Source organism: Cheilinus undulatus, linkage group 14, assembly GCF_018320785.1.
Source record: "Cheilinus undulatus linkage group 14, ASM1832078v1, whole genome shotgun sequence".
Lineage (NCBI taxonomy): Eukaryota > Metazoa > Chordata > Actinopteri > Labriformes > Labridae > Cheilinus > Cheilinus undulatus.
The window spans coordinates 9994955-10067043 of NC_054878.1; the positions used below are offsets into that span (position 1 = coordinate 9994955).

At 38.7% G+C, this 72089-nt stretch overlaps 2 protein-coding genes across 2 annotated transcripts; both read right to left on the reverse strand.

Annotated features, from left to right (window-relative positions):
• Positions 1-243: 243 nt before the first annotated feature.
• On the reverse strand, positions 244-16756 carry brox (BRO1 domain and CAAX motif containing). Its single transcript, XM_041805434.1, has 13 exons — positions 16668-16756; positions 16069-16188; positions 13645-13751; positions 12645-12741; positions 11575-11670; positions 11390-11462; positions 10670-10775; positions 8086-8175; positions 6521-6606; positions 6296-6377; positions 4241-4391; positions 3421-3580; positions 244-3328 (listed from the first exon to the last, which is right to left on the reverse strand). The coding sequence occupies exons 2-13, from the start codon at positions 16167-16169 to the stop codon at positions 3245-3247; spliced, it is 1233 nt and encodes a 410-aa protein (XP_041661368.1). The 5' UTR covers positions 16170-16188; positions 16668-16756; the 3' UTR covers positions 244-3244.
• A 3802-nt stretch (positions 16757-20558) lies between these two features.
• LOC121520955 (alpha-1,6-mannosyl-glycoprotein 2-beta-N-acetylglucosaminyltransferase) lies at positions 20559-23535 on the reverse strand. Its single transcript, XM_041804589.1, has 2 exons — positions 23399-23535; positions 20559-23283 (listed from the first exon to the last, which is right to left on the reverse strand). Exon 2 carries the CDS (start codon positions 23080-23082, stop codon positions 21787-21789), a length of 1296 nt encoding a protein of 431 aa, XP_041660523.1. The 5' UTR covers positions 23083-23283; positions 23399-23535; the 3' UTR covers positions 20559-21786.
• Between the last annotated feature and the right edge of the window lie 48554 nt (positions 23536-72089).

Genomic DNA, 72089 nt, shown 5'->3' on the forward strand with positions numbered 1-72089 from the left:
ACATAGTGTATGTAAACTTCTGGTTTCAACTGTAAATGGGGGGGGGGGGGGGGGGGCTCTACTTGATATTCACATTTTTTTTTTAGATGCATGTATTCATGATGTATGTTTCACTACTCCTGAACTGCCTCTTTGGGATCCACAGCTTGAACCAACCTTAGAATAAGAACTGAAATGAACACTGCACTGATCTGGTAGCCTTTAAAACTGTTGCCTTGAGAAGGACGGACTAGCACAGGTGTATTTTCTGCAATGATTTATTAGCTTTTTCAGGTATAATGAACAATGGTTAAACAAGCCTGACCATCATAACTGTATTAGTACTATACTGAGATCTTTGTACATCTGAACACAAAGTGTGAGCATATCCGATTCTTCTTCAACAATACTTGGACAAACTTGGCTGCTTTTTCATTACAGTAAGCTCGGGTAGGCTTAATACACACGTGAGGGAATATGTGCATGGAAGCAGTATATAACAGGAAATATAAGCAACTGTTATGCTTTACAAGACACGGCCTTATATTTTATAGTGGGGGGTATTTGACAACATACTGTAGGCAACATTTGTGAAGCGGCTGGAGCAGCTATTCAGCAGCGAAAAATAAAAATTTAGCCTCCAATGTTCACATCGACAAATCCCCAGAACTGACGCTCATTCCTCAAATGGTTCATGGATAGCAGGGGTGTCCAAAGTTTTTCCAAGGAGCAACCTAAGAATGACTGAGCTGCTTTGATATACCTCATCTTTAGTGCGCTAAAGTTAGAGAAGCCAATCCAAAGTGGGTTAAAATATGCTAGTAAAATAATAAAGTCTTACATCCCAAGGCAAGTAAGCGATCAATTTCTAATAAGATACGAAAGGGGCCCCTGTTGGACCTGGCTAATGCTGGATCTGCCCTGGTCAGGATGAGAATCGTGCCACGGCTCAACATTAAGACACAAAAAAGCAAACTGCACAAAAACTGCCAAACTTTACAGGGGTGCTGGTGCTTAAAGATGATTAGCATGACCTTGAAATGTGCAGATAGTGTGAGCCATTCAATTTTTATGATAGCTGCAGGCCAATTTAAAATGAACCACGGGCCATAGCTGACCCCTGGGCCTTAGTTTGGACACCCCTGGTGTAAGGTAAGTGCATTATATATATGGACTACAACATCCTCTCCAGCAAACCTACATATGTATGAGTGGTTGTTCCAGTGTTTCCACTGAAACTTAAACATAAAAATCAACTTACCAAAAATCATGTGATTTACATCGATTGTTAGCCATCATAGTGTTTAGTTATAACAACACCATCATGAAAAATGATAGAAATAAATAAAGAACTACTACTATAGGGAATGTATCACAGAACCCCTTATAATGATAAAAATGATTCACTTAAATGTCTCCTAAATGAAGAGTATAATGAAAAAAACCTTCATCATGCCATGAACAAAAACAGCTACAGTACACTATAAATCAAACTGATTGTAAACTGCTACAGTTAACAAACCAAATGTACCAACAATGGAGGACACAGTCGTCGTGTTTCATTGGCCCACCACTGATTTGAATACAACACTGTCAGTTCCTTTGCACTCGACCAGACGAGTTTTATGAGCGGGTTCTCAACACGTCATCTTAAAGTTTCACTAAAAGGCCGATTGTGGGGAATCAGCTTCCTATGTTGTCACCTCACAGATGCTGGGATCACTTTCTCTAAACAGGTGAAAATTAAACATCTCAATTACAATTTTATCATCTCAGACATGACTGCTGCACCAGCTGTTTTGGTTTGTATTTTAAGGAAGTTGGCATGTTTTTCAGTCATCCAGGATGAGGTCAGAGCACTCAAGTGCAAAAGTGGTGAAAAACAGACCCTTTTGTTGTCGAGCCTCTGTCTCAGGGTTTATAATCCTGACAAACGCACAATTTATAGAACTAGTCTGCATTATCTATGATTTTACATATTTACATGGCCCTGTTTAAATTCATTTCAGCTGAAATGTACTGTGAAATCTTAAGTATAAGTCACCCTAGTGTATAAGCCACAGTCTTTATTTATGTATTTTCTAATCTCTCAAAGGAAAAATGGTTTAACTGTCCTAATGTGTGATGATTTCCGTTCAGTTTAGGCAAGTCCACAACGTGCAGGATGTGCAGCTGTGTCGTTCTTTAGGGCCATTGGTTTTCACCATACAGTGTTTGCACACCTACTAGCTATTTTGACCTGATGAGGGAGAAAAGCGGTTAAAAGGTGGCACTTATATAAGTCAAAATACTGACAAAATGTACCACCAATAAAGATAAAAAAAAAATCAGGCTTTAGAAAAGCTGCAAGTACAAATCAAACAGCCATGAAAACATGATATATTGCAAGCACTTTCCAAACTCCTGAGCAACATTTCTCTGCTTGAGCCTGCGTCTCAGCAATCTAACAGGAGGAAACTGTTTTTTAGGTGCACAGTTGTTTGCCATGCAAATTGTTTTCTTTATGCTCACTGCAGCAGTTCTGTCTGCTTGCTGGAATAAGTAACTTAATTTAATCGAGTTTTTTTTTTTTTTTTACATTTTTAAACAAATATTTTAAAAGTAGCTTAAGAATTAAGAATGTTTTTATTTTCACACTTTGAACAGTCATAAACAGCTCAAAACATGTCCTTAATGGTCACATTTCTCTATGTAGATCATCTGCAAAGAACCTATTACTTACGCATGGCTGTTTGGTGCTCACAGCTCTACTACACCGACTACATGTTTTTTGTCAGTATTCTGATTTCAGCATGTTCTGAGCAGTGAAGCAGTTGCTTGAAATACACGATGACCAGGGTTATCGGTCAGTGTCTGAGAGCGGCAGCTACACACACCTAGAGTAATGACATTGCATGTCTGAGCACCTCATGCTGTTACATTGTGCCATCGGTATATAGAACACAGACAACTTTAAGATAAAAAATAGATCTTCAAAGTGTGGCTTATACACCGGATTTTACAGTAACTACTCCGATCTACCTGGAGGAAACTTCCAGCTCATAAAATGTTTAAGTTTACTTTATGAAAAGTTGTTGAGAGAATGTGGCTGAGTTTGGCTAAGATGAAGGATGATTGAAATACCCTAATACAAAACACACATTTCAGCATGAATGTAAAACAGCATGGATTAATGATGAAAAAAACCTTATAGAGGTTTATATAAAATAAAATACAGATGCCATCATTTCAGCTGATGAGGCTGACGGCAGCATCAGAGGGAGATTTAGGCGATAACACAGCCGGTGTCCTTCTGAGGCTTCAAATCAGGCTCCTTCACTGGTTTCACCTCCTCCTCCTTTGGTTTGGCCTGGAGTCAGAGCAACAGTCAAACAAGAGTTCATTAGATCATTGAGCAAACTCATTCAGACTTCATTTAAATAAAGTGCATCACTGTATTACTTTGTCATTTTTGGCTCCCTTAGTCAGGTCAAAGGTGGCATAGACATCAGCAGTGCACTGCTCGCTGAGGGGCGGGAGCTCAAAAGGGACCGGCTCAACCAGGCCGTAACTTGCCTTCAGTTCCAGCATAGGGGGCTCAGCCGGGACCTTGTGGAAGTATCTGGAGATAAATGTCAAAGTTTTGGTTAAAGACTGGAATATGGGAAAAATTATATATAACAGCAGATCTTTACGTCAGCCTTACCCAACCTTTAGTATGCTACAGCCCATTTTAAAAAGCTCAAGTCTATTCATACAAGCTTGAGTCAATTTACCATTGCATAGTTTACTGTATTCTCTTTGTTCTAAATGAATACTTTGGCCCATGTGCAGTACATCCAGGGCCCATCAGGGGACAGCAGCCACATTTTGGTAAGTTCTGGATAAGGTTTAGAAAAATTAAAGGCCTTCATTCTGACATTTAGAGCAATAACACACATTGCATCTAACCAAATATGATGAAGAAACTTTCAAAATGACCCACTGATGTTTATATAAAATACGTTTCTGTGCTATCAAAAGGGAAAAGCCACTAAGCATTTTATTTCACTTTGAACAACTCCATATACACATTCTTTCTCAAGTCTGAGTAGCTTTCCACTTCACTGTGTGATGCACCACTGCTGCTGAAACTATGTGTTTATGCACATCTAAGATGTGTAAACACAAATACAGATGTCTGCAGATGTTTCCACTTCACAGAGAGAGTGTATACAGAGTTTGAGTTTGCATGCATGCATTTTGTCATGTGTTTGCAAGTGTATGCTCCAAACGGACTCACATGAAGCCATTTTCTCTCTGGCATTTCTCCAGAGTGTTTTTGATGAGAGTGCCCAGTTTGAGGAAGAACAGCTGCTCCGATGGTTTAGCTGTGGTGCCAGGGCCTTTTGTCTGACGATACTCTTTGCAAAGTGACTCAGCACGGGCGTAACCTTAACAAAGAAGATTTCATGTTAATGTTAAAGAAATACAATCTTCAAGGCAGCGCAAGCGTTGACACTAATGGAAAATGTTCTGGCCGACATTGTTTAAGATTAGTTTACCTGAATGACCCTACAAACTGAATTATTCAAAAATAAAGAGAAAATGTTGATGCTTAACTCACTAACTCCTAGGTCATGTTTAGGAAGTCATACTGGCTGCAGTGCTGTGTCTGATGCACATGTAAACACACCGAACAGGTGTTTATTTTTGTTGATTGAAAAATAAGCGTTCTTCCCTCTAGAAATGTTAAACTAATGTTCACAATCAGAGGTACAGAAATCTGTCTTTACCATGCTTTAGCTAAGTGTCACTGCACTTGTTTTGCATCCTTCCAACATGTCAATTACAACTCACTTCTGGTGTGTTTTTCAAAGTAAAAGCCTCATCTGTGTTTGTATGATGGGACTACCAATGTCTTCCTGAGTCTCCACACAGTGCTTTCAGAGTGAATTTACTTTTAGTCCATGAACAAACAAACAGAGTAGAAAATAAAACCAGCCACAGTAAATGCTCAGTGATTTGAGCCACACTAGTTTGGTTTACCAAGTAAGAAAACATACCAAATTTCATTATTTGTAAATGTTGTTTCTGGTTGTCCATCTCCATCTTTCTGGTTAATTAGAGCCTTTAAGTTTTACTTGATTTGTGCTCGCTTACAGTAGAGTTGTTCAGGATCCGTGACTGATTATTTAAAGTTTTCCCTTCACTTTCATGACACAATACATGGTTATCTAGCTCTTATAAAAGAAACTTGACTGTAATTGCCTAAAAGGGACTGAAGGAAACCTAAAGAACATGAACAGTGCTTTCAGAAAGTATTCAGACTCCCTCCACTTTATTTAGTTCTGTTATGTTGCAGCCTGATGCCACAGCCATCTGAATTGATATTTTCTATCATTAATCTACACTCAGTACCCCATAATGCCAATGTGAAAACAGAATTTTAGAAATTTTTGCAAATGTTTTGAAAACTGAAATATCACACTGAAGAAACATTCAGCCTCTTCACTCAGTACTTAGTTGAAGCACCTATGGCCTCAGTTACTCAAGACTTTTTGAATATGACGCAACAAGCACTGCACTGCAAGTCAGGGCTCTGGCTAGCACACTCTAGGACATTCAGAGTTGACCCTAAGCCACCCCTGTGGGTGACTGTCATGTTGGAAGGTGAACCTTCGGCCAGTCAGAGTTCCTGAGCGCTGAACAGGGGGATATCTCTGCTCTTTGCTCCATTCAGCTTTCTGATCAGTCTCCCAGTCCCTGCTGCTGAAAAACACCCCCACTGCATGATGCTGCCACCACCATGCTCTACTGTTGGGATGCTACTGGGCAAGTGATGAGTGGTGCCTGGTTTCCGCCAGTCATAACATTTAGAATTGAGGCCAAACAGTTCAACCATGGCTTAATCAGACCAGAGAATCTTGAGTCCTGTTCTGCACTGAGAAGAAGCTTCTGTCTGGCCTCTGTGACATAGGCCCAGATCAGTGGAGGGCTGCAGTGATGGCTGTCCTGCTGGAACTTTGTCCCATCTCCACACAGGATCTCTGGAGCTCAGTCAGAGTGACCATCGGGTTCTTGGTCACCTTGCTTGCTAAGGCCCGTCTCCCTCGATAGCTCAGTTTGGCCAATAATTTGCAAAACATTCTAAAGTTACGTTTTCACTTATGAAGAACTGCATGTAGATCACTACGAAAAAAACATAACGAAATAATAAAAAAGTGAAGGGGCTTGAAGACTTTCTGAATGCACAGTAGCTTACACACACATGTAATCAAACCTATTTTCTTGTTGAAAACATTTTTGGTACAGCAATAGATGAAAACGATAAATCCCACGCTATGTGTATACATACACTTTTCTGCCTCCTGGAGGGACCGTATTGCTTCACCACACTTGTCACTCGCCAGCAGGGTCTGCCCATGATAGCAGTATGCCTACAAATAATAATGTAATAATAATAAGTACAATCAGGAGCATTAATCTTTTATTATTCATACTTGTAAAGACAAGTGCTTTCTTGCTAAGCACATATCAAAGAAGAGGACAGTGATTTGCCTTATGATGGGTGTAAACTTACATAAGCCATGTAAAAGTGCTGCTTCAGCTGGAGGTACTTCCTCCATTTGCTACTGCACTCCGGCTCCAAGGTGTTCAGTGAGTGGTCTGTGGACAGAAATAAATTTTTGTTAGTCATGCCCTCTTATATAACTGTTGTGCCATTCAAGCTCTCTTAATGATTGCATTGATAAGAAAATATTATTATCACATTAGAGGCATGCAGTATAAAGGTCTTTCCAGACTGGGTCCATTATTTTCGGATGCGTTTTTTTCAGATTCATAATCCGATAAAACGTCAAGCACTCGGACCTTGCACACTGGGCCCGATGCGTTTTTATTTGCCTTCACGGCAAAAATTCATAGAATGAGCCAAATTGTTTCATACTGTGAGCCTGTGGCTGTCACTCTAAAATCCCGCTGGATCCATCCTGACAGAGAGCTTCATACAGAACCTGCTCATGCGTCATAGTGCTGATCCAAGTTGGAGAAATGGAGAGGAACTTTATAATTCAGTCTCTGTTATGACCTGTGAGTAGGCTACAACTTATGCCTTTATCTGTCATATTTCCATGGCTGATATCCATATAATACACCTGCAAACTACGGTGTTTGAAGTGAGGTTTCGGTGCGAGAGAGAGGGTGGGGTTGGGCAGGGGTGAACGAGCGAGAGAGAATAAAGCAACAGGCTGTGAACTGAACCATCAATCTCCCATCCATCCGTTATATTTCCATGGTTGATATCCACATAATAAATTAGCAAACTTTGGTGTTTAGAGGTTTTAAGGTGAGAGAGAGGGAGAGAGAGAGAAAGAGAGGAGGGGTCCGGCAGGTGTGAACAAGCGAGGAGGAAGCAGCGGGCACTGTTTTGAATCATCAGTCACTCATTTAAATGACTTGAACCGATGCGTAATTTCGCATAAAATCGAGCCCTGTTCCAAAAAAAAAAACATAACATGACAGACAAAAATTTCAGCCTGAGTGTGCAAACGTCATTAGAACAATATGAGCTCCATTTTATTTTTTAATGTCCGGAAAATTCGGATAAACTGACCCAGTGTGCAAAGGCTTTAAGAGTCGTGTTGAGGCAAAAGAGCTTCTTAAATCACAAAATGATTTTAAAAAGTTCAATTTTCAAAACTGGAAATGCTTTTGACAGAATTTGACTCCTATAAGTGATGCACATCCTGCTGCATAAACTGGCAGCTACATGGTCAAAGTGAGTAATGGCTGCATTCATACCATTTCTATTCTTTTCTCATTTTAGTCAAGAAAAAAGGCACATAAATGAGTTCTTCCTGTCAAAACATTTGTTTATAGAATCAACACAGAAGCACTACCTTGTGTTGAAACTAAAAAGTGCAATACAGTAGAGCACAAGCTTTATGGTCCTGTGTTGGCCATATGTCTTTAGCCTCAAGCCGATTAAAAAATGGGCCACAGTTGGACCCTGAGCCACAGCTTGGACAGCCTGCTGTATAGTAAAGCATTTTACACGGTTGTTTTCATGAATATTTACTTTTTTTTTTTTAATTTGTGGTGACTGGATTTATGAAGACATTTTCAAACAAGGTGGAAAATACTTACCGGCTTTCTGATAGAAGTTTGCGGTCTCGAATGACAGCGCTGCAATGAGTGAGGCATTGTGCTTCAGTTCAATGGCTCTGGCAATTGTCACTGAAAAAAGAAACATAAAGAAGTTAAATATAAGAACACAATTTTGTTTTGATTGTGATAGTAACTGAACTACTGTCTTTGGAGAGTCCACTGACATGATTGCTGCCACTAGACTCTTAATTTGGCCAGGAAAATCAGCTCTTAAAAGTCTGATCAGTGGCCTGTTATCCTGCTATGTGCGAGTTCTGTCTCAAGTTTGTGTGAAGTCTATTTTCTAAAATCTACAATGAAACTAGTTATGTTGTCACTATGAGGTTTTCATTTCATTTTATCAGTCAGTGAAAACACATTTTAAAGGTTGCTATAGAGCTGCTCCTCGTGTTGGATTGTCTCTGAAAAAACAGCCAAAAATATCTTCAGCTAACTGATAACAAACAGCAGCAAAGTATGTGAAATATGCAAAAGCATTTTGACTATGTGATTACTAAAGTCTACACCCTGAACCTACAGCCAGAGAAAAATAACAAGAGTGGCACTGAGTTGTAATATCATGAGTAGCCTAACATGTGATAATTCAACAGTACTTTATTGTTGGATAGCTAAAATTATCTCTACTCATGGGAAACAAAAGTCCCAATAAAGTCATCATTCTTTTCTGAGGAATGTAATATACAACAGATTACACACTGCTGAAACCAAACAGCTGTTAAAACCCTCTGCTCCTCCTCATCCTCTAAGCTATCCCAGCGTGATAATCATATTTTGCAGAGAACTTTACTTCTACTAGGAAGTAGATGTTCAGTGCCTATAGAGAGAATTCTCCCCCTCTGATGTTTTCCCCTTTTTATTTCCCTTTATATTTGGCTTTTTTTGACAAAAAAAAATACTAAAACCGAGTTCTACAAAGTAATGTCAATTAAATAAAAATATGTATGTATAAATAGGTGACTGCATAAATATTCACCCCCTTTAAACTGACTGACCTAATTCAACAGAGGTACAGCCAACTGGTGCAATTACTGAAAAGGGGAGCACCTGAGTGCATTGAATGTGTCTCAAGTAACTGTAGAATAAAGACACCTGTATTTGGAAAGTCCAGTCACTAGTTCATCAGTATTCCTTGCTACCATTCCACCGTGATAGAAAAGAACACTCCAAGCACCTCAGAGAAAAGCAAGACTAGTGGGAGAGGCCACCAATACACCTATGACTACTCTGAAGGAGTTACAAGCTTCAGGTGTTGAGATGGGAGAGACTCTGCAACATCTGCTGCCTGGGTTCCTCACCAGTCAAAGCTTTATGTGAGTGGCAAAGAGAAAGCCACTGTTGAAGAAAGCGTATTAAATCTGGACTAGAGTTCACCAAAAGACATGTGGGAGACTCCATGGTCAAGCTGATGAAAACTCTTTGGTCTGCTGAGACCAGAACGGTGCTTTCTGGATATTAGACTAGATGCTTTGTTTGGCAGACACCACACACTGCACATCACCAAAACACACCATCCCCACTGTGAAGCACAGTGGTGGCAGCATCATGCTGTGGGGATGCTTCTCAACAGTAAACCCTGGATGGCTTGAAAAGCTAGAGGGTTAAATGAATGCAGCAAAATAAAGGAAAATCCTGGAGTACAATCGTGTTCACTCGGCAAGAGAACTACGGCTTGCGAAAAGATTTGTTTTCCAGAAAGACAAGGAATTAAAGCATACAGCGAAAGCTGCACAGAAGAGTTTAAAGACAACAAGGTGAATGTCCTTGAGTGGCTGAGTCAAAGCCCAGACCTCAGTCCAATAAAGAATCATTTGCTCTTCTTGAAAAAGGCTGTTCATTCCATATCCATGTGCAACCTGACAGAGCCTGAGCAGTTTTGCAAAAAAAAAACAGAGTAAAATTGCAGGGTCCACATATGCAAGCCTGATTGAGACCTATCCACACAGACTCAGTGATGCAAGTGCAGCTAAAGGTGCATCTACTAAAAGCTAACTTGAAGGCGGTCACTATTTATGCAGTCACGTATTTTACATTACATATTTTTATTCATTTGACATTACTTTATAGAAATCTCTTTTCACTTTGACATTAAAGAGTTTTATTTGTAATATTTTTGTGAAAAAAGCCAAATTATATTGTCCCTGCTGTTACAACACCTTAAATGTTGGTAGAGTTTAACTTCCTCAAAAGTTAGAACTTTCATCTAAACTAGGTTACATCTGAACTTGTGTAAATGCGTGTTGTTTAAGCAAACCACAGTAGGACTCTTGTTCTAAACAGTTATCCCATGTCTTGTCATATTTCTAACCCAAAATCCTCCATAAAAATTTCAGTTATTAGAGGCATAATGCTTTGCAAATACATAGGCTTGTACATCAAAATTACATTGTATGACTAATATTTACCTGTCTATTTCAGATCATAACACAAAAGATAATTTATTGACAACTTAGGAAAGCATGCTCCCTAAGGTGTCCCAAGTTGATAAACTAATTCATTATGGTTAAATAAGGGCATTTAAAGGACTTAATAGTGGAAGGTGCTTTCAGGACTGGTGCTACTTTACCTTCTTGTGCCTCTGCTTGGCTCTGGATGATGTATGCATCGATCACTCGTGGTTCCAGGTCTCTACCCTTTTCAGCCGGAGTGATAAGACGAGGAATGTGGACCTCCTGTGACAAACATGTAGAGGTATTCAGAGGCAAAAAACTGTGGATTTCATAGCAAGCAAAGCAATAAAAACAAACAAAAATTATGTCTGTCCTAAATAGACAGTACAAAAAGTCTAACATGATTCTGAACTCCATCAAGAACAAATTCCCCCTGGTGCAAATGAATATTAAAGACGACAAAATTTTTCATTGTACTGCTTAAAATTACCTGCAGCTACCCCAGCCTTAAAGGCTACGGCTGTAAAGTGTGTTTCATTTTCTATCATAAATGAATGCATGTTTATATGTTATGACCCCACTACCCCTTCAAATGAGTGTTATGTGACACATATAGGTGCATTTGGCCTGAGAAAAATGTTTTTAAAGCCAGTTTGAGTAAAAATCACAAGATTCATCACTGAGAGAAAAGTTGTCAGTACCTTGTAGCTTCTGAATGAATGTGTGTTCTAAAGCCTAGTTTTCCCCCCCAAGTTTGCTTTTTTTATTTTTAAACATTTAAATCAATGATTATCTAATTCAACAGCCATTATCAAACAACATCTAGTACTTGTGTCAGAAATAAACATTTAACCGACAAGTTTCTCTTCAAGGAAATGTTGTGACTCTGAGTTTACCTTGAGGTTTTTGAAAATACCAGCTGCAACTTTAAGGCTCCGGTGAACATCTTTCGCTTCAGCCTCAGTTATGCTGTAGAACAGACAAACATGAAAAGATCAAATATTGGCTAAAATAACACAGCAATGAGCTACACATGATATTCTAGCGTTACATAAAACCCAAAGGGCTGTAAGATACTTACTTTTCCTTTCCTGCTAGTCTGGAGGCAAACTTTGTGTACCACACAGCTACATTGAAGGCCATGGAAACCAGCTCAAAGACTACATCTTGCTGGGCACTGTAAAGAAAGCATGGAAATCAGTTGAACAATTATTTTTACTGGGATGAGCATAACAGCTAGTTTTAATGCTTGGGAGACACAGGGCAATGCCACTGATGGTTCTGCAGGGATATAAGTGTGATCAGAACATCTCTGTTTATCTTGTAAGACAATTATGCAGTCAATAGAGAAAGAGCAACAACATGTTTTATGTGCAGATATGTCAAACCAAAAAAATATCAGTAAGTGGGAATGTTACACGTTTATTTGTTTTCACTAGTTTGCCATCACAGGCTGTTCAGGCATATGTTAAAGTTCAAGAAAGTAAAAAGTACAAGTACAAAAATCATAGTACAAGGAAATAATTATGAATGAAATCCTGACTGGAAATGAAGCTCAGCGCTAGTTTATGCAGGGCATGGTAGTCATATTCCCAGCTGATCCCAGTTTAGCTGATCTCCTCACACTACAGTTTGATGATGCATCCATGCTCATGAGGGGGACTGAGGTGGAGGGGTAAGTGTGCCTCAGCACAGTACTGGGCAACTGTCCCTGCGTTTTATTTGATTTAAATCTATTTAACCAGGAGGAAATTGAGATTAAGAATCTCATTCACAAGACTGTCCTGGTCAAGACTGGCAGCAGCACATTTGACAAAGTTAAAATATAAATACTTTAACACTACAAACACAAATCAACCAACTCCTGAGTCACAGAGCACAAGGTTATCAGTCAAAATAGCTACACCCTGATTCATCTTCTTCCAACACCTACTATTAAAGTTTTCAATGTTCACATCAGCCCAGAAACATTCATTCTATGTTCATAAATACTTGTAAAATGCAAAATATGAAGGAAACATCTTTTAAACAGGTACTTAGTGGCCTTCTGGGGAGTGCATTGGCTATCTTTAAACTTAAGCCCATCCATGTGCTGCCATAAAAACTGATCAATACTCATCAGTCTTGAAGTGCCTGTAAGTACATTTTTACCTTGGTGTATTTCCTTGTAGGGTATCAGTCCATTTGAAATTCTGGATGAATCTCATCTTGTTCTCCTGTGTAGTTCCATCCAAGGACAAGATAAATCCTATTGTATCACAAAAAAATATTCAAAACAAGAGGAGCAGCTTGTTAGGTGAAATGAGGATACAAAAAAACTTAAAAGATGTATAAGAGAAAAGAAATGTTCATGACCTAAAATATATTATGTGATGTTTTTTCATACAAAGTTTTTTGGAAATGCTCATAAAAGCTACAGTGAGTATCCCCTTTGTTTTGAATTATACTGGGGATCCAAATAGAAAAAAGCAGGTCTTATTTCTGTGCTAATCATGTACAGTCATAAGAGCTGTATTCTAAGGAAAAAAGTACAGGTTTTTCATTTACCGATTTACTGATAGTTACATTTTCAGCATGGGAAGTGTTCTGGTTTTGTTTGTAGTACATTTGAAGTCAAATGTGTTGACCAATTACAGATCAGCAAGATCTGGTAAATACTGGGAAAATGGCCCATTTGGAAACCAAAAACAAGGCAGAAGATTATCTGTCCTAATCAGAAACTGTTAGTTACCTTTAACAGCACTTAAAAATCATTGCTGATGTTCTAATGATCTCTGGGCTGCATAGTGGTTAGTGCTGTACAGCTACAGCAAGAAGATTAGTGGTTTGAATCCCCATCGAACAGGGGAGTTTTTGCCTATGTGGAATTTGCATGCTGGCTTTCTCCCACAGTCTGAAGACATGCTTTAAACTGTCCATAGGTGAGTGTGATTGCTTGTTTGTCTCTATACATGCCCTGTGATTGACTACCAACCAGTCTACAGTTTGCACCGCCTCTCATTCACCAGAGTCGCAACCCTGAAACAAGCACTGTTGGTAATAGATGGACAAATTATTTGCACAGCCTGACCTGTTACATTTAAAAGGATTTACAAACCAAGTAAAACAGAGATTTTTAGACAAATTTGGAAAAGATTAAATGTAAACGTACCTTGAAGAAGGGAGAAGTATGCATCTGTTGCATTTTTCATTATCTCCGGGTTGCAGGTGACATCAGTAAACATCTCCAACAGCCTTGCTCTAGTTGTCCTCAAGTCACTGATGTGCCAAACAAAGAAAATATGTTAGCCATTGCATAGTTTTGTATGATTATATCTAACAAGGTATCTTCTAAATCTGTGGTTCAAACTCATGGGTTGGGACCAGGGTGGAAAATTAGCACCCACCACTGGCCAAATGTGGGTATTTTGAGCAGTGTCTGGGGAATTTGCTTAACTCACCTGCCACAAGAGCAGGTACATAAAAGTAGTGCAACAGACTTATTTTGTGACAGTAAACAGCATGGGTTGGTTTGAATTTTTTTGGCTTGTTTTTATGACTTTATGATCAGAACTGAGCCGACCTAATCCCTTATTGACGGAAGGACCCTGCCTCCTCCTCCTTGTTTACAGCTGGCTGTGTGTGGTGATGGTTTGACTCAGTACCATACAAGAGTAGTGCTACAAATAGTCTACCTGTTAAAGGTGTCTTTAAACTCAAGTTTCACTCAGCTGAAGTCCAAGTTAACGAAACAAGGCCTAAATTTCAGCATGAGAGTCATGGGTCAATCAGGAATCATGCAAAAATATTTAATTCTCTTAAGTCTGACACACATAATGCAGGAGAAGACAGGAATTTATATGCAAGAAACATTTGCACCGACAAGTTGAGGACAAACTGGTGGAAAGTATGGTTTAAAAAAGCAGCAGTATGAACCATTGGTATATTAACTCCCTCTTAATCTACTGATTCTGACTGAAAGACAAAATCTTGAATACCACTTTTTAATACTAAATATTATAACTCTTGATTTTCATATTGAACCTCATCTCATTATGCTGCTTGTTAAAATAAAGTGGCTGGTAAAAATATGAATGGCTGGTAGATTTTGGAATCCACAAGCCGAAGTGGTACGTAGGCAAAAATTTCTAATATCCAACCCTGGCCAGGACTTAAAAGTGGGTCACAGGGCTCTTTTCGCAGATGTGTGAAAAAGTTTTATAAAAAAAAATACATGCAAAAGCTCAAAGTGGACATATAGTAAATTAATGTATCTATGTTCTTTTGTTTTTCCTGCGTTGATGGGTATATTTCAGTATTTGTCTCAAGATTTCAACTTTTGTTTCTCCTTGTCTTTGGATAACAAAGCTAAAATAAGAGGAATTCCTCAAAAAGTAATCAAATTTCATGTAAATGTCTAGGGAAAATGGAGTAAAATGAAATGTATGCAGAGGTGGAAAAAGTATGAGACTTTTGTACTCTGATCTATAAATCTACTCTAGTAAAAGTAAATAGTATTATATTTAACTTTTACTCAGAGTACTGAACAGCTACTTGGGCTTGCAAGACTTTTAATTTACAAAAGTTTCCAGTCACCTAATTAATTTAATATCATTTACACTTAGTTAGGGAGGAAAGCCTCATTTAGATTAAGAATCTTATTTACAAGAGTGTCCTGGCCAAGACACGCAGCAGCACATTTAACAGATATTCATGAAACATTAAAAATAGAAAAACACTACAAAACAAAGATCAGCCAATCCTGAGTCACAGATCAGAAAGTCATCAGTCTAAACATCTACAACCTGCATCTTCCTCCAGTGCCTTCAGTCTACTTTTAAAACAATTTACACAGACCAGCTTCCCAATACATAAAGTTTCTTGCCAAAGATTCCAGGCGGCAGGAGCAACGTACCTGAAACTCTTTTTCCCCATCACAAGACGGACTTTGGGCACAGATAGCAAAAGTAAATGTTGTGACTAAGTCACAGAGCGAAGACTTATAAATAAGGATATGCCAGTTATTTAGCTTATTAAAAGAATGATCAGCTTTGACTAGTCATGCATGGTGGCATGAGTAAATGCACATAAGAAGGGAAGTGACTGCACCAATCAGCAACATATGTTGGCAAATCCTAGCTACGTGTATGTCTTGGTGTCCATATAGCTGTACATTAAAATGTGATCTTTCCCTCTTGGTAACAGCATGAGAAAACACATCTCCAACCAGGCTGTTCAGGCAAAGTCACATCTCTATGGTAAAAAGAAATGCAACAGTGTGCCGTTTAAGAATGTAATGTTGAATCATTCAATCTACTGACCCACTGTCAGTACTACTGTGTGTGTGGTCAGCCAAACAACTGGCCATTTTTATATGGTTCACAGAATGCTAGAACCTCCTCATGTTGATTAAATCAGTTTGAGAGGTTGGAAATTTTTGGAGGTGGTGATGGGTTCCTGATGCCTGATCTGTTGAGAACAACTGTTCTAAATGGCCATACAGTGGCAAAGGGGCACAACAAACATGTCACCTGTCTGTCAGAGACATCAAAATGAGGGTGTACTCTGAAAACAACTGGAGCTGGAGATGACATACTTGCATATCTTGTTTGCAGATGGACTCCCGGCCACTCCATAGAAGTTGAAGGACACAGGTGCCGTAGCCTTCAGTGGGTTTCTGTGAAACCAATGTGCCATCTCGTGGATGAGGACTCACCTGGTAAAGATGAAAAACACACAATAACATGAAGATTATTGATTTCAAATATTTCCTCCTACATAACTGTTGTGTTAGCAGTGGAATTATTCATCAAAATAGCCCAAAGACTGTTTCCTAATCATATCTTTACAGCTGTAGCTGGCTTATGTGGCATCTGCTAACGTCATTTGATCGATACTGTCGAATAACACAGCTAAGCACTCTTACAACGAAAACTATCGATACTGTTAGTAGCTAACATATATAATCGACTCAGTTTGGACGTCAGTTTGGCCTCCTTTTTTACACTTATAATATTTTTTGTGACTATCTGCTGTTGACAAAAATCCATTACGTAAGCTACGAAAAAGCAATAGCTAACGGCTACAATTACAACCCATGACATGTTCAGCTGAAACAAACCGACAACTGACTCAATATAACCGTAAATAAACTGATTAATAAATGATTAGCTCGTTCTGTGTAAAACTGTTTACCTGTCGTCTTGGCTGTGTAAATTTTAGTTAAAGAATCCTTATGGAAAGTCTGACACAGAGAACGCCTTACTTCCGGAAATAAACAAGGGAGTACCAACTGGCCAATGAAAGCACGGGGTGCAGTCACATGACGTCATTCCGGAAAACGTTCTAAATGTCAGTAAAGCGAATCTTTTGTGTTTGATATCGAAAACGTACAGAAGCGTTTTTTATTCACATGAAAAATGAATTTTGTCCTTTTACCACAAAATCGTATCTCGAGTTTCCGTGTCATTGATGTCATGAAAATATTATGTCAGATGAATGTAACTCCTCTGTGAAAAAGGCATTCACTACAAATATTTTCATCATATTATGACTGGACATACTCTTTTCCTCATTTTCAGTCTAGTTTAAGGGCCCAGGAATTTGTATTCGTCAGTGTTCTTCAACTGTCAGTAAATCACATAGTTGGGCCAGGCTAAATGTATAGATAAAAAGTTTTTTTAATTTATGTACTGCTTATCTTCATGTGCTGTGAAAACCGAACCACTGGCTATTTTCTTCTTGTTAGAAAGCTATTGACCTTCTTGTTTTTTGCTTTACTCAGTAAAATATTGAAGTACAATACATCCCCTGTGAATTTACTTCAGCAAAAGTAAAAATAGTGAATTCTTAAAGTATTCAAAAAGGTCCAAGTACACAAAAAAATCTACTCAATTACAGTAATTTTGAGTAAATGTAACTATACTTTCCACCCGTGATTTTGGATGAACTACTACAAGACTGGAACCACCTCTAAAAAGTCTGAGGACTTCGGCTTGCTTGTAAAGAGCCATTACATTTTTTGTTTTTTATTAAGTTGTTATTAAATGTAAGTGCTATAAACCCTCAAGACAGCCACAGAAATTAATTGGTGACACTCAAATCAAATATCCTGACAATAAAGAGCTCATTTCTCCAACATAATTTCAGCTTTGCAATAGTTCATTTTTATTGAAGTATAAAAAATGAGACATGTAAAACAAATTTATTGATAATTTGCCATATGCAGACAGTAAAAACTTTTCTTTTTACTTGTTTACTTGTTGTCCCATTTTGGTATACACAGTGTGAGTAGTGAATACCTTTTCAAGTTATCATTAGACGGACAAATACAATCTCAATTTGCAACTTACATGAAAATACAACGACAAACACAAATAGAGAAGTTATTTTAACAGGTCCATCTTTATGAATATGGCTATTAAACCTTACGAAGCATTGTGCATTTGACACATAAAATAACGTATAAGATTTCTGTTCACATTCATCTTGGGCCCCATTTAATCTGCTACAGGCACAGTTACAAAGATATGCATTCATTTACCTCAATGAACAAAGATTTGTGAAAGTAACATTCAGATTCAAATTTCCCCTTAGTAATTCATGCACAAAATGCTACCAAAGACATATAGTCAACAATGTTGGTATCAGTGCAGCTTTGTATAATTCAAACTTCAATAAGGCACAGTAGAACAATAAAAAGGCACTTTTGTCATCTTTGGGGCAAATAACTTCACAATTCTCATAATAGTTCCTCATTAGTTTGCATTGTAAAATGGAAAGGTCTGGCTAATTTGACTAAAATTACATCAAGGTTAACCAATTCAAATGTGTTATAAAATACATATCAGTTTTCTTCTTTTTCTAAATCCTAGAGCTGCTCAGTTAGTTCCTACTTAGCTGTAGAAGCAGACTGCTGACAATGAGGAGCCTGATTTAAAATCTTTAAACAAAATTCCAAAGGACCTCTTTTTCCTCATCAGATAGCAAATACACAGTCACAACCAATACAAAAAAAAAATGACAAACCAAATCATCCCATCTCCTGGGTTTGCAACCAGGCGTCTATATATTAGGAGAAGTAGAATTATTACCATGTGTCTGCTGGTCAACCTCAAAAAAGCATTTAATAATCATTAGGGATGCATGATACTGGATTTTTTTTTACTAAATATATATGTTGATATGTACAAATTCATTTTGTCCCATACCAGTATCATCACCAAAATATAAATGTAGTTTAGAACTAAAAATCCACTCATTAAACAAGCACTTTAAAGTTTGAGGAATTAGGGTAAACTTCAAAAGATGCAGGTCTGTTGGTCCTTGATAAAACTCCACAAATGTTAGACCAACACCAGGGCAATATTTACAGCTGATAAAGGCTGATATCTACATCTGATAAAAACTGGTTGTAAATACCAGCAAAAAATAAGCTTTTAAGCAAATATCTGCAGATAATATCATGCATCCCTTGTTGCACACAAATTAAAGGTTTACATTCAGAATAGTGATTTCCATTTTGTGTGTGAGGTCGTACAATTCAACATTGAATTTAAAAAAAAAAAAGCATTTCTCTAAATCAAAAGATTGTCAGACACATTTTGATTGGACCTGTAAACATGCACATTCCATCTTTCTTTCTGTTTTAACACTTACTGTATAACTTATCACTGTACCATAGAAATAACAACAAAGGCAGCTAAAATATAACAGCAATTAACCCATTAATTCCAAATAATAAGCTGAACTTAATAATGCAGTTACTGCATAGTATATATTATCTTAAATTCCCTTCACCATATAGTCAATCAAATTTGATTTTTTTTCCTTGTAAGGCATTGAAAAGCCTGCTGACTTGTAATGAATATGGATGCACATTACTGGATTTTTAATGATAACTGATGATCCAATATTTACCAATGCATTTTACCCAATACTAGTTTCAATACTGTAATTTTATCTGCTGTTCAGACCAAAAACTTCACCCCTTAAAACAGTTTAAATTTTAAGGAATGACAAAGAAGAAAACTTCAGTGCTCAAAACCCACTTTAACATTTAAGGAATGAAGATTCATATAAAAAAGACCTCAGTGGACAGAGATCTGTTGGTCCTGTACATACAGATAATATTATCACTCAAGATATTGGTTATAAATATCTGCAGGATGCCCATAATTAACTTTTAAAGCTATTATGTGCCAATATGGATATGCCAATAATGTTGTGCATCCCAAAATACAACCCATTAATTCCAAATAATGTTAAACCTAATATAATGCATCTTATGCTACATTCTTACTATAGGAAACCTACTTTTTGTGTCAATATGCATGCTCTGATATTATATTTTAAACCCCTTCATCATTTGATGAATCAAATTGAATGTTTTTGGTTTGTAAAGTATTGAAAAGCCTTGTGACTTGAAATTAATATGGATGCAGCAATTTCAGCTGATACCAATGTTGAAAAAAAAAACTTGAACTTAGAAACTTAGAACTTAGAAAAAAAAATAAAGTTTAAGGAATGAGAATGAACAATAAAAAACTTCAGTTAATGTAGGTCTGTTAGTCCTGCATAAAACTCCACACTTATTCTAACATCTGACTATATTTACAGCTGATATAGACCGAAATTTCCAGCCAATATTCCAGCTGAAATATCTGCAGAAATATCTGCATCTGCCGATACCAAAAATCAACTTCTAAAACAAATACCTGCCAATAAGTTTATCATGCCAATACCAAACATCCATAAATAAAACACATTAATTCTGAACAATGTTGAACTTAATAACGGATCTATGCAGCATTGTCACTGAGGGAAACGTTTACACAGATAAATTTGCAAACTTCTTTGTGTCTTTATCTACTCTAATAAGATTAAAGTTAAATCCCTTTACCATTTGACTAATCTAGTATTTTTTATTTTTAAGGCACTGGAAAATGTGATTAATCCAATTTTTTGGTTTTGACTTTTAAGTAGGGCTGAACGATTTTGGAAAATAATCTAAATGCATTTTTTTCCAATAATGATTTGATATGCAAATATTCTTTAACTTTCTTTTATTCCTAAACAAGGGCTGAACAATTCTCTAAAAGTGTCAAATTCTGATGATTTTGACTCGTATTGCAAATTAGATTTGAATTGTTGCATTGAAGGGTTTTTGTCATTCTTATATTTAGTAAAAAAAGTACAAACATTTTTTTGTAGACAATTCTAATGCAATGGCACCTGACTGATTGCGTATGTCAAGCATAACATCTCTGCTGCAAAAAAATAAGTTTAAAACAGGTATTCTGACACAATTTCAGGTCATTGCACCTTTAGCGATTTGAAAATTGCAGCAGGTCATATTGCGATTTAATCTAATTTGCGATTTATCTCCCAGCCCTACTTGTAATAACTTTACTTTACTGTATTTGTAAGCCACTGATAAGTCTTGGAGTAAAAAAAAACAATCCTGTTTTTGGTTTGTAAGTTTCTGAAAAGTATGGTGACTTGAAATGAATAGGGATGCACAGTATCAGATCTTTTGATGTAGTTGTAATTTCAGCCAAAAAAAAAAAGGATATCAATACTGATATATGAATGTTGTTCAGGCTTAAAAATTCAATTCTTAAAGTTGAAGGGATCAGGATGAACAAAGGAAAAAGCTTCAGTTAATACAGGCCTGTAGATCCTGCCTGAACCTCCACAAACTTAACCGTACATACAGAAATTAACTACAGCTGATACAGTCTGTAATTTCCAGAAAATATATTGGTCATAAATATTTGTAGAACTATTCATATCTGCCAATAAAGATACATTTTACCAGTAAAAGCATCATGCCAATAGCATGCATCCCTAAATGAAACACATTAATTACAAATATTGTTGAACTCAATAATAATAATGCATCTATGCAGCATTCTCACTGAGGAAATCTTTTTACACATACATTTGCAAATCTCTTTGTGTCCATTTACCTACTCTGATATGATTAACTTTAATTCCCTTCACCATTTGACACATCTAATTTAATATTTTTAGTTTTTAAGGCACTGATGAGTCTTTTGACTTGTGATGAGCATTGCAAAGCTTAAACACACTGCAACAAAATCTTTGGAAACTGCAGCTTTGCTGAGTAAAAAAGTCTTAAAACAAAGTGAAGTCTAGCCGTGCTTATGCACCATGCTTGCACTGATTTGGTCCTGTTCCTTGGAAGACCGCAATGGCAGAGAAGATTACAATGAAGTAACTAAAGCTTCTGAACCCCTGATAAGTTGTAAAAGAATGGCACATCAAATTTTACCCATATTTCTTAAAGAGTTCAAAGACGTTTGGCATAATTATTGCACAGACTATGGTCCCGAACGTCTCCCCATCCTCCGTTCTTCATATGTGCTTTGTGCTCCACTGCTTCTTCACTATCAAGAACAAGAGATGGAGGAAAGAGGCCATGTTTGGCCATTTGAAGGATCTCCTCCACCTTCTGAGACGCCCATTCTGGCTTGCACTTTTCCTTCTGGTGAAGGCCACAGTCTCCCGTGTGGAGGACCCTGGAGCCCTGTGCCACAAGCACTTTCAGAGGTTTTGCAATACACATTCCCGAGAGGTGCTGCAGAGTCCAATCCCAGTTGTAGTCATCATAAGTGCAGTATTCATTGGTACAGCCCATTAGTTTGTAGTAAACCTCCTTGGATATGCCCATGCCGATGTTGTGCTTTGTGGACATCCACCCAGTTGTCATAACCTTACTGGACAGTCTGGTAAAATCATCGAGGCTGTTGTGGTTCCCCAAAGCTAACATGTCACAGTCAGGACAGCTGTTCTTCCTGAATGCTGCCAGTTTTTTATACAAGCTGAACAGGTCAGGAAGGATGTAGTTGTCCTCCTCTAGAAAAATTACAAAGCCATTGTATCCCTGCATTGCCTGCGCTCGCTCCCACACAAAGTGCAGCTTCCACCACCAGTGGTGTTTGGTTTGAGTGATAAAAGCCTCCCGATAGTGTCCGTAGGAATCAGGATGTTCTGCGTTGAGACATCCCATTTTGAGAGCACCGTCCTTGGATATGTCTCGAGGGCAGTCTCGTGGATCCTGCCCGGGAAATTCATTGGGATACAGCTGAGTGCTGAAAGGGAAATAAATCTGCAGCACTTTGCAGAACGTGATCCCTTGCACAATGGCGTTTATTTCCTCTGTAATATAGTCGTGGCTAAAGATAACGAGGAAGCTGTGGACCTCAGCGGCTCTCTCTAGTGACCTGATGAGCAGGCGGAGGTATTCAGGCCTGTTGTGTACCTGCACCACCAGCACCAGCTCAGGCTCTCCTGGAAACTTATCAGCATTGTAAACAATCTGCTTGTAATTGGCAGTGTACACGGACTGAGTCAACTCTGGCAGAGACCCATAGTTAAACTTCACCTTTTCACCTGGATGCACCTCTGGATTTGTCTGAACATCATGAGTGGGTCCACTGGTCTCACTGGGGGAGAGTAGAAATACACGTACCGAATACAGGAGACCGAAAAGTAAAACGGAAGCACCCAGGAAGACGAGCAGATTCTTTTTGAGCAGCCGAAACCTCATTTTCCCCGACAGACTTTTGACAACAGCAGCTTTCATTCACCTTCGACTCTTCATTGTGCTCCAACTTTGCTCTGTGGTAAAACTCCTCCACTCCTGGTGTTCATAGTAAGACGTCCCGTCACGTGTCGTGGACTAAATGTCAAACGTTTTGTGACAGCTTTTTCTCCCCTCGTCTTCTTTCCTCATCCAAACCGTGACATTAGCAGAACTGTCGCTTCCGCTGCATGTTTTCACCACCTGTAGAAAAAGCAGAACAAAGCGAACGCACGTCGGTACGCGTTAAAGTTACGTTAAGAGTTTATCCACCGTGAATAAAGAAGCTATGAGCAGCTGTTAGCTGTGTTTGGCTCACCTTAAAGTAGGTGTTGTGTCTTTACATGCTCACACCAGGAAGAGGATGATTGGACTATGTCACATTTTGAGTTCAACTTATTGACTGCTGACGTGTACTATCCAGCCAACGGGGGAGAGACCGAGCTGAGGCTCAACGAATCATTGTCCTACCTATAGTTGTGTAATATGAGAAGGACAGAGGAGGAACCATGTTCATGTGGACTGTCAGGAAATGTGTTGTCTTAAATAAAAAAACTCCTCAAACTGTAATGAAACTAACGTTTATGTTTTTAAAACCAGCCACAGGGTGAAATCAGGTTGACTGGGGCATAAAGTTGAATGGGACGGTTATTGTTTTATTATTCCAATGAACAGAAGTGGGAAAAGTACACTGAACAAGTAGAAAAATAAGTAAAGTAAAAATAAAACGTTCTTAATTTAAAGTTTGCTTTAAGTACTGAGTAACTACTGTGGATTTTTACTTTAAAATGTAGTCTTTCCTCATTAACAATAACAATATCTGAATAGATTTCAAAACCATATCGCTCAGACACACCTCCACAATAAAGTAATATAAACAGCAGTGTTACTGTTGACAGCATTTTTAAATTTTAGTCTCAGTCTTAGGCTTTAGATTAAATATCTTTAAGTTTTCGTCCCATCTTAGTCATTTCTACCCTTTATAGCTGTGTTTCCCAACCATTTTTCCTTGGAGCCAGTGTTAATTTTGTCAGCTATTTTTAATTTCAGTCTTAGTTTTAGTGTTTAAATTAAATGCATTTTAGTTTTAGTCACATTTTAGTAATTTCCATCCTTTTTAGTTTTAGTCTAGTTTTAGTCAACGAAAACTCAAAACATTTTAGTCTAGTTTTAGTCCATAAAAAGTCCTCACATTTTATGCTTTACTTTTAGTCCAAGAATTTATTTTCTTGCCTAAATCTGGTACCAAAGCGTGTTAGTGTGTTTTATGCACTCTGAGGTCCCTGTTTCTACAGCTGAGAGGCAAAAGAGATACAACTGCATTGTTTTGACAAATTTACCAACAGTGGAGAAATATCACAGATTTTGAATGTCCAGCAAAAACTACATTATATTTTAGTAAGTCATCTTGATGAAAACTAAACTTAGTTTTTGTCAGTTTTAGTCATCACAGATCTATTTTGTCAGTTTTAGTCTAGTTTTAGTCATCTTGATGAAAACTAAACTTAGTTTTTGTCAGTTTTAGTCGTCACTGTCGACGAACATTTTTAGTCATAGTTTTAGTCGACAAAATTAACACCGCTTGGAGCTCCCAGTATATATACCTAAGAAAAGCAGAGCCCCCCAGGACCCAAGAGAGAAGAAAAAGTGAAAAACCGCCATCTACAAACAACATACAGTGCTTAAAAAATTTATTAGACCATCTCAGAGACCATCCAGCATCATGAAGTGCTTTAATGCGGACTCTTTATTTTCAATGAGCTCTCCACGTTTTACCATTTTGAACAAGAATGAGGGATTTCAAACTGAATTCACCCAAATTTGAGCCGTCTCACAAGGCTTTTCTGAGAAGTCAGAAATTAATCAAGCATAATATCCAACCACTAAAACTCATTTTTCTGTTCTGGAATGCATGTGAATAACTATAATTTGACATATTAATCAAGAAATAATAATGTGCTTTACTATTTTTTCAGTTTTCTTGTAAATCAGTAAATTTGAAAACAATAATAATAATTATTATATTTTAGCATTAAGAATATCATTTGGGTTAAAGAGCTTCTACATACTGGTGTATTAACCATTGCAGAAACATAAAAAATGATTTTGGTAATCACCAATGCTGTTAATTTAGGGCAGCTGTGGCATAAACCTTACTTTGGTTAGGGTTAGGGTGGTCTAATAAATTTGTAAAGCACTGTAGATTTGAACTGTTTCACTGATAAAACCCTAAAAAGGCCTATACATGCTTTTCTTAACAGAAGACCTTTGTATAAACTACCTGATAACTGCTTTATCATGGTTTTGGTCAATATTTACTAGTCTATTTCTTGCAGCCTCAGAGCAGACAAAGTCCCGCGCCCCTCCTAAGATCTGTGCTATAAAACTTTCAGACACTGTTATTTTTTTCACAACAGGAAATCTTCTGAGTAGGCGGCAGTTTGGCATATCAGTACGAAGCCCATGTGCAGAGGCTGCAGTCCTGGACACATTGGTTGAAGAATCGATTCCCAGTACTGTGTGGTCCTTCCCCCACTCACCCTGTGTTTCCGGTCTCTTACAGGTCTGCTTTGGGTTTAAGTGCAGGGGCGAAATCCCCCTCCTGCTCAGGTCTGACAAGTTTAATTTGAATCCTTTTGATGTCTGACTTCTTGCCTTAAAAACAACAAAAGGGACTTTACAGACCAGCCACCTGAAACTAAAGATGGGAAAACTTCAACCCCCATAGGAAACAGAAAAGATGCTGAACTGTGAGATAATGTAGTAGGCTCTGTGGACTCTTCAACATGCTTTAAAATGTATGCAAAATTATACACATGTCAAAAATCACAATTATAAGAATCAACTGTTAGTTTTTAAAAGATCTGTTGGCTTTATTTTCTACTTGATACTAGATATCCCGTGATGTTATATAACCCAGAAAAATAAATTACTAAAATCATAAAAACATAAGGTCCTGAAATCATTTACTGTTTTCACATTTACAGTACATCTTCTGTATTTGTATTTGATGCAGACCTGCTGTTTAATGCTTTAAAATCATGCATAAGGTTTGTGAGAGAATACCAAATGTACATACATGTTTTACTTTTTCTGATTAATTTTTATCACAGTTTTTAAACATCACTCTTATTTACACTATGCCTGAACCGTCTGAGAATTAATATTTAGTCTCTCCCACTTATTTTGGATCAATCAGACCTGATAAGTGTAAAAGCTCAGCCTTGTCTTTGAACAGGTCGTAGTTCTGACCAAAATGACATCCATAAATCTCCTGAAGGTCCAGTTTCTGCAGTAAATCCAGTGGATCGGTTTATGAGCAGATATTTTGGCGGTTTGTTGGCCAGTTGGTCAGTTTGGGGATTTTTAAGGCAGTTAGAAATGGAATCAGTCATTGAGAGAAGTATGGTGGAGTCTTTTTTTTTTTTTTTTTTTTTTTTTGAAGTTTCTGCTAAAAGTTATGAATTTCTTGGAAATTTAAAATTCACACAGATTCCCTTTAAAAGAATCAGATCAAATTATTCCCTAAAATTTGTGAAATTTCTGACTTTCTTTTCCAGTATCCCATAAAAAGTTTTCCAGAATTCTTCAACCCCTTAAAGCCTGAAAACAAAAATAATAACCAGAAAATTCTAATTTTTTGGAAGTGAAATGTTCATTTAACTTTCTACTGAAATTTTTAAAGATCCAAATTCCCATAAAATCCAACAATTATACTTTTAGTTTCTCATTTTATTTATTAGGTGTTTTTGGGAACTGACAATCCACTTGAGGGCATTTTTATAATTTATCAAATTGCATTCAGAAGTTTTTTTTTTCTGAGTAATTTATTGAGCATATTGATTAGATAGAGGCATCATAAAAGTATGTATCATCTATGCAACAGCAGGCGTTAAGGGGTTAAATTTCCCTGAATGTTTCAGAGACACTTTATAATAAAGCTTTCATATTGCAATCAAAAATTTTTTGTAAATTCCAGAAATTTTTCAAGCTAATCCTCTAAAATTTCTTCAAAAAAATAGCCTAGATTTCCATAAAAATATATAAACATGTCAAACAACACCCCCAAGACAACCTATCAAACTCCTGAAAATTAACAAATAAATTTCCATAAAAGTTTCTGAATTTTTCAAAGGACATCCTCCCCCCATTCTCAAAAATGTGCCCCAAATTTTCCCAAGGTTCCATGAAAATACCTTCAAGTTACAAAAAAATACCCCCAAAACGTCAAAACAAATTTACTAAATTAAGAAATAAATTTCATCTTTTTATTCTGAGTTTTTGAATTTTGGTCCTAAAGTGACCCACAGGGAAAGATCAACAAAGACACGCAGCACGGTGAGAATGAACAGGGATTATTTTATAACTGGAAGAGCCGATGATCTCCAACATCAGCAGTAGAGCAAAGGCTCGTCTTTAACAGATAGAGAGGGAACTTCAGAGATAACTTTTTTGTTTGTTATTGTCTTCCCAGTTCTACAAAGGTGGTTCACTTCTTCACTCAGGTAGTTCATCAAAAAAGAAATCAACCTGCATAAAACTGTTTATCATACTCTATATGGACAAAAGTATTCGTATGCCTAAACATTACACCAACATGGACTGCAATGACAAAGATTTGGGAGTGAAACTGTCTGCTGAGTTTATCCAGTGAAATCTGAAGTTTACAGAGCGGTCTGATGTTTAACCACCTGGAACAGCTTACAACTGATTAGTATCGTTCTCAGTGAATGAGTCAGAGCCTCATGAGTCACACAGGCAGTGCAGTTTTATCATGGCCACTAGGTGGCAGCAGTCTACCAAGCTTTCTAACCTGATTCATCCTTTTCAAGTGTTAACAGTAAAGATATGGAAAGTTTCACTCTTCCACAATTGTTGACACATTGTGGACACTCTGAAAAAGTGACTGCATAAATAAACACTGACACTTCATGACTGCAAACCACAAGGAGGCTCTATGTCTCCAAACTGCATGACTAAAAACAAAAGCATGTCCTCCTCTAATAAACAGAATAAAAGATGGAACTACTTTATATACAGGCTTCACCAGAGTAACTCACACAGGCTTCTTTTTATTCAATTTGTCAACAAGTTTAATTTTTTTATTGATTTACCAGGTTCTAGTTTATCTGCTGCAGAACAGTAAGTCCAGGCCTGTCCCAGAGACGGCTGGAATCTTGAAGGCAGGGCCGCACCTAAGAGGGGATAAAGGAGAGAGCTTTATGGGGCCCATGGAGGTCTGCAAAATCATGCTCCAGTAAAGAGCTTTCAAGCTTATTAACCTGTGGTATCCTTATTTTATTTTGAACTTGGATAATAGCCACTCTTATCACAGCAACAAAAAATAAATTTCAGTCATTTCTGCTGTAGTACAGTGTAGACCTTTAAAAATGTGAACCTGTTTTCTTGAAGCAGAATCACTTTTCTATTGGTTATGTTAACAATGTGGATAGTACATTAAACTGAACGATAAAACGTTAGACTTCAAATCTGAGCCTTAATGTGCACAAAGACAAGGATGACAGAAAATAAAAAGAAAATACTGACACAACTTTAATGGAAATGATCAAATAATTGGGAAAAGAGGCAAAACAGTTGCAAACAGTGGCAAAAATGGTCAAAAAGAAGGAAAACTCTGGCAATAATGGGCAAAAAGGGTTAAAAGTAGTAAAAGATGTGGCATATCAATGGCAGAAATGGGCAAAAGGTGGCAAAAAATGGTTTAAAGTGGCAAAAAAAAAGCAACAATGATGAGCGAAAAGCTGCAAGAAGGGTTAAAATTGACAAAGAAAGGTGACAAAAATACAGCAAAAGGGCATCAACAGTGCCAAAAGAATTTGTAAATAATGTGTTGAGAGTGGTAAAAGCAGATGACAAAAATCTGCAAAAAAGGGATACAAAAGTGACAAAAAGTTGCAATTATTAGCGAAAAGCTGCAAAAGGTTGCAGGGTTCCATTTGACAAATTAAATGGTGACAAAAATGGGCAAAATACAGCAAAAGTGTAACAACAGTGCCAAAAGAAGTGGAAAAATAGAAGCAAATATGGGCAAAAGTTAGCAAAAACATGGCAAAAGTGGATGAAAAGCTGCAATAGGGGTTAAAAGTGACAAAACAGATGGCAAAAAAAACAGTTAAAAAGCTGACAAAATTAGTAGAAGGTGGCAAAAAGGTGATAATAATGAGTGGAAAGTAGCAATAAAGGTTAAAACTGATGAAAAGGGGGTAACAAAAATGGGCCAAATACAAGAAAAATGTGATAACAGCGCCAAAAGAAGTTGCAAAATGGGTAAATATGGCCAAAAAGGTGGCAAAAGGGCAAAGTTGGTGAAAGCTGCAAAAAGTGTTGAAAGTTGTAAAACAGGTGACAAAAATGAGAAAAAATTAGGCAAAAAAGTTGTCTAAAGAGGGGTTAAAGTTGTCAAAAAGATGGCAGTTATGAGCAGAATGTTGCAGAAAGGGTTCAAATTGACAAAAAAGGTTACAAACATGAGGAAAATGCAGCAGAAGTGTGATAACAGCGGCAAAAGGTGTCAATAATGGTTAAAAACAGCAAAAATGGATTAAAAGAAGCAAAAAGGAGTAAAGAGAGCTTGATTTAGGATACTAGCGCCAATGCTACATATCTAACACACATGCATCGATATCATCAGTGAATTACAGTGGGGGAGGGCCCATAGAGGTCTCACTCTGTGGATTTTTCAGGGGCCCAGCCAATCCTGGGAGCAGGTTTTATTGAGGGTCCAGAGGATCAGCCCTGCCCAGAACATTCAGCACCTTGGCCAGGCTCAGATCAGCTTTTGGAGCTGACTGGGGAAAAAGTTAACAACTCCTCAAGTCCTGACTTTTATTCATGTCATGCTTTGGCCGTTAAGAGGCAGACATTACCAACCCAAAAATGAGGCTAAATGGGCCTGTGTGTAATATCTACGTTACCAAAAGGCTCATACCATGTGAAGTAAAATGGTGTTTACATGTTGAATCAGCCACATTGAATGAACCATGTTTTCTTCTGACTGCCATGGGCCCCAGAAAGCTTTCCCTTCTTCCCCCACGTGTGCCCAGCCTTGTGTGAATCTAATGAAGGACAGACAGGCACGATGAGTCGTGCTTTTCCTGATGACTCAAGCTGAAACAGTTCTATCACACTGCTTCACATTTGCGTGCTTCTGCCAGCCACATGAGTTTCAGTGTTTCGATCACTGGAGTCTGGAGTGCTCGGAAATTCAGACGAAGAGTTGTGAGGTGCTCTTTGGTAAAAAAAAAAAAAAACTATGGCACTGGGCACTGTTTTTTAGTGAATTGGCTATTGCATCATGGAAACATTAAAAACAACGATTAGTCATCAAAAACTAGTGTAGCAGCACAACAGTCCTCAGCACATCATCAGCCACTTCAGCCTGGCCCCCAGTAAAGATTTTTAGATTTGGCTCTGCCAGAAAGCTCTGATCAGTGGAGGGCTGCAGTGATGGTTGTCCTTCAGAAACTTTGTCCCGTCTCAGCACAGTCACCATCAGGATCTTGGCCACCTCTCCTACTAAAACCCTTCTCCCCTAACCGCTCAGTTTGGCCAGGCGATCAGCTCTTGGTAGAGTCCTGGTTGTGCCAAACTTCTTCCATTTAAGAATTACGGAGGCCACTGTGCTCTTGAGAACCTTCAGTGTTGCAGATTTTTTTTTTTTTTTTTTTTTTTTTTTTTTTGCAGGATAGAGAAAATTAAAGTGATGATAAACGATTTTACGATTTCTAAAAAGAAAAAAAAAAAAGGTCAAAATGATTAAATATCACTGCAGCAATAAATCTGAGATATAAAGTCAATTTTTTAAGCCCTGAAGATCAAAATAAAAATTAAAAGTCAGGATAAGGTTTTTAAAAAGGCAAATAAAGAGATAGAGAGTTAAAATCATGAGTTCAAAGGTCAAGATATGAGACAAAATAGAGTTTAAAAAGTCAAAATAGAAGATGAAATTCAAAATTGTGACTCTAAAAGGTCAAAATTTGAGATAGAATTCTCGATCAGGAGTTTTAAAAGTGAAAACATGGGATTAAAAGTCAAAGTTAGGAGTTTAAAAGGTCAAAATATGAAATAAAAAGTCAAAATTCTAAGTTTCAGTCATTATCTTGGGATGCAAAATGAAAACATGAAGTGAAAACAATTGATTTCTTTCCCTCATTCCTGACTTTATCTATTTACTTCTACTTTACTGTTTCAGATTTGTATAACTTGAAAAGATCTTCAAGGTTAAATTTGCATTTTTATACTAGTGGAAATCTGCAGACCTCACAGCAGCAGGCCAATTCTAATCAAGATATGATCTTGCGGGCCGGGTTAAACTGCACTGTTGGCCACATTTGGCCCCCGGGCCTTGAGTTTCACACCCGTGATCTAAAGACTACATTTGAAAAAAGCTGCTTCCAAGCCGATAGGAGAAGGGAAAATCTTTCATGACACATCATACACCACAGGAAAATCTGTCAACATAATGATTAAAACTGAAGGAACATCAGGTCTTTGTTGATTTTAGTTGGAAGAGGGAATCTGACTCACAAGTTTATCATGTTGTGTGTGCCAGGTTTAAGGTCTTATCCGCACGTAGGAGGGTATTTTTAAAAGCAGGTTTTCTTCTGAGCTTAGGCCTAGGTCACTGAAAACATCTTTAGGGCTCTGGGATTGTAACGTGCTAGTTTCTCCTCTCTTTGATGCCATCTATGTGCCATGTTCTCACTTTTTGCTAAGATTTTTATTTTAGAGATTTTTAAGGGGAGCTGTTTGTCTTTTTGCTGAAAGCAGGGCTGAGGAGAGACAGGAAGTATGGGGACAGAGAGTGGGGGAAGACATGCACATCATGACTGGAAGTCAGCCCCAAGAACAGAGTGTTAAAGACTACAGCCTCTGCACCTCGGCCCCTGCTCTACCAGCTGAGCCAAACCAGCAGCCTACCTTCAAACTGCAGTTAAAAGTGACCTGAATCTGATTTTTTTTTGCTCACATGTGACTCGTATCTGATTTTTTATGACAGTGTGAACAGCGCAAGTCACCCTGAATCTGACCTTTTCGAATCAGAATCAGGCCCCCTTCCAGAGTGGTTCTAAATCAGGTACATATCTGGTCTTTCAGAAGTTGACTGCAGTGTGAACAGGCAAACAAAAAATCAGATCTGAGAAAAGAAAAGAAAAAAGAATTGACCTATGGCTAAGTCCCGCCCTCAAACGCGATGAGCCAATCACAGTGCGTATACCACTCCAATACACTCGGACATGGGCTGCCTGGACATCCATTGAAATGAATGGGAGAAAGTCAGTTTTCGTCCGGTTTTATGAGGTTTTTTGAGAAAAGTGTCTTCTTTGGACAAAAGTGTTGTAGTAGACCACAACATCAACTCAACATGGATAAAATTAACATCTGTTCCAAGGTAAGCCAACATCGTATTTGAGGCAACATATTGTGACTTTGCTGGAAAGAAATATAAAGTTATTTTTAACGTCTCTAACGTTAGCTAACGTTAGCTCCTAGCTGCGTCGTTCGTTGTGTCTCGTTGTTTGTTGGGAGTTCGTTGGCATTTTTTTGTTCTAGTTTTTTGTACTTTGGTGATCGTGCATCATTGTTAGCTGTTGTCCAAAGGTCTCTAGTTAAACTAACGTTAACTTCTGGAGCTTAGCTTCATTAACTTATCTGTAAAAGCCGAGATAACAAAGGCTGGCAGACGTTATGCTGAATGATTCAGTGTAAATACTGTAGCACCAAACTAACGGAGAGACACTCTTGGTAAAGATGGTAAAACGGTCGTTATGTTTTTGTCATATTATGAGCCAAAAACCTTAACTTCAGTGGCTCTTTGATGCTGATCCTGTATCTTGTGGTCTGAGATTGTGATGGCGACGAGATGTGGTTTATCACGTTTGCACTGGGTCCTGTAAATTTTGGCTTTTAACTTTTTATCAACCTTCTTGACAATGAAATGATTAATATGTCCCTCCAATGCGTAGTTTAGACCCTTTTGGTGACTTCTAGATGATATGTGATCTTTCTGTCTCCAAAATCATCATTGGCCTCCTGTTAAATGTCTCCTACTGTGACAACTGCAATAGCGTCTGTTAGTGAGAGGAGGGGGCGTGGCTTAGCCATAGGTCAATTGAGCATTCAGGCCTGCAGTGTGAACGTAGCCAATGTTGACGTCTGACATGAAACACATACTGCTCTCCCACTGTGCTGATGAACAGTCTCCTGAATGGACTACAGCATAGGCATCCAAACTATGGCCGGGGGGCCAAATGCGGCCTGCAGTCCATTTTTGATTGGTCCGCAGCAAATTCTAGAAACAAAATGAAATGTGGCCAACCTTAGAGAATGAGGCTTGTGCTCAGCTGTGTTGTACTTCTTAGTTTCAGCACTAGGCAGTGCTGCCATGTTGATTCTGTAAACAAACATTTTGACAAGAAGAAATCTTGATTAATAGCGTCATGATGGATTATCCCATCAAATAGCAGCACCAATAGCATTTTAGGGGGGGGACCAGTGGTAGCCAGAGCCAAATAGGGCCCCATGAAATCTGATTGGCTCCCCCAAATCCTGAAAACGACTGTCTATTTGCCTTGTCAGCCATTAGTAAGCCATTTAGGTATATTCAGTTGCTAAGCATGAATTGACTTACATTGGATTAGTCTTACTTCAATATCCTCAAGGCGAGGTATATTATAGTGGCCCTACCTTTCTTACATATTTCTCTGTGGCTTCAAACATCACTCTGAAGACTCAAACCCCGCCACCAGCTTCAGTGGCTTCAGACCAGGCCTGGCTTGGCTTTGTGAGGCAAATATAAACATTTTGAGAGCACGTATAGATGAGAATTTCCTGCGGACAATGGAAGAGGATAATTGTTTTCAAAAATCTCTGCCTACATGTGACTTATTATGATCAAACCCACAGGTGTGAATCACCAAAAAGGTCAACAGAATAAAAATGTAGTAGTGAATGTTATGATCATAATGAGCACAATCTCACTTTCACAATCATGTTTCCTGTTCTTATTTTTGTTAACGACCTCTTGTGCCCTTCCTGCAGCAGGTCCTGGCTTTATCAGGATGCCACAGCTCACATTTAGAAAGCACTGCTCTAGATCACTGCAGTAAAACCTCAGTATTAGGTGAAGAACAAAGGAGGGGGGTTGACTGGCTGCTCAGTGTGACCGTTGTGCTTCAGTAATAAACCAAAAAAAGCCTTTTTTTAAAGTATTTCCTTCCTAATTTTTTTTACTGTTTTTGTGTTTGGAGTGCCTGGGTTTCTCCCCTGTTTTAGACATTTCCTCAGTAACAAGTATTGCAGACATGATTTCAGGGAGACAGGGTGTTTTTTTCTAATGAACATATTTCTTTTTCTCTAGAAGCAAAGTCATTATCCGGTACCTTCTATAATAAACCAAGACTGAGAAACAGGATCAGAGCGAGGAAATTATTTTTGGTTATATAATCCTGTTGCTCTCTGTGTGAGTGAGAACATTGTGTGACTCTGAGCAACTGACTGTTCACAAGAGGCTCTACTATACTTTACTACTAATAACACTTTCATATGTTTTGTGTTATTATTTTTTAATTTTTACATCGTATGCTCCATATCCATTATCACTTGGATGTTTGTTTCAACTCAGTTATTTACTTTTTAATAGAAAAAAATGCAACAGAATGTAAAAGTAGTTTAGAAACTGATCATTTCATTTTACTGAAATGTAAGGGTTTAAAATAATCAAGGTTCACAAAAAAGGCACTGAAAAAGGCTACCTAATACTTGTTGATTCCTCTCAGCAGAATCTGGCAGCCCATGTTTGGATAGAAACGTCTATCTCTGGTTGGATACTTAAAAATCTCTAAAGCTCTTTCTTGATTGGATTGCTTTGATTTCTCCTGGTGCTGATCCCTGCTTTAACTGCAGTTCATGACATTTTATGGAACAGGCTTTTCCAAACTTCAGTGTACCACAAATCAAGCATATAGTGGTAATTCAGACAGGCCACAGAGCCCAGCACAGCTATAATTGAGATCAGCTGATCTGGCGTAAGCCCTCAACACCTGAAGGCCAGCTGATTTGCTCTAAGCATGCTATTGACTAATTGTACCCATGCTGCCATATTGAAACTGCTCTACTCTGGCTCTGCCTTGCTGCTCCCTCTGCAAGCTGCTTCTGCAACCTTCCTCCACCTCAGCTCCTCCTCTAAAGTTTATCTCACTTAATGAATGTCACTCTCTTGTCACTGATGCCTGCTCTTCTCTGGGTTTATTGCTGCTTTTCTCCCCGCCTCAGGCTTTCCTTGTTGGCACAGAAAGAGCAGGAGTGCACGCTGTTCCTGCTTGATGCTTTCCACATAGGCTTGTGGAAGGGCAGGGGGATCCCAGAACAGCCACACCACCAAATATAAATAATGAAATTTAAAAATCTTTTGGGGTCACACAAACCCTCCACAACAATAAGGCTCAAGGTATTTACATCCATATTTTTCTCAAATTACTTCCCATTTCCCATGATCAGTTTGCAAATTACACTGTTACTGTTATCGTGGACATCCATGGCTGTCGCTGTGGACCCGACCGTCTACCTACTTCCAACATCAACCAACCACAAATTCAAGTTAAAGCTGTGTCATGCAAAGAAGAATCCACATGTGAAAATAATCCAGAAACACTGCTGTCTTCTCTGGGTCAAAGCTCATTTAAAATGGACTGAGAATAAATGGAAAACTGTTCTGTGGTCTGATTAATCAAAATTTGACATTCTTTTTCGAAACAATGGATGCTGTGTCCAGTGTGGCAAAAATGGGTTAAAAGTGGGGAAAAAACGAGTTTCAGTAAACATGGAGGAAAATGAGTGAAATGTGATTAAAAGGGGCAAAAATCTGAAAAAAGTGGGAGAAATAGGCAAAAAGCATCAAAGAGTGGCAAAATGGGAAATTAGTGTCATATAATTGCAAAAGGCAGCTTAAATTGGTGAAAGTGGCAAAAAAAGGGGGAGAAAGAGGCTGAAAATTGTAAAAAGCAGGATAAACGTAAAAATTGGCAAATAGCAATAAAAATGGAATTAAAGTAGCAAAAAACTGCATTACTAAGGGCAATGGAAATATGCAGACAATAAACAGATGTTGACATTAAGTTTGACAGTTAAAGCCTACTGTGTAAGTGTGGGGAAACAAACTGATTAATGCTACTTGCAATTTCAGAGGTAAAATTTTCTGTTTTAAGATTTTCTGGGGGAATAACATTTCAAATTGACAAAAGAGCCACAAGTCATCACAAATGAGCCACATGTTGCTCTAGAGCCACACGTTGAGTATCACTGATCTAGCTCCTTATCAGCACACAGTTCAATAGTCTGCATCTCTGAGCGTAGGGGGTTGCATTAGTGCCTATGGCTCGGGCAGCTTACACATCTGGAAAGACACTGTCAATGCTGAAAAGTATATAGAGGTTTCAGAGCAACATGCTCCCATCCAAACAGCATCTCTTTCAGGGAAGGCCTTGGCTTCACAGAAGAAGAGTGTGGGTGCTGAACTGACCTGCCCCCAGTCTAGACCTTTCACCAAGAGAAAATATTTGGAGCATCATTAAACAAAAAATCAGACAAAGAACACCCAGGACTGTTGAGCAGCAAGAATCTTACTCCAGACAAGAATGGGACACCATTCCTCTCTCAAAACTCCAACAACTGGTCTCCTCACTTCCCAGATGTTAACAGACTGTTGTTAAAAGAAGAGGGGATTCTACACAATGATAAATGTGGCCCTGTCCCTACTTTTATGAGATGTGTTGCTGCCATCAAATTTAAAATGAGCTAATACTTTCATGTAATGGTAAAACGTCTTTTGTTCTGTGAATGAAATATGCGCTTATGAATATAATGGTTTATGAAAGATTTTACACATTGTCCCAACTTTTTTGGAAATTGAGTTGTACATCTGGGACTTCATTATAACATAAACTTGCAATCAAGTATGTTATCTAATACACATTTTATTTTTTTTTAGATCATGTTGACAGCTTTTATTGATCATAAATGACATTTAACAGCCTACATGCAGTACCACCAGGGCCCACCAGGGGGCTGCCACCCACACTTTAGGAGGAACTCCTGTGGAGCAGCTCTGAGCCATTCCAACCCTGTGAGTGTAGATGGGCAGACTTCCATTATTAAATCAGTGTGGTTATAGAGTTGGTAATTCTGTTGAAGTAGACATGTAACTCTCTATCATGTTTGTACAGGGAGCAGAGTTGGGCACTCACAACACAGCCTTGGGATGAGGAAGGATGAGGCTCTGCTCTTCAGGGGGTCAAGGATCACGTGCAGCGAGGTGTTCATTTCCTCTTTAGATGAGCCTTGAGGGAGCAGTTGAGTTCAACGCTGAATTGAAGCCAATAAAAGAAACCTCACACAACTCCTCTGCAAACCCATGGTGAAAAAAGTAAGTTTGGAGTTTGTGTGCTGTTTTCTCTTTGATTGATTGGGACGTTCATGACAGGAGACGGTCTTAGAGAGCTGTTCTAAAAACTTCTGCAGAGCTGAGTGCCACCAGGTGGTCGTCATCAAGTAAGATTGTGTTATTCTTAGAATAATGGATTCTTTTTTTTTGTCCTTAGACTTTGACATGTGCCTCATACATCACCGTTTGTAGTCCCACTTCATTCATGGAAACTCACTTTCCAACTTTTTCTTCTTTGTTTAGAAAAAGAAGGCCAGCTTAGGTCAGACATCATCAGCTGCTCTTAGTCATGTTAGACTTCATCTGCATGTGAAACAGGTTTTCCACATCTACACTTTTTGCTCCAGCTAAAGCTATTGCAGCTGTTTTTCTTCCTCCTTCTCTTCAGTCTGTAGAAAACATCGGTATATTTATTCTCTTGCAACATTTTTACAGAGATTAACAAGATTATGAAATGCCCATAAGTCTTCAGGGCTGTGTTGGATTCTTAAATTCCCCTGGCACTGATGAAGAGAACACCCTTTTAGACAACAATGTGCAGATGGTAGTAAACCTATTTTAGCTCTACTTTCAAAGGGGGAATAATGACAAGAATACCAGCAGTCAAAGTTGTAACAGGATATGAAGCATGTCCAGATGTATAAAGGGGAAATGCTGATCGAAATCAAAACCCCTAGTGGCTATAAATGCCATAACCTGACACACCAGACAGACTGGCAAACATGTCCTTGGTATGGGAGATAATTCAACCGGGACGACACCCCACTGATAGTGATTAGGAAGGACAGAGCCTGTAATGAAAACAGACGATGACTGGATGAACATTCTTTCTCTATTAATCATGGTGGGCCATGCACAATCAAGACTAGTCATGTGAACAAGGCTGTCCATAGGGGGGGCTTTCTGGAGGCTAAACTGGGGGACCATGGAGGTCAGCAAAATCAGTGTCCATTGTAAAGTTAAGCTGTGATATCCATATTTCATATTTAACCTGAATAATTACCCCTCTTATCAAAGAAACATTTTTTTAAATTAATTTGTGTACTAAAAAATCTTCTTAAAAATGTAAACCCAGTTTGTTAAAAACAGAATTAAAATGGGTTAATAATGTCAAAAATTGACGTAAAAGGTGTTGAAACTGGAGTTTAGAAGAAGCAGAAATGGGTTGGACAAGGGAAAAATAGATAACAGTGCCAAAAAATAACCAAAAATTTGAAAAAATTGTGTTAAAGTGGCATAAACAGGCAGAAATAGTGGTAAATGTGATTAAAAAGTGGCTGAAATTGCTTTAAAGTGGCAAAACTGGGTGGAAACTTGGTGAAATGGGATGAAAAAATGTTAGAAATCTGCAAAATGGGTTAACCGAGACAGAAATATGGGCAAAATTTGGCAGAAATTTATATATCGAATGTGGTTAATATGGGCAAAAATGGGCAATAGTGGCCAGAGCTGTTTCTTGTTATAAGTGGACTAAAGCTGAATGTTCAGCCTTTTCTGAGGAGAATTAAATGTCCGCTGTCATCCTCCAGTGGAAGTTGTTTCTAAGATTTGCCACTTAACATTACTTTAGGATTAGTTATGATCAGTTTGTTAAGAAGCTGCTGTATCGCCCCCTGCTGCCACTGGCTGAACATCTGCTGCAGACTGAGAGACACCTCTGGTAAACTCCCATCATCCACCACTGTGTCAAACTCCTGATCCATCAGCTGAGCGATGAAATCCTCCACCTCAAACTGCTCCAGGTCAGCGTTATCATGAAAATACTGCTGGACAGCGCCCACCATCCAATCAGCTTTCTGCTGCCCGTACACGCCTCCAAACCCATTATCCACAGCGATCTGGAGATCGTATTTTACAGGCCTCTGATTAGAATTATGCTACTGCTTTATGAACTGAGTATTTGATTATTTAGACCATTATGACTGTGGATTATTGCTCTGAGAGGATAATTGCTGACTCTGAATAAGCTGCAGGCTCCATTGGCACATTTTTTTTATTTATTGTGACAATACAGTTTGGTAATTAGAATAATCCTGCCTCCATTCCTAAAGCTGAGTTAAGTTTTTGATGTAGTATTTTTGTTTTATTCAAAAGAAGCATAATATCACAAACTGAAGTAAGTGTAATCTCTATATATGACTGTTAGCTCCACCCACAGAAACAATATAGGTTCAGACCATGAATGATTTAATCTGAGAGGTTATCATGACTGTGGCCTGTTTTGCTTGTGAAGTCTAATAGATTTTGGCGTGTTCATGGATCATCTAATGCAGTGGTTTTCAAAATTTTTTAGCCCAAGGCATACCTAAGGTTAAGCCAAAACCTCAAGGCACACCATATTTAAATCAAATAGACTTTTAAAATAATGTTCATTTAAAGTGGCCTATGAGGGGATATAAAGGGAGGGGCATTCTGGGGCCCAGCTAACTGGGGGATCATAGAGATGGCAAAAGTGGGTTAAAAGTGATGAGAAAAACATGACTAAATTGGACAAAAATTGGCAAAATGGTTTAAGCTGTCAAAAGAAGTGGCAAAATGGGTAGAAAAATTGGTTAACTTGGTTAAAAATAGCATGAATTAATAATTTCAACACCAGTTTCAACCCAATGATTGCTTGCCGTGCTTTTCAGCTCTTAATGAGATAACTGTTTGCCAGGATGCTAGCAGCAAATGCTACTGATCCAACACACATACACTGATATCATCTATAAATCCCAACTGGGGAGGTCCCATTCTCTGGTGGTTTTCAGGGGTCCAGCCAGATCTGTGGGCAGGTCTGGTCACAAGTTGTAGTAATAATGTATGGTATAAATTCCCATGGCACACCTAGACTTGCCTTAAGGCACACTAGTCTGCCTTGCCACACCATTTAGGAACCAATATTCTACTGGGGGTACTGGCCCACAGTAGGGGCCCTTCAGGAGCCTGAAATGAAAAGTGTGGTCTTGTCTTTTTTTCTGAGTAATTAGTGTTATTATTGAACCAAAAGTGACAAAGTGAATCGGTCAAATGCTTCCAAAACCAAGCAAAAAATTATGAAACAAAGCCCTACACTCATACCAGAACTGACATTCTGTGTATAAGAGACTGCTTCTTTGACTATCTATCCATCCATCCATCCATCCAGATTCTGGATTCAGGACTAACCTGAGGGCGTAACAGGGTCACCTTTATAACCAGAAACTGTCAGCCTTGTTTCACCAGTAATAAAAAAAGATCAGTTTAAAGGCTCACAATCTGAGAAAGGTAAATTTATTAGTTCAAGAAGGTCAAAACATGAAATTGAAATGGAAAAATCATGTTTTTAAAGGCAAATATATAAGAAAGGAAGTCAAAATCATGGGTGTAAAAGGTCAAACTATGAAATAAAATTTATAAACATGAAATTTAAAGTCAAAATATGATTCAGAACTTTATATTGAGAGCTTACAGTAAAAGGTCAAAACATAAACTGAACAACATTGTTGATCAAAATGTATTATCATGGGTCTCTGCTGAATAGTCTCACCCTTCACAACATTTAGGCATTAGTTCATCGCATGTCTTCACATGCAAAATGGTTGAACATGTTGTCATAATAGCTATGTCAAGCATTAGACTTTTTTTTCCTAAATCTGTCCTGAATTGGTAAATTGCTCCCAGGTAAATTTTGACTTTCTCTAATGAAGGGAAATGTGTGAAGCATTAGATCAACCAATGATCAAGGAATTTGATTGAGGAGAATTTTATGATTGAGGAATTTTCTCAGCATGGAGATGGAAAGTATATGATCGCCAGCCACATACACAGATGACCCTTCTGGCTGCCATGGATGCAGCGTGTGGTGACATCACAGCAGATACCTGCAGAGGCTGGATAAGACACTCTAAAAGACTCTTTCCACGTTGTGTCACAAGAGAAGATATTCGTTGTGATGTGGATGAGAATTTGTGGCCCAACATACAGGAACGTCAGGAGGTGTAGGAAGGACAATTCCTACAGCACTGCATGTACAGTTTTCCCTAAGAAGACTGTTCTGTGTTCACATTTCTACTTTTGTTTTTTCTTTTTTTTTTTTTTTCCTTAGTGATATGCGGTGCTGTCTTTTTCTTTTTGTATCGCAATGACATGGTCTATCAACAAATTACAGTACAAACAGTAAACGCGTAAATGTGAATCTTGTCCAGTCTCTTGCAATCTCCCACATACACTAAGGTGTAACTTACAATTTACAATAATTGTCATCAAAACTTTAGCCATAGTTTACATGAGAACATCCCTCCAGAGTACACTGTTATACTGACAACATGACTAAGCAATCTGACTGTCTTATCCATACACAATGACACGAGGACTTGTCATTCTGATGGCACTGACATGTTCATTGACACAGATATTTACTTTTGAGAGATGAACTAAGGATTTTGAGCAGGAGACTGGCTTTTGCAGGTAATCCATGGTGTTTTGCTATTTGTATGAATTGTTTGAGAAATGCACTTACTGTTTTGCAAATGTCGAGGATGATTCGAGAAATGTACCAAAGCGACTGAGAAAAACTGTAAAAGGTCGAGCAATGAAAAAAAATTTGTAATCATGAAATTAAAATATGATCCAGAATGTTCAGTCTAATAGGTCAAACTATGGGATTATGAAATCAAAGTTTAGTGTTGAAAATATGAGATAAAATACAAAATAGTTGGTTAAAAGGTCAAAATATCACTTAAAAATTAGAAGTATGAATCTTAAAGCTCAAAATATTATATGAGAAGTCAAAATTATGAATTGAAATGCTCCAAGTATGAAATTAAAAGTCAAAATCCTTAGAGTCCTAATTGTGAGATGCTAAATTAAAATGTGAAATTAAAACACATTTTTCCCACATTCCTGACTGCTGATCTAAATATTTTTACTCCTTATTTTTTCAGATTTTGTGACTTAACAAGGATATCTTTAATCACCAATGATAAGTTTACATTTTTATTCTTTTATTCTGCAGAGCTCATACTGATGGGCCAGTTTTAACAGAAATATGAGATCATCTTGCGGGCCGGGTTAAACTGTTCCACAGGCCAGATCTGGCCCCCGGGCCTCGAGTTTGACACCTGTGATCTAACATGAAACAGTACAATGACAGAAGCATACTGACATGTTCTAGAATAGAACTAAACAGAACAAATGGAAATGCAACACATAAGCTGATGTTAGTTGTGGTTTTATTTTGAGTTAATTTATGATCACAAGTTGGCCGCTTAAACTCTCCCTCTCCTCAGAGAGTAGACAGTACATCTGAACAGCAGCCAACCAGATCACAGAGGACACTGGGACCTGGAGGAAAACAGAAGCCAGCAACAAAGGTCGCATATTTTACCCTTATCCTGTCTGTGGCTTTAAATGTTACAGAGCTGTCTGACTCCGCCCCTCTCAGGAAGTTGATGTGGCTTAATGAATGTGGTTCTCTGCTTCGAACCTGCCCACATGACATCATGAGGGGTAGTTTGGTCAGCCCTCTCCCACTTGGATGAAAGTCCCGCCCTCCTCTTCTGATTCTCTCTGCTGCTAGCTGAGTTGCTGGATAGCTAAGTGGGTTACCCTGCTGACTATGGTTTGGGAGACGGATGGTTCGAATCCCAGTCAGGTCCTGAACTTTGGATGAAAGAGTCTGTGACATCAGGAGTATTGCATCCATTATCTGAGAGGGGTGTGGTCAGGGGGTGGAGTCAGACAGCTCATTAACATTTAAAGCCACAGAAACAGGAACGGCTCGTTCTGAGAAGGGCTGAAACAGAGGGGTTTTAAAACATGCAAAAATCCAATACTGGAGTGTTTTTGAGCAATAAACGTCACAGGCATGTTTTGGGGACCTCTTAGAACGATACAAACTTGTCTTAAAAGGGTAAAATATGTCCCCTTTAACCTAGTCCTGTTTTAACACTGCTTTCCCAAATGTCAGAAATGGTATAAGGAAGAACTGATTAGATTTTGGGAGTGATCTGGATCACCATCTGGATGCAGGAATTTTTTAAAGGATTCTTTTCTGTTGGGAGATGGGGCTAATGGCGGAGGTCTGCGCTCTCCAAGTGCTTTTCTAGTTTTATTTTGAATGCTTACATTATTTTACTTTGCACACAGAAACAAAATCAATTTTTACAGAAACCAAAAAGCTACCAGGGTCAAAATCAAGAAGGAGCTTGAGAGACAGTCCAAAGAAGAATGGGCTGGGATTCTTCAGGAGACGTGTCTGACCCCGAATTTCCATATACAGTGTACGCGCTGCGCACCGAAGCCCCGCGGGTTTGCTCCGACCGAAGGCGAGCGACCTCGCCCACTGGAAGCAAGTCTAGAGCGCCGCACCGCGGCACGCAGCCCTGATCATCAGGAAGAGATCACGGGAGAACTGCGAGTTCACACAGGAATAGCATGTCAACAGCGGACTATATTACCTTTTGGGGTTAATTTTTCATCCTTTCCAGTATAAGTCCATGATATTATTGCTTCCTCAATTGAGTGAGCACATTAGGAAGCTAAAAGGTTCATGTTTGCTTAAAGGATCTGTGGTTTTATGCAAAATTCTTTGGCTAAATATCCCCAAAACTTAACTGTTCCTCGTCAAAGGTGCCACTGTAGATCTGTGACCCACAGACCTCTCGATGACCCTTTGCTCTCGCTGCAGGATGATATGTAATGTTAATATAGTAATGATTTGCTATCGGGAGTCCGTGCATTGTGTTTTATTTTGAAAGAACCGGGTGTGCTACTCTTGTGATTTCCATGGTTGGTGCTTTCTGAACGACAGTGAACTTAAGAGGTTTGGCAGCGGCCGGCGCCGAAATAGACCTGCAGCGTATTTGAAACAAAGCGGAGCGGAGTGGCGCTCCAGGCTATGGAAATGCTCTGATAGACTAGAGAGGGAGCGAAGTGCTCCACAGTTCAATTCGCTGGCGTTCCGCGGCACGCCGCGGCGCACACGCTGTATATGGAAATTCGGGGTAAGGCTTACAGACTGAACTGTTGTTGCTGGAAGGAGACACTAATGACTGTCAGCATCAGGGAGGCGAAACAATTAGCCCTGGTAGTTTTTGTGATTTTTTTTTTTCCGTCAGTAAATGTTAGCATCCAAAATAAAAGCAAGATGTTTGGAAAGGCACTGTTAGAACTTCCTTGCTCTGTCTAAAGCACTGGGGGGGTAATAATATATCTGCTTATCCATTGTCACTGTGATGTAGCAATGCTCCCCACTTCACCACCATGTCCTGTTTAGTATATTCCTAGGAATGGATCGAGGCAGGGCCCCAGCGGTCCGCAAGGAGACAGGACTGTTGCAATCATTGCACCTCCAAAGGCAGAACCAATGGTCAAACCTACTGTCAGTAGAACTCTACCGCAGCGCCACAAAAAGCTTGGTTTCTGAACCTTGGCAGGAGGTACATCCACCTGTGGGTCCTCGTCCATCATCAGTTGCTCCCCATAAGCATCTATAAATTCCTCCTCTTCGTCCACCTCTGGGTCCTCGCCCATCATCAGTTGCTCCCCGTAAGCCTCTCTAATTTCCTCTGCTAAATTTGCCACAGCAGCGAATTCCTCCTCTTCCTTCCTCATCTCTTGCTCACGCATCAGTTGTTTTAATTCTTCAATGTAGCTTTGGAGCTCATCTATAATAAGCTGTTTATTTTCAGTGTCTCTTTGTAGATTTTCAGTCTCCTGATTCTTTTCACTGATTAATCGATCAGCATCCTCCAATAGGAATTGACAGTCTTGCAAATCTGACTGCAGCTCCCTAATTTCATCTTTTTGTCTAATTGTCAGGGTTTTCAGTTCTTCCAACTCATCCTTATTCATTTCACTAAACTGATCAGCATCCTCCAATCGGAATCGACAGTCTTGCAAATCTGACTTTAGCTGTCTAATTTCATCTTTTTGTCCAATTGTCAGGGTTTTCAGTTCTTCCAACTCATCCTTATTCATTTTACTGAACTGATCAGCACCCTCCAATCGGAATTGACAGTCTCGTATATCTGACTTTAGCTCTCTAATTTCATCTTCTTGTCCAATTGTCAGAGTTTTCAGTTCGTCCAGCTCATTTGCAAGGATTTCATTTAGCCTCCTCTGCTGTTGTTTATGTTGCTGAGAATCCCACAATGCTTGCTCCAGGGCTCGATTCTCTGCCTGATTTTTCTCGTTCAAGGATTGTGCACGATCTAGATCCTCCACCAATCCGTCGTAATCTGCTTGGACTTCCCTCCAAATTCGTAGATCACGCTCCATTAAATGTACCTCTTGGTTTAGCTGTTCAAGCTCTATACGCGAACTTTCATTCCTCTCACTCAATTCTGACTTTTCCTCCTGTAGACCACTGATCCAGACGTCTCCTAACTCCACGGTTAACTCATAATTCTCGATGACTTCCTGCAATTCTATTTCCTTAGTCTTTAGTTCACTAACTTCCTCTCTCAGATTCTTATTTGCAGATTTGAGCTCATCACACAAACGTGCAATATCCTGACTTAGAACTAACTTCTCTTGACTTTGCTGCAGTTGACAGTGAAGTGCATGCACTTCTTCACGAAGTTTGTCGTTCTCCATTGCAAGCTGTGAAAATTTCGCTTGCCCTGTTGCAGTCTGTGCACCCACGCTGAGGCGACGTGATTGCTCATAAAAGTATGAAGAAGTATTTGGCAAATCGTCTTGAGACATTTTTGCTGAAGAGCAGCAGGTCAGAACTAAGGTGTAGTATTAAACTGAGACAGCTCAAACTGGACAGGTTTCTGTGGCTAGCTGGCTTGGCAGTAAGTACCAAGTGTGTCAGCTTTGAATTAATTGCTATGAAAAGTAATGTCTGTGTGAGTGCAATTTGATTAACAAAGGCCTCCTGTTTGATCAGGCCATTGAAGTGTGAGGCCATTGAAGTGTGACGTCACGGTCTCAGAATGGGGAACTCCCGCGGGGGATTCCCCTAAAGACGCAGACTGCGGGTAGCCGAAGGATAGCAAGCTAGCTTCGTTTTAGCCATTAGCGGAGTAAAGGGGTGCATGCATAGACGTTGTATACGTATATAATGTTTATGGGTGCGTGGGCTTAAGCCCCTAATGTTTTCATTAAAACCCCGAACTTTTTTGGTCTCGGGGCGACTCGCTCCTCCTTGAAGTTATTGATTGTGTGTGAATTTTGGATGAAGTGAGTGCTCTTGTCGTCAATATGAAATCTTTGGTAAATGCCGTGGCGGGGGTTGCCAACCATAGGCACAATAAAGAGTAGACGCCGCATCGACCGCTACTACCTGTTGGCGCTGACGAGCCGTGGGGCCGCCATCTTGATCAGGGCATCCGCTCCACTCAGTGTAATCTGTTTTGCAGGCGCAATGAAGTGTCAGCGCATTTAATCAGTCATAACTCGCTGAACACTTAACTGATTTTCACGCGTTTTTTTTTTCTGCAAACGTCATACATGTAGGTATGATACAGGACACATGGTTCGGCGTATTTTAATAGTCATAGTGGGCTTAACAGTAATATAATATTCTGATATGTGTTACATGTGGTGTATGATAGGTGTTTTGCAAAACACATGATATATATATGTGGGTGTGTGTGTGTGTGTGTTAAATTATATATCTTGAACATGCCACAGGATAAACACGCACAGATTTTTTTCTTTCATAAAGTGAAAATTATATTTTATATGCTTTTACTAATATATGCTTTTATGCTTATACTAATATACTAAATACTAATAACAACAGCATAGGGATATGATTTGAATGAAATACTTTTATGGTGGGATTCTGCTTTTATTACGTTCTCTTGCAATTATTTTATCCCAGCTGAGCCACAGATAAGCGTCAGCCTATGAAAGTTATTAATATTATGATAACTTATAAACATTTATCACTGACTTATTCAACAAGCTAACGTTAGTTCGTTGATGCTTGTCGTCGACCTGCACACACGGACAGACACACAAACTATCTCTCCTGTCTATCATACACAGACACACACTGTCGCCCTCTGACTGTGAAGCTGGCACTTCTCCTTCCTCTCTCCATGAGGCAGATATCATGGATTAGATGAACGGCTGACAGTCAATTACTATTGTTTTTGTCCAGTTTTGTGAAAGAAACGGAACGAAAGCTCCGCTGGAGTTTTTACGACAATGAGCTATTTTTAGATGCTAGCGTCTCATTTCCATCATGAGACAAGGTTGATGATGAATATAACTACTCTAGTTTACCGCTAATCATCGGATTATAATCAGGGAAGTACTACACTAAGCGAAATTCATACAGTATAATTTACATTTTTACATTTGATAAAAAAGATTCTAATTCTTAAGGCATGGCGGCTTTTATTTTGGCGTGGCAGTGAGCCACAATCAATTACATGTAGGGGAAACCCTGATAGGATGACCGGACCAAGCTGGCGGCCGTATTTCTTGCGCCCCAGTAGCCAATGCGGCGTATACTCTTTATTATGTCTATATCGCCAACCGCTTCCTCTTTTTTAAATTCAAACTTTATTGCAATTTTCCAAAAACAATAACAGACTTATGCTTAAAACTTGCATATTCACAATTGAAGTATATATACAGTTGTGTACTTAATGTATATAGTTGTATAAATTCTTAAGTGTATTGACAATTGAAAAAAAAAAAACAGAACAAACAAGCAAACATTAAAACTAGGGTGAATGAGTGTCTATGTACAGATATCAAACGTATTACAAGCTGAACCAGTTTAAATTGTTGTTTGTTTTTCCAGAGTTTTTGATGGAATTCATATATTTTAAAAGTATTCATTTAAAAAGTATTTAAATGTGTTTTTTGCCTGAAAAATTACCTCTGTAATTATGGAAATTGGCCAATATAATAATAAGATTGATCAAGAATACACAGTTGTTTTCATTTGTGCTGTTTTCCATGAGTGCAAACGTCCACAGTAGTACAAAATGTTTGTCTATGGGCTTTGTCAGTCACATGACCGACACGCCGCCCTGCGCCATTTTTGTGGGTTAGTAGAGGTAAACGCAGAGGCAGTGAGTATAGTCATACGTTGTTAAACCACAAAACTGGAGAAACAAAAAAAACAACAAAAACGAGCGAAAACATTATAGAGATAAACTTAAAAAAGATACCAGGAAAGGTATTTTGCTAAATTGTCAACAATTAACAAAGTTGATCCATGTAGCAGCTAGCAGTTGGAGAGCCAACACTGCACTGCTACATGGTATGCTCATCTGTAGATATATATGTGTATATATATATATATATATATAGATATAGATATATAGATATATAAAATATACTTCTATACATATATATTCTACTATATATACTATTACATATTATAAACTACTATATATATATTTCTAAGATAAGATATATATATATATATATATATATATATATATATATATATATATATACACACCCACTACTATATATATAAATACTACTATATACTATACTAGTAACAATACTATTTACTAACTAGTCCTTTATTTGCTAACATCGACATTATTATGTATTGGTTTAATATACACTGCCTGGCAAAAAAAAAAAAGTCGCCACCTGGATTTAACTAAGCAAATAGGTACGAGCCTCCTATTGGATAATTACTGCATGGGCGATTATCTTTCAGCTGGCAACAAGTTATTTAACCCCAGCTGATGCAATGAGTAGCTTCTCATTTCTTTAACAACCATGTCGTAAGACACATCCTGTGGTCGTGGAAAAGATGTTAGTCTGTTTAAGAAGGGTCAAATCATTGGCATGCATTAAGCAGAGAAAACATCTAAGGAGAGTGCAGAAACTACTAAAATTGGGTTAAGAACTGTCCAATGCATTATTAAAATGTGGTCTTATGAGTCCAGATTTACCCTGTTCCAGAGTGATGGGCGCATCAGGGTAAGAAGAGAGGCAGGTGAAGTGATGCACCCATCATGGACAGTGCCATGATCTGGGGTTGCTGCAGTTGGTCAGGTCTAGGTTCAGCAACATTATGTGCCCAAAGAATGAGGTCAGCTGACTACCTGAATATACTGAATGGCCAGGTTATTCCATCAGTGGATTTTTTCTTCCCCAATGGCACAGGCATATTCCAAGATGATAATGCCAGGATTCATTGGGCTGAAATTGTGAAAGAGTGGTTCAGGGAGCATGAAACACCATTTTCACACATGGATTGGCCACCTCAGAGTCCAGACCTTAACCCCATTAAGAATCTTTGGGATGTGCTGGAGAAGGCTTTGCGCAGTGGTCAGACTCTCCCATCATCAATACAAGATCTTGGTGAAAAATTAATGCAACACTGGATGGAAATGAATCTTGTGACATTACAGAAGCTTATCGAAACAATGCCACAGCGAATGCGTGCTGTAATCAAAGTTAAAGGCGTCCAACAAAATATTAGAGTGTGTGACCTTTTTTTTTTTTGGTGGCGACTTTTTTGGCCAGGCAGTGTATATTGGTTTACATACTGTTTGTTCATTAAAAAAAAAAGGAAATGGTCAAGATCACAACCTTTTTGGAAAATGAAATTGTACATTGTTGTTAAAACAGTGTCAAATACAGTTTTGCACTAAAAATATATAAAACCTATGAGCACAGCATTAAATTGTACCTTACAATGTAACAATTTATTTAACCATTAACCATTCAAACTACTGTACTGAACATCACCTCTTTTTGTACTCTGCCTTAAAGGGTAACTAATCCCCAGAGTTTTGCCAGCAACTTTCCTCTGCAGACTCCTGTGTCCCCTCATCATCGCCTTGCTCACCAGCATCTCACCACACCACACCGCCTGTGGTGTGTTGAAGTTCCTCCACTGTTCCCAGTTAAACTCTTCTGGCAGAGCGTGCAGTGTTTGCGGGTCTGATGTCAGTGTGGATACAGGGATGGAGCACAGTCTGGGTCAGTCTCCATCATCTCATATGCAGGTCGACCTGCAATAACATTAGAATTTTTGCACATTTTAATGTTGCATTAGAAAGTACACAATTTCCCTTTGAAATATATCACAATTAATTCTAACCATTCAGCACAGAGGACAGCAGATGGTCAAAATACAGGTAAAGCTTCTAAAGCATGGGTCTCACACTCAGTTTAATCTCCCAACTGATTTAATCCCTCATTATTACAATCTGTGATGCCAAACTAATGTCAACTATTTTTATTTACATATGATTTAATTTTATGTCAGCAAGAAGTGAAATTGTGGTCTTGATCACTTAAGTTTAAATGGGACATTGTTTATAAATCCTGTGGCGTCTCATCAAATGGTAAAAATTCCTCTCAGAAATAAAACAGTACTTTATAATTGAACATTCAATCCTAATCTGGACACAGGCTGTCCTATGACATGAGAGGTCGGCATGTTTAGTCTTGGTGCCAGTGTTAATATTGTCGACTAAAACTATGACTAGAACTATTCTTCGACAGCCTAACTAAAACTAGACTAAAATGTAATGTAGCTTTTGTCGGACATTCAAAATCTGTGATATTTCTCCACTGTGGGTAAATCTGTAAAATACAATGCATCTATAGCTTTTCTGCCCCCAGGTTTCGCACAGTGCATAAAACACTCTGCCATGATTTGGTACCAGATTTAGGCAAGAAAATAAATGTTTGGGTAGAAATGACTAAAATGGGACTACATTTAAGATGCATTTCATCTATAGACTAAAACTAAAATTGAAAATAGCTGTCGGTGAGGATTTGAAGCTCTATAAACAGTAATAGCACAGCAGTGGGATGAATCTCTGCAGGATCCTGTCTCTCTCTCTCTCTCCCCCTCCCTCCCTCTCTCCCTTCCTCTCCCCTTTCTCTCTCTCATTCTCCTCTCTGGACTGATCCCAGGTCAGGTGAAATAGAGCTCAGATCAGGTTTTGTGAACAGGTTGCTGTTTTAAAGCCTTAAGCAGTCATGCTAAATGTATATTTAATGAATATTCCAGTCTTGTAAATTCATCATCAGTGGGTCCTAAAAACATTAAAATCTGTAAATGTAATTTGTCATATGTTACAAGGGCAGCATATTTTTGCTTGACCTGTTTAGATTACCTGCAGGTAAATTCTCTTTCTAAAGTAGCTAATTAGCCCTTTTGTGTGCAAACATGCAGCACTCATTAAATGGTACCTGCATCTTATATTGGATCATTTCTCTTTATGAACATTACAGCAGCCTTTAAATCAGTCATTGGTCATATAGATATTGCTAAAAAAATGTCTGGCCCACAGGAAGTCTCGTTGGAGCAAATCTGGCCCCCAACTCAAAATGAGTTTGAGACCCCTGTTCTAAAGTATGATTTAGCAGACAGCCAACATACAGCAGGTTAATTCAGCCTGAGCTCACAGCTCGTTCACGTCGTGTGTCTGCGCCATTTCAGTCAGACTCACCACTCTGATTAAAGCTAAAACACACAGACACATCCCTCACATGAACCAGTTAGATTATGGAGCTATAACTGAGAAAATAAATCTGCATCCTCCACGTTTCAGACAACACTCCTTTCTTAAAGTTTTCCTCTGAGTTCTGAACATGTTTGATAAACAGTGATCTGATCCTAAAAGCTGTTAAATAGCTGACCCCTGGGTTAGTCTGTCACACACACACTGAGCACAGCAGAGATGTATATATATATATGTGTGTGTGTGTGTATGTGGGGGTGTGTTTGTGTGTGTATATACAGTGCTTAATAAATTTATTAGACCACCCTAACCCTAACCAAAGTAAGGTTTATGCCACAGCTGTCCTAAACTAACAGCATTGGTAATTACCAAAATCATTTTTTATGTTTCTGCAATGGTTAATACACCAATATGAAGAAGCTCTTTAACCCAAATGATATTTTTAATGCTAAAATATAATTATTATTGTTATTCATGAATTTTCAAATTAACTGATTTTCAAAAAACTGAAAAAAATAGTAAAGCACATTAATATTTCTTGATTAATATGTCAAATTACAGTTATTTACTTGCATTCCTGAACAGAACAATGAGTTCTAGTGGTTGAATGTTACGCTTGATTAATTTCTGACTTCTCAGAGAAGCCCAGTGAGCCAGCTCAAATTTGGGTGAATTCAGTTTAAAATCCCTCATTCCTGTTCAAAATGGTAAAATGTGGAGAGCTCACTGAAAATGAAAGAGTCTGCATTAAAGCACTTCATGATGCTGGATGGTTTCTGAGACAAATATGACAGGTGGTCTAATAAATTTAGATCTTGAAGCTAATCCGCAGCGGCTTCAATATTGAAATCGTGGTCTCAGCCGACAGTGAGTGGGGAAATTACTGTTTGCAAAGCAAAGGAGTTGTGAAAATCTGGGAAGAAAGCCGCACGACACAAGTGGTAATCAAAATATTTTGCCAAGGTTGGCAGGTCTGCTGATCTATTTGAAAAGATTGTAATGGGTTGATGCTGGATTTCTTCGTCCAGTCTTTCAGTTTTCACATAACACCAGTCTGGTGGCATTTGTGCATTTATTTTCTTAAGAGGCTTTTTCAGACTCCCCAAGAATTTTAGCTTATCATCTGCTAGGCAGTTGTGGTTTAGTTCCTCATTTTTACTCAGTGTTATTCATAGTGAGGGCTTTAGGTTTGGGATTTCCCCAATTTTGTTTTAATTTGTTCTCCTCTTCCAGTTATCGTTTGTGGTTCTAGTGGTTATCCCTTTGGGGGTAACTATAAGAAACCTTGGTCTGCGATTGCCTCCCACCTTACCCCTTCCTGACAATTTTCAGCTATTTTTAGGCTACTTTCAGCTATTCTTATGTGATTTTCATCCATTTTTAGGCTACTATCAGCTATTTTTCAGATATTTCCAGCTATTTTTAGGCTACTTTCAGCTATTCTTATTTGATTTTCATCCATTTTTTTGGCGACGTTCAGCTATTTTTTGGATATTTTCTGCTATTTTTAGGCTACTTTTAGCTATTCTTATTTGATTTGCATCCATTTTTTTGGCAACTTTCAGCTATTTTTCAGATATTTTCTGCTATTTTTAGGCTACTTTCAGCTATTCTTATGTGATTTTCATCCATTTTAGGCTACTTTCAGCTATTTTTTGGACATTTTCAGGTATTTTTAGGCTACTTTCAGCTATTTCTTATCCTTTTTTTAAGCAAGTGATTGACATTTTCAGCTACTTTTATGCCATTTCAGCTACTGTTATGCTATTTTATGCTATATTCAGCTATGTTTGTGCTTTTTTTAGCTATTTTCAGCAGTTCTTCTACAATTCAGCTCTCAGCATTCCCTCGCAATTTCAGCTGAAATTACAATTTTGATCTAGTTATACCTAACGTGGTTATAATGTGGGGCTAGTGGGCCAAAGTTGTCTTTGGTTTTATAAGTTTGCCTAATTTGTTGAGTAATATTCAGGATAAAAATTCATAAATTGGAGCTAAACAGTAAAAATTTAATTTTAAAAAGGACAAAAAGTCAGAAATTAGGTCAGTTCGTAAGATTAATTTCATGAATATGAGCCAAAAATTTATTAACACATGATAGAATAAATATAATGTGATTAAAAAATAAGAACTGCAAGGTAAAAATTCATGTATGTGAGATTAAAATCATCATATAGAAATAAGATAACTATTATGAGAGTTTGTTTTCTCATTATATTGAATTTTTCATCCCATAACTGTGATTAACACACATAACTTGACTGCTGCTTTGTGTATTAAGTTACATTTTATTTCTTTTACTTTTGGCAAGTTATGCTACTTTATTTATGACAATGTGCAGTTTACATTACTGCCCCTGAATAATATGTCATAATGCAATACGTTTTAATAAACTGCACAAAATAAAGTTACTCGTGAAGTCACTCACTACTTGAGTAGTCTTTCAATAAGGTACTTATTTACTCTTACTCAAGTACTTATTTTTTTGAGTACTTTTACTTCTACTTAAGTAATTATTATTTTTAAGTAACAGTACTTTTACTTGAGTACTGTAACTGGGTCCTCTACCCACCACTGGGAATAAGAAAGACATAAAAGGGGATTATATTTAGGGGGGAATAAAATGAGAAGAAAGGGTGGGAAAAATAAGATAAGAATAAAGGTTGGAATGGGGAAAATAAGATAAGGAATAAGATATGGGAATGAGAGGTGAATAACAGGTGGAAATATAGAGGAAAGTGCCTGGAATAAGGGGGAGGGGGTAGGAGGGAAATAAGAGGGAATTAAAGGTTAATAGTGGACATCTTAAAAGAAAACCCTTCTAGATTGAACTGTATTTTCAAATAAAAGAGAGGATGGACCACAAGACTCTGTCATATAAATGTTCCCAGATTTTCCCACTTTCTGCATTCATTGTTTTAATAAGAGTGTAGAATCAGGTTATTCTGTACATAAACTCAAACATCTTCCATAAATACCTTCACAGAAATAAAAATACATGTATTTATCAGTAACTTTCCAGGAGTGGCCCACAGACGGTTTCTAGACAGCAGTGTTTGTTCCTCTCTGCCAGTTGCTAGGCTGTGAGACTGTAATGTTTTTGTGGGACAGGAAAAACTAACTCTACTGACAATCTCAGCCTCATTTGTCAGCCCACAGTGAAAATGATGAAGAAACATTGTTTAAGACTGAAACAAGGCTGGGATACGCTTTAGGATCACTGTCAACACATGTGGCAGAGAAATGCTGTTCTCAGATCCTATTTTACAAAATTGTTTCCACAAGTTGATCGTCCAGAGACACGAGGAGAGGGTCATATTCCAGCGAAACTGACAAGTTTTTCTGCTGTAACAGGGCCGTACCTCCCTCTGATTACATCAGAAAAGTATTTACTGTAATTACAGATACGGGGCAGTGCTGAGGGACCAGGACCAAAATTTGATACTGAAACTTCATCAGTTAAAAAACTGTGCAGAATACACAATGTCTAAGAATTCATAAATAAAAGTGTGGTCCTTTGGAAGTTTTCTGTATCATTTTATGAGTATTTCTTAAGTTCTGTTCTTATGAAATCAGTATTAGGGACCTAGTAATTTGTAATAATCAGGCCTACATCTGTATTTTTAATCCAGTGCATTCCAGTAATTTGCAGGAAAAATTCCAGCACATACTCCAGCACACAGAGGTCCCCTTAATCCCATGTGAATAGTGTTTTAGTGGCTCTTTAAAAGTGGTACTGGTGTTGGTTGAGACCAAATTAGAGCAACAAGGGGAAAGAACATTCAATCTTGTGATCTAAAACTTATCACCAGCATTAAGGCTAATTTTTAACCATCTCTGCTGAATGTTTGAATCAATCCTGACCACCAGACAGGGGTGGTCAGGGTGGATTATACAGCCCTGATCGCTGTTAGCGTGACTTGTGTCTAGTCTACACTGAATTTTTATGCACCATATGGAAAAAAGTGTCAAACTCAAGGCCTGGGGGCCAAATTCGGCCCGTGGAACGATTATATCCGGCCCACAAGATCATATCATATTTGTATTATAAGTGGCCAACCTGTATGAGGTCTGCAGATTTACTCCCGTATAATAATGTAATCTTTAACTTTAGTATTTTAAATATCCTTGTTAAGCCATAAAAATCAGAAAAAATAAAGAGTAAGAAAGATTTCATAAAAGTCAAGAATGTGGGAGAAAAAATTAATTTGTGTTTTATTTCATATTTTCAATTTTGCATCTCAAGATCACGACTCACACTTATGATTTTGACTTTACATTTCATACTCTGACTTTTTCAACTCATTATTTGGACTTTATATATCACATTTTTAACCTTTATCCTCAATTTTAAATTTTAAGTAATATTTTGACTTTTCAACTCATGATTTCATTTTTTTCTCATATTTTAACATTTTAAATTCATAATTTTTACTTTTTCTATCATATTTTGACCTTTTACACTCCAAATTTTGAGTTTAAATAATATTTGTAACTTTTTAAGCCATCATTTTGAATTCTAGCTCATATTTTGACATTTTCAACTCCTAATTTTGGCTTTTTAATCCCACATTTTGAACTATCAGACTCACAATTTAAAATAGTAAGTCATATTTTGACTTTTAAACTCATGATTTCAAATTTGATCTCATATTTTGACCTTTCAAACTTGTTCGTTCGACTTTCTCCTCATATATTTGCTCTTTAAAAACATTTTTTTTCTATTTTTGGTATCGTGTTCTGTTTTTTTGAACTAATAAATTGGAATTTTTATGTCAGATTTGAGCCTTTAAACGTATCATTTTAACTCTTTTGAATTTCCAAATGATTTATTGTCAGTGCAGTTTTTTCTGTATTTTATCACTGTTGAAAATGAGGTTGACAGTTATGGTTAAATGTTGACCCTGTTAGGACCTCAGGTTAGACCTAACTCCAGAACCCGGCCCCTGCTGTGATTGAGTTTGACACCCCTGCTGTAGGGATTTGTTCCCATTGAGTCTGTAGAGCATTAATGAGGTCAGGCATTTAAGACCCTGTAAAGTTAAATTTAAAATTTGTGTCTTAACACACTAGATATGCTGGAATATGGTTGCTGTAAACATGTGAAAACACTGAGATCTTTATGTGGCTGAATTTTGAATTTAGACTGTTAGAAAGTTTTTCACCTCTTTCCTAGCTTGGTTTAATTTGGGCGGGGCAAATATGTGGGCCGGTGATTTGGGCTGGGTTGCTGTTGTTCCTAAATGCTTCCACTTTAGAGTCGACTGGAATATCCAGCAGGGATGAAATTTCACCTACCGTCTTATTGCAAAGGTGGCATCCATCACAGTACAACAACTGAAGTCACCGACCTCCTCAAAACGACCCGTTTTATCACAAATGTTGAGACTGCATGGCTAGGTGCTTGGTTTTTTAAACCTGTGGCAGCGGGTCTAATTGAAACACCTGAATTCAACAATTAAGAGGTGTGGCCTAATACTTCTGTCCATGTAGTGTATCTGCATGTTGACAGTCTTTGGATCAAACAGACAGAAGTAGAAGCCCAGTCTTTTAGAAATATATTCTCAGTTTTGAACTTTAGGTGGAGTACTACTTTAAATTTTTCTTTCAACATTTGTTACCTATTTGTGGTTTCTATAATTGTCAACAGTTTACATGACTATCCTGAAAGTCTCAGGATACATCACGAACTCACACAGCAACACAAAGAGAACAAATGAAAAGCTACACCACCGGTATGTGTCTTAGACCAAAGTAATTTAAACATCCCATTGTAAGTTATGACAACATCCCTCTCGTGATGGCCTAATGATAAAATAAATGATCTCATCCTGCAGGAAGGCCTGACAGAGGAGCGTAGCCCTGCTGGGGTTTAAAACAGCTGCTTTAACTCAAAGCAAAGAAAAGAAAGTGTACTGAAAACAGTCTGTGCCTGTGTAAAAATAAGCCACAGCTCTGCTTGTTTCTTCAAGTTCTACAATGATTGAGAAAATAATCTACCGTCTGATATATTTCGTCGTATTAGTTTAACTGGTGCTGTGAAAAGTATGCCCCCTTCCTTTTTTTAAATTTTTTTTTTTATTTTTACATATTTGTCACACTTAAATGTTTGAGACCATCAAAGTAGTTTTAATAGATGCCAAAGATAACCTGAGTAAATACAAAATGTAGTTTTTAAATGATTATTTTATTTATAAATGGAAAAAAGTCATCCAAACCTACCTGGATCTGTGTGAAAGAGTAATTGCTCCCCCTTTTTAAATAGTGAATTACCTGTCATTACCACATTTTTAGAGAGCTGAGTTCAATTTCACCACCCACACCCAGGCCTGATTACTGCCAGACCTGTTGCATCCATAAACTCCTTAAATAGAATCTGTCTGACCAAGTGAAGCAGGCTACAAGATCTCAAAAAGCAACACATCTTGGCGCCATCTAAAAAAATTCTAGAAAACCATTCTAAGACTTTGGGACCCCAGAGAAACATGGTGAGAGTCATTATCCACAAAGGGAGAAAACTTGGAACAGCACTGAACTTTCTCAGGAGTGGCTGGCCTACCTAAATGACGACCTAAATCCACGACTCATCCAGGAAGTCACAAAAGATCCCAGAACATCTAAAGACCTGAAGGCCTCACTGGAACACAGTTAAGGTCAGAGTTCATGATTCAACAATAAGAAAGAGACTGAGCAAATATGGCATCTATGGGAGAGTTCCAGGGCCTAAACCACTGCTGACCAAAAGGAACACAAAGGCTCATCTCACATCTGCCAAAAACATTTTAATGATAACAAAGACTTTAGGGAAAATATTCCTTGGACTGACGAGACAAAACTTAAACTTTCTGAAGTGTGTGCATCCAGTTAAATCTGGAGTAAAACTAACAGAAACATCACACAAACAGTCAAACATAGTGGTGGTTGCAGTGTGATGGTCTGGGGCTGCATTGCTGCTTTAGGACCTGGACCGCTTGCCGACATTGATGGAACCATGATTTTAGCTCCCTACCAGGAAATCCTGAAGGAGAATGCCTGACAATCAGCTTGTGCCCCCAAGCATACTTGGGTTATGCTGATCTGAAACACATTCAAATCCACCTTTGAATGGATTAAAGAAAACAAAATGATGATTTTGGAGTGGCCTAGGTAGCACCCAGTCTTAAATCTGATGAACAGACCATCCAACTGGGAGCTGCACTAATGACCTAAGATAATGTTAACATGTGCCATAAAGAGGTTAAAGCAGAGATTATTATTTCACAAAGGCTTGTCGAAATTTTGTGTCAATGAGGCGCTTCAAACTCACAAAATGAGGTGTATCACTAGCAGCTAATGTCAGAGCTAGAGGGTGGTTCAGTGAGAAAGCTATTCAACAGTAGCCAAGTAGAAAACTGGAGATTAGAAAGAGCGAGCCATGAGAAATTCAATGAACAAACAGTGACCACAGCTATGAAGAAACCAAAGCCAGCAGGCCTCCGGTGCTGTTTTCCAGGGTCGTGACATGGAGACGGTCTAATAAGTGAAAACAGATGAGAGACAAAAACAGCGTCTTCCCAACAGCTCTTCATGCTGTTTTTACATCTGCAGCTTTGATAGTGTTTGACACTTTGGTATGTTTAATATGTGACTGTGCAGTAATGTGTGTGTGCGTGTGCTTTATGTGTATTAGTGGATGGGCGTTATTGTGTAAGGGTGTGTGCATGGGGATCAGCTTTAATATAGATCCTTGTTCTTATCAGACAGACTCATTAATTGTCTCTCTGAATTCCCCTTCAGTCCAATAATCTTTTACACACTTTCAGGACAAAATGGCTTTTTGTATTTTGTTGAAAATAACCCAAAGACCTCACACATCATGCTCCAGAGATCCCTTTGATAGTTTTCTGGCTGATTGTGAAACCAAACAACAGTAGATTTGGGGCCATCTGTTTCAAAACAACTTGATTTAAATTACTTCTAAAAATCGAATCAAACTTGATTTTTTTAACCACCATTTAGTTTTCCTTGACAATGATTGTTTTATAGATTAGGAAATACCTGTTTTTGGCTGTATTATTTTAGAAAAAAACCTAGTCTCCACTTTCAACATGTTTATCAAAGGTTAATTTGATTTTAAGTAGATGAATATGGAGACAAAGCCATATTGTTGCCTTGCACATCCTGCAGTTGCACCATTATTATTTGGAAAAGAAAAAACAAAAATTACATGCCACGCCCCTTTAGTTCTGCAATAGTTCTTGTACTTGAATTGATACAAAAGAATTAATTTGTCTTGTTTGTTTTTTCTGTTAATACTCTAATGAAGCTCAGCTCAAGTTCAAGCCAGAGGCCTGCTTCATACTCTGACTCGCTTTCACATTAAACATGATTGTTTCATAGCGTTCCCGAGCATAATTGCTCCCCTTACACTCTCCTTCACACCGCTTTCACATTAGGAACCAGGGGTGAAAGGTCGTTTTTTTGACTACTTGTACTTTTTGAGTAAATTTTGACATCATTACTTTTACTTCCATGAGTACGAGTACAATTCTCTTGTACTTTTCCAGTTCTGTTGACTTCACAATAATGAGAGAAATGTTTCAGCAAAAAGGTTGACAATGTTGATATCTCAGCGAGACTCCGCTGCATGGAAGCTGGACTTTTAAAACCTGCTGCGTGTTGGTACAGTTATGATAACATCTACAGCAGTTGCCTTGATATTTTTGAACAAAAGACGAAGGCAATGGATGATAATTCAGAGCCAAAGTCCGTATGTATGGCAAATTGCACATATAAGGGTAAAAGTATGATGTTAAGAAAAGTCTCGTCTACTCTAAGGGTAATGGAAAGCAGCTAGTGTGGATTCACCAGTTTTTGTTCAGCTCTGTAAAGAGTCAATTGATCTAAGCTCTGCCCACTGCCATTTCAAGTCTGGGGGATATTTGGGCGAGGTTTACCCATCATGCCCTTGGACAAAGTGTTTAGATGTGCTTTATTTGTGTTTAGTTGTGTTTGGGTGTTGTACAGAGGTCTTTTGCTCATGTCTCTGGTCAACTGTTGTTTTGATGTGAGACACATTTGCACGATGAGTGAAGTTATCCACTGAGTTAGAGTTCCTGTCTGTGACTTAGATGCTCCTAAAGGATGTGAAGGGCATCAGTATGAGTTGCTTTGCGGTGAGGTTGACTCTCTGCTTTGCTCTTACTAGAGGAGACCCAGCTTACCACATATTTTCAAAGGTAACTACAGCTCTGTCATATGTTAAAATCTCTATCACTTACAAAAGTTTACCTATAAGAGGTGTGGCAATAAGGAAATGAGACTGTGGCAGCCGCATCCATGACTCTAAGCCAATTTGCTCACAGCTTATGTCACAGTGTTGCGCAACATCTCCACACCATTCTGCTATAATATTATTCATTTCTCCCTCTCTGGGCTTCTTTTTCAGGCTTTGGTGTAGCACACTGCTGTCAGGCTTTGTCATGCAACTGAGGTGGCACCAACATGAAGCAAAGAATCAATTTGAAATCCCTGGTTAAGTTGAGGAAGGACCCAAACTTCTGTGATGACCCGCCTTGACTTGCTGGAGAAGCTCTTCCTTGAGCTTCTCAACAAACATTGGCCCAGTGCTCCTTCTGGTCTTCCAACAAAAAATCCTGGGCACCATCTTGGTGTACACCTTCCGCATCCCCATCTCCTGCACCAAGATGATCCACACAGATGAGCCCCTCTGCTATCATCGGCACCATTAATCTGCATTCACTCCACATCAGCTGTCTCACTCTGTCAATGATCCAAGCCATCTTCGTCATGGCAGGCCGTCCTGACTAGGGGGTCATCGTCCACCTCCTAGTGGCCACTCTTAAAGAATTTGTGCCACTCCAAGACTTACAGCCGCGACATCGCATCTTTACCATAAGCCTCTTGGAGAAGTCTGACAGTTGGTTGGGACTGTCTTAATCAGGAATTTCAAGAAGAGGAAAGAAGAGAAATCCATAGCAACAACACAGGTCAGTGTTTTTTTTAATACTCTTTGCAGAAATGAGATCCATCCTGAAGGCTTATATAGATGTTTTGTCTTTTGTTACCCTCTTCCTACTTCCATATCTATCCTCAGTAAGAAATGGTTCTATGCTTGACAGATATGGCAATACTCAAAGAGCCAGGAGATGTTAAGAATTGCCTTTAAAACTCTATTCACAGTCATCAGGCATGGTTTAGTTCACATCTTCCATTCACTGAGCCTGAGTACAAGCGAATCATGCCTGAAACCACCTCTTTGAGCGGTTTTTGGCACGATGCCTGGGTATGGTACACTTGAATTCACACTGATTAAATGATCCAGACTTTGGGGTAAAGTTTACTTGGGTCTGGGCCAAGATCCCTGATGTGAAACCACCTCTAGTCGACATTCATTCACATCACTCCTTCTTTTCTCTCTCTAGCTCTCTCTCTTTTTCCTCCTGCTTTGTTATAGTTGTTTAAGTCTTTTTAAGCACTCAACCAACCAGATTTGGCCACAACTTCCACTGAACAATCCTCTCTTTTAGCGTCATGTTTTCAATTTCACTTCAATCAATAGCTACAGACTCATCAGAACAAAAAGCATCACGTAAACACCCTGATTATAATACTCTGATCTGATACAGCCCATTCTGAAATTTAATTCCAAAGGAGAGTGGTGCTTTATGTTGATTGTTATTCTGATCAGTGCTCATGTACCTACTTGTTACTCTGCTGTTACCCAGCATGCCTTCCTCTCTCTTTTTCTACCACTTTTTAAAGTCGCACACTGGAAGCTTGCCTGTATGCAGCACAACCTTGATCAGCTTCAGAGAGGAGGGCTGAGATCGCAGGCAAATTGTGAGATTATGCAGGAACAGTATGCCTTTTTGGGGATGATTTCAACATGATTCCATGATTTTATGCTTCCATCATGGATAAGGTTATGTTTGCTGCAATGGATGTATGGTTTAATGTAAAAGTCTGTAGTTTTTCACATCAGTAATTTTCTTGTCCTTGTCAATGGAACCATAGCTCTGTGGGCCACTGACCTACCAATGACCTTTTGCTTATGCTGTAGGATGAGATATGACATTGCTGTATTGATGAGTTACTATCAGGAATCTCTGGATTGTTCTGCTTTACGTGGATTGACACTGTTTGCCAGCGGTCAGCACTGAAAATAAACCTGCATATCTCTGATGAAGGGGTGTGGAGTGGCACTTCTGGGACACACTAGAGCTGGTGTCTTGGGGATGTGGATGTTGTCAAGTACCTTAAGATGCCTTTTTTAAGTCAGTGTTCAGAAATGTCATTGCCTCACCTGGCATGGGGAAAATCTTAAACTGGCCGTTGTGCTTAATTGGAAGCCTTGCTGGGAAAAGAAGGTCATGATCAACGTTGAGCTCCCATAGTCTGGCCAGAACCTCATTAAACTCTCGCCGTTGCCGCATCACTTCAGGCGTGTAGTTGGGGAAAATAAGCACCATGCTGCCCTAATACTGCAGCTCCCCTGTCCTCTGGAGGTGCATTATAAGCTCCTTGTTATGGTAGAAATGGACCTAGTGATGATGGCGCAGGGCTTGGAACCCTCCTGAGGTCGTGGTCACAGGGTTCGGTGTGCCCGGTCAGTCACCACTAGGAACTGGAAACTGTCTGTGCTGAAAAGTTTTAGGATCAGTGCCTGGACAAATTCTGCTGGTTTTCCCCCTTCTTTTTTGGGTATGCCAATTATCTTGATAATATTCTAGCGTGATCAGCCCTCAAGGTTGTCCATCTTGAGCTTCAGTGCATTGTTCTCTTCCTGAAGACTAGAAAACGCCTTTTCCAAGCTGCTGATACGGTCGTCTTGCTCCGACACCTGCTCCTCAATAGCTTCCACCTTTTCCAGCATTTCAGACGGAGAGCTCTGCACTGCATGAACAGTTTGTTCCACCCTGTCACATCTTTCGTTAATGTGTTTCAATATTTGATCAGAGACCCTCTCCCATATTAGAGGCAAATTGTCTGTGTTTTTGCTAGAGTCACTGCTAGCATTAGCATTAGCTGTGTGTTGACATTTTCAGGCTTCCAGGGCATGGTGATTCAAGAATCACGCTCAGCTTAAGTCCACAGGTATCAATAAACTCTTGTGGCTTATGAAGGTTTAACAAAGACTGTCGGAATATTGATTTAAATGTTTGGCTCAGGGGAACATCTGAAATTGCAGCTACTCCATGTGCTGCTCGCTAGTGCCCCCTCGTGTCTCGGAGATTTGGGATGCTTATAGCACACACAGCTTCAACCCAACATTAGCCATGCTAATTCTTGCAGCTCTTGCTTTTCTAATCTCAAAATGAGAAAAATGTATCAAATCTTGCAACAATATGAGTTTCACACATGAAGTAGCTGAAATTTATTGTCAGTCATTATCTAATAACTAGGTTTTAATTTCCCATAATTCCCACCACTAATTGTCGCTTAGATATATTTTTCAGATTGCAGGGAATTAAGTGTTGGGTGCTCAAAAATTCCTGGGGGAGGATACGCTGACGCCCTCTAATTACTTGGGCCTCACTGTGTTCAATGAAGTGGGGGGAGTTGGGCAAGCTTTCAGAGCCCTTAGCTGGCTACTTCTAGTACTCTGTGAGTCTGTGTAACACCCTGACACATGACCCTGACATTTCTGCAAGATTTTTTTATTTAAAATGAACAGAAATCGACTGTTTTTATGCTTGTTTCTTACAGAGTCCATGCCTCAAAGTTTTGGTGGAAAATATTTGTGTGGTTTACCTCTTTTAACACCACTCACTGATTCCTGCCAGTGATTCAAACTTTGGTGCAACAAGCCTAGAACTTGTTGTTACAGCCAACAACTATTAATAATTAAGAGACAGGGCACTCTGCAACAGAAGCTCCACAGCTGGATTCAGGCCATCAGCTCAGTGTGGGAGATGAGTTCAGGGACAAGAGGGTTCCTGTATGTTAAATCTTAAAGTGAAGGGCAGACAGCTGTGAGCCAAAGAGGAATTATAACTCAGCTCAGCGAGTCACAGAAAGAAGTTTGAATTAAAGCAAGATTGATGCTATAGGAGGTGTTTGGAAATGCTGACGATGGGCAGGGCGAGTTTTTGGACAATCAACACCAACACCTCAAAAATAAGTCACAGAAAACAGTGTTTGTTTGTAGTCAGTTACCATAGTTTTTGATGATGTAAGTCTTTCCAAGGGACTGGATTTTAGATGGTAACTCCATAAATGATTGTTTTTTCTCTTAAATAAGTTTTGTTGGGTTTCTTATTCATTGTAGTGTCATGTAGCAAAACAGCTGTTTGCCAGCTGTTGCAGGAACAGGACTGTGAAAGTGAAATGTATGTTTTCAGTTTCATGCTAGCATGTCAAGTATTAAGCACTCAGTGTCCTTCATTAAAGTCTGTTATGATTCCTGTGTGTTTTGTTGATTTTCTGTTATTTTTATAACTGTGAGTTGTTTCAAGTACAAGTTATAAAAGACAGAAATGGCTAAAAACCCTTGAAACCCAACAGGAAAGACATGCAAGGAACTGAAAAGGAAAGGGCAGAGAAACAGTCACTGACTCCACAGGACAATCAAGCTTAAGTGAGACTAACAAGACACTGTTGAGACTAACGAGACACTGTTGAGACTAACGAGACACTGTTGAGACTAAAGAGACACTGTTGAGACTAACGAGACACAGGTGAGAGTAACGAGACACTGTTGAGACTAACGAGACACTTGTGAGACTAACAAGACACTTGTGAGACTAATGAGACACTGGTGAGACTAATGAGACACTGGTGAGACTAACGAGACACTGGTGAGACTAACGAGACACTGTTGGGACTAACAAGACACTGTTGACTAACGAGACACAGGTGAGACTAACGAGACACTGTTGGGACTAACAAGACACTGTTGACTAACGAGACACAGGTGAGACTAACGAGACACTGTTGAGACTAACAAGACACTGATGAGACTAACAAGACACTTGTGAGACTAACGAGACACTGGTGAGACTAATGAGACCCAGGTGAGACTAATGAGACACTGGTGAGACTAATGAGACCCAGGTGAGACTAACGAGACCCTGGTGAGACTAACAAGACCCTGGGGAGACTAACGAGACACTGGTGAGACTAACGAGACACTGTTGAGACTAAAGAGACACTGTTGAGACTAACGAGACACAGGTGAGAGTAACGAGACACTGTTGAGACTAACGAGACACTTGTGAGACTAACAAGACACTTGTGAGACTAATGAGACACTGGTGAGACTAATGAGACACTGGTGAGACTAATTAGACACTGGTGAGACTAACGAGACACTGGTGAGACTAACGAGACACTGTTGGGACTAACAAGACACTGTTGACTAACGAGACACAGGTGAGACTAACGAGACACTGTTGAGACTAACAAGACACTGATGAGACTAACAAGACACTGATGAGACTAACAAGACACTTGTGAGACTAACGAGACACTGGTGAGACTAATGAGACCCAGGTGAGACTAATGAGACACTGGTGAGACTAATGAGACCCAGGTGAGACTAACGAGACCCTGGTGAGACTAACAAGACCCTGGGGAGACTAACGAGACACTGGTGAGACTAACGAGACACTGTTGAGACTAATGAGAAACTGTTGGGACTAACAAGACACTGGTGACTAACGAGACACTGTTGAGACTAATGAGAAACTTTCGGGACTAACAAGACATTGGTGACTAACGAGACCCTGGTGAGACTAACGAGACACAGGTGAGAGCAATGAGGATAAATAAAACTAGAGGGAAAGAGTCTGTAGGTAGGTATTTCAGAAAACAGAGATTTTCCACAAGTGTATTCAGTAATGATCCTATCCACACACATTACGTACTCAAAAACATTCACCGTTTCTGTGCCAAAATTTCTTACCATTCCTCAATAATTACTTTTTTAATTCTTAAAGTTGTCCCACAAACCTAAACCGAGTCTAGTCCAAAACCATCAACATTCACAGTGAGGTTAGCTGGACATATAGTTGAAAATCAAATTAACCAGCACAAGACTTACTTGTCTGATAAACTAATAATCTATCTTTTTTTTTATCACAAGAAGTCTGAGATATCAGTCAAATGCTCTTCTAAAACTGTGATAAAGCCTCCCACCACTAGTGGCCACTGTAGCTAAAATTAATGGCTGCTGCCTTCCTGCCATAGTGTCCCACCGGCTCTCGTAAACATTAGAAGTTTAGTGTTTAGCGTCTCATAGCAATTGCATGGTATGGCAGGATTTTGAACTAGAAAACTACAATAAAGTTACATGTAGGCTGTTGTGGGTTTCACTCGCATATGGCCATTTAACCGAAGTAATAAGCAACAACATTAAGCTCAATACTATTCTACAAAGAGGAACAAAGGCTGGATTAGCTAGCTGCTCACTTTAGCCACACTCTACTCAGTGTACTTCCTTCATATCATATAACCATTTAAAAGTCACATCAGTGTTATTTTTCTCAACCAAAACTATGATGTAAAATATTCATTGTGATTAGTGACCACATTAAGCATGGTGTTATTTTGCAAAAAACTTTAACTTTAGCCTCACTCTACTTAGCATTACAGCTTCACATTATATACCCACTGTCACATCGTTATTAATTTTGTCAACTAAAACTATGACTAAAAATGTTTGTCGAAACCTTTTTCCATGAGGAAGATGAAACTGAGACATGCTTCAGTAGTCCTGTTGGGTAGAGTGTTTAGCTCTTGTGCTTTTCAACTGTTGAAACTAGGGATACCTGATTTTGCAAGGTGAATAGAAAACAAGGTATGATTAGAACCAGATTCAAGGAGGGACTAAACATTTTTGACAAAATGGTAGTCACATTTTGACTAAAACTGGACTAAAATGTTTAGTTTTTATCATCTAAAACTAGACTATAACTATACAGGGTGTAAAGGGCATAACAATCTAAATTCTAAAACTGAGTCCAAATTTTAGAAAGTTGCCAAAATGAACACTGCATCACACTGGAGTGACATCAAACAATTAATCAGAACAGTGTGGCATTACAAGCCAAAAACTGTTGCTGTTTCACCTTGTGATCATGTGTGGTCAGGCTGCGCCATAAGCATTCCTTATAATGAACATGTTATTGTAGGATAACTCTAGAGAGTACACCAGCGAGCTTAGGATGTATGCAACTACCTGATGTGCAGGATGTAACTGAGGAACATGGAGACACTGGAGGACGTTACTTCTCCAGTGGCGACTTCAGTTTAGAGCAGATGGTGGTCACATGCTCTCTGTTTCTTTAACATTTTCCTCTGTGCAGGGGTCCCAGGGTTGTGGTTTTATTAACGACCGTTACCAGCCGGCTCTAAGTTGATTCAATAACTCATCATTTAGATGGCCTTGTTTTAGCACTTTGTCTTGGCTCTTGTGACCATCAAACCTCTTCGCATCTTGTATCTTTATCATGCCAAGTTTTGAGGACATGCAGAGCTGGTGCAGGGTACAAATGGCCGCCATGATGTTTATGCAGACGTGTAGTTAACCGTGCGCTTATCTCTCTGGCCAAAGTTGAAGACTTTCTGGTTAGGGAGGAAACCAGCTATCAGCAGGGTTATAACTCTCTGTGGGCTGGACTTGTTCAAGAAAAGCATTCCTGTCAGAGGAGGCCAAACCAAATGAAGGAATGTCCATTTTAGTCATGGGCTTTAAATGATTAATTAGCTTTCCACAAATTATTCTGGTGAATGCACCGAGACAGCCAAACAAACTGGTGGTTTTGGAGATGACTTGTTTATAAGCCTCATAGTTTAAATGCAGATGCACATTTCAGTTTATTCGTTGAGTTTTCCTGTGATGTACGTTTCCCAACATTAAAATGCTGTGTATACATGACTAGGAAACATCTTCTACAGATTTCAGCCTCATCTTGAACCCTGTGTGGATCGCATGGTATGCATGCTCTCCCTCTGAATCATGAGAGCACAGTTCAAGCCAAGGTCCAGAAATGTAAACCATGTGGTGTTGATATTTTACAAGACTACATTTTATATGAGCTTTAAAATGTGCAAAGACAACTGGTAGCTGCAACTCTAAACTGCCTTGGATGGAGCTGTTCTTTTCCTGTGACATGACTACGGATTAAATCAAGTAAAAGCTTTAAATCAACAGTTACACACTGTTCCGCAGAAAATCCTCGTCTGGCTGTGCTCACTGGGCAAAGTCTAAACTACATACCTTAGAAAATGTAAGTAATCCATGAACATGAACACATGTTTTAGATTTGATAAGGTTTAACATCCAGAATAATGACATCTGTGACTTCAGTCTTCTTTAATTAGATCACTCTGACATTGGCGGTCAGTGGTCAGGTCATCCAGATAAACAGAGAATACGACACTCTGTACAACTTCATCCAAACCGCAAGACTGTTGCCAAGAGGGATTGGGGGGGTTGGGAGAACTTGCTTTGACCGCCAAAGGTCAAAAAGTTAATATATAAATGTGTCCCCTTTAAAATAACAACAGCCAACGATTCTAGAGTAACAGAAATAAATGACCCCCCGTGGCTACAAGACACATTCAAGCATGTTGTATTTGCAGCTGAAAACATAAACCGTAATGTACTCACACCCTCAGATCATGTTTTCATTTTCCATTAATTATGAATTTTGGGTTTTCAGATACAAAGTGACCACACTTTAGTATGTGCATCAATACTCTGCATTAATACATCGTCATTGACCAACTGATATCAGAACTAATTTGCCTGTCTCTTTATTTAGAAGCTAGTAATGACCACCTCTCTCAAGTGTTGTTCCAAACCACTGTTTGGTTGCTGTGTTCACATATGTCTAATAGGATAACCCCAACTTGTTTTGGAAAAACTTCCCTCAACAATCTATGTGTTAAAACACTTAAAGCCTTTATGAAATATGGCTGCCTCCTATCATTGCATGCAGCATCCACCGCACCATTACTGTCAAGTGTCATCACTGTGTCCATCACGTCAGTCTTCCATTTTATCCCCTATTGGTGGGGTGGAAACATGGTGAGGCAAAACACTGGCTTTGCTAAAGTTGGACTGTCATGGTGCCTGCCGGTGTCAACAGATGCACTGACAGTCTCACCCAGGGTCTCACCAAGTCATGGCAGAAGGTGAATATTTCTCTATTCCTCCCAGCATTGTAAGTATTCTCGCTACAATTCACTGTCTTTCTCTCTGTTGCGGTCCGACTCGTCTCCTCGACCGGGGGTGTGTCTTTCAAACTATAAACTCCAAAACTTTTTTGGGAGGTTTTTTTTTTAGTTTTGTTGCTAACAAACTAACTAACAGGAGGTAAGAAAACATTAAATGAATTATCTGAATTCAATTTTTAGCAACTGTTAAGATCAAGTTAATGTTTGATGGCAAAGATTTTACTCACTCTGTATGCCTGTGGTGTTTGTGTGTCATGTCAAACTCTAGCTAATCCAAATCTTACAAATGACCTCAAACTTACACTGTAAAATCCAATTAGTTAACCTTACTTAAAAAAATCATGCAAACCGATTTATGACCCTACACTGTAAACCTGGATTTTGTTTCTACTTCAACTTTTTAGCAATCATTTCTTATTCTTTTATATTTTGTCAAAAAATGTTGACATTACTAAATCCAATTAGTGGTTTGTACTATTCAGCTGAAAGATGCGATGACCATGTTAAGCTGAGATAACTATGTTTACTTCTTTAAGGGGAGGGGCTATTACAAAATTTTCATAAAACCATGTATGAGACTGTCAGTGCATCTGTTGGCAACAGCAAGCAATGTCTCCATCATGACTTGCACATGTGGCAGAGCATTGCTTTGCCACACTTTGTCTCCACCCCACGAGGGAGGGAGTAAGTGGCTGATCTGGATCATTGTCTGGATCCAGCAATGTTATTAAGGGACTCTTCATGATTGGGAGGAAGGGCTAATGGGGGAATTCTGTGTTTTCTGAGTGCTTTTCCAGTTTCATATTGTGGTGGGCCGTGATGACGAATAGCTCCCAGGCAAGTTCAATGACTTTGGCAAGATCTCAGAAAGCATCAGCAGCTATAATTTATTCAGCCCCACATACAGACAGGGTGGTCTGCAACATTGACCCCCTCACTCATGGTGTCACACTTCAAAAAACACTTCTCACTAAAAACAACTAATAGACTAAACATGCATATTTTTTATAATGTTCATGTTCATTGCAAAGTTGTTATTATGCATGTTTAGTCTATTTGTTGTTTTTAGTGAGAAGTGTTTTTTTGAAGAGTGACACCATGAGTGAGGGGGTCAATGTTGCAGACCACCCTGTCTGTATGTGACTGTATCTGTGGTTGAGAATAAATAATAGTTGCTCATGCTTTCTGTGCAAGCTCTTGTCAAAGTTGTACAAGTTGGCTGGGAGCCATTCTTCATCACTGCTTACCACAATATGAAATTTAAAAAAGCACTCAGAAAACACAGAATTCCACCATCAGCCCTTCCTCCCAATAGAAAAGAGTTGTCTATTAACATTCCAGGATCCAAACCGTGATCCAGATCAGCCGATTACTCCCTCCCTGGCGGGGTGGAGAAATTGTCAGGCAAAGCATTGGCTTCGCTACATGTGGAAGGCATGACGGAAGCATTGCCTGCCGGTGCCAACAGATGCACTGACAGTCTCATACATGTTTTTTTGAAAATTTTGAAATAACCCCTCTCCTTAAAGAACTAAAAGGATGGAGTTACACAAGGGAAGAAAAAAAAACTCACTGAAAAATCACTGGATTATCAAAGGTTGAAGAGGAGTCACCTGACTAGAAGCTGTAGTACACAGATGCCTGAAGGTTCATCACCAGGTGAGAAGATCTTGATTGCCAAGGATTATCTACAGCTGGGACACCTAACGAGCTGCAGCTGTGACCGTACATGAGTGATGGCAGCTGAGTTGATAATTAAGTGGGTGTGGTTAAGTTTTACTCCAGCAGAATTTACTCTGTGTTTTTACTCCAACTCTCCTGGTGGCTGGTGATAAATATACTCAATAAAGAGTAAATTTTACTGTTTTTGAGTAAAACACTTTTTACTCTGGAAAAATTACTCCCCAGATTTTCCTGTGTGGTAGACCTCTTTCATCCCACCTCCAAGCCCTCATACTCTATGTGTCATTTTCCACATTCCCATAGCA

Coding starts and splice junctions, on each gene's coding strand:
- brox (XM_041805434.1), bottom strand. CDS start 16,169: ATGGCACATTGGTTTCACAGAAACCCACTGAAGGCTACGGCACCTGTG. Junction 13,752..16,068: donor TCTGCAAACAAGATATGCAA/GTATGTCATCTC, acceptor TTGGCACATCAG/TGACTTGAGGACAACTAGAG. Junction 6,378..6,520: donor AGCACTTTTACATGGCTTAT/GTAAGTTTACAC, acceptor TATTATTTGTAG/GCATACTGCTATCATGGGCA.
- LOC121520955 (XM_041804589.1), bottom strand. CDS start 23,082: ATGAAAGCTGCTGTTGTCAAAAGTCTGTCGGGGAAAATGAGGTTTCGG.